We start from the raw sequence: 60,948 nt of genomic DNA on the forward strand, positions 1-60,948 counted from the left end.
CAAATCAAGGATAAAAGAAAAGGCTAGCCGAATTATTGGTGGCCCAACCCATTACAAACATTATAATCCAAACTAATAGCAAATGAGCTAACTTATTACGCCAAACTCAAGCTCTAGCATGGGCAGGGTGTGCTACCTGCTGCTGATTCAGTCCATGGATGAGTGATGGCTGATCTGTATCAGCCTTGTTATGTTGTTAAACATTAATTAATGAATATTGAAATTTTCATATTTGTTCATGCTTTTGACGTGTTCTTTGATTAGAGTGATTGTGAGATTGTTTTTCTCTAATTGCATCAAGAATCTAGGTAAACTTATCAATGTATTTGTGGCGTTTATCTTGTTCTTATTTACTCTATCATTGGTATTCTTGCTTCCTTAAGCTTTGGGTGCCATAGAGGGGGAGTTTAGTTTGATCTTTGAAGCCCTTCCATCTTGTCATAGAGTTCTTGGAATTAATTTCCATAGGGTTCCGTGTCATATTTGGGCATGGATTTTTTACTATTTAGGCAACTGTAATAAATATGGAACATGCAGGTCCCACCCACTTATTAGTGGAGGTGGATATTATTTTGTGGGGATGTGGGAGAATTTTATTTGATAGACATGAGAAGGGGTCTCATTATCTTGAGAGGAATTTTCCAACATTTGTCTTCATCTCTTCTTCTTGTTTCTTGCACTGATAATATTTTCAGACTGCTTGTTGAACCGGTTTTTCTTCAGTGTTCTACTTGAACTGTCCTCTGAGCCTGCTACTTAAAAACCTGTCTAAATGTTTTTTTATAGATACTAAAGTGTACTTATAGATTTCTCGTCGTTACCTCTTGTAATGTCTTTCTTGAATACTTCTTCATATTCCATTCTGTATAATTGAATTAGGTTCGTGAAATATGAATTAGACCAAAAAGCTATCTCCATGGGTATTTGTATATTTTTGGTACTATAGATCTTGTCATAAGGATCTTCAGCAATTAACTTTATTGGTCTGACAAAATAAGAATCATCCCAATCAAAATTCCTTGTAAATATCCTAGATCGCCAATGCCTTATTTGCTCTCAGAGGGATTATTATGACGAGGCCATGTAAATTTCTCCTAATTGCTTTCATGAATTCATTCTGGGTTGGCATATTTTGAAACTGAATTCTACTACTGTTCATCATTTCATGAGGTTTGAAGAGAGGAATTTGACCCTTATGTTCTCTTAAGACAGAAGCTAGGGTTGTTTGAGTAATGAAAATAGGATGACTGAGATTTTGTTCCAACCTATTTAGCTGTTCTCCAATTGTATGCAAATGATTATTTGTGAAATTATTTTATTCAAAAAGATTCTGTATTTCCTTGGATGTACTAGAATCTCCAATTTTGAAAGTTGCAGCAACAATAGGATCTTTGTAGTGAGGAACATGCAATTCTATTTTCCTAAGAGGGGGATAAATAGACTCTATTCAGCCATTTGAAGTGACCCAAAAGGTTGGCTTGGGGATGGAATTGACTTGAATTGATCAGAAAGGGTATTGATTTTTTTTCTCAAATGCATAGGCTTCAAACCATTCAAAAAATAATATGTTCACAAGATTTTGTCTCATGTATTCATTATATTTTTCTTGGATTTGGTGCCTTTGTTAAAGGAAATTTTTGAAAAACCACTTTTTTTGCTTCATTTTAAGGTGAATAAAAATCATTATGCAAATATTTTTTTATCAATCTCAAAATCTTTCATCAAAACATTGAGTTCAGCATCTATGTTATTAGGCACTACCTAAAAAGTAGGAAAAGGAGAAGGAGATGGAGGCCTCTCTACTGGAACATTATAGACTGGCTTGGGAATGGTATTTTGGTAGTTTACTGTTTGGAGGTTAGTTTCAGGTTCTTCAGCTATGTCTGATGGTTGGGCTTGGTGCATCTCTGAAATGGAGTGTCTGTGTATGTCTGGTGATTGAGCTTGGTGAATCTCTTAAATGGATTTTCTGTGTATGTATGATGGTTGGGCTTGGTGGATCTCTAAAACGGAGTGTCTGTGTGGTTGGATATACAGGTGTGTTAAATAAGTAGGGTAGAACACTGGAGGAACTGAGTCTGAATGTCTTGATGGTTATGGACCATAATATATGGCATGAATGATTGAGGGGGGTTTTGAAGGTTGGTCAATGGTATATGATACTGAGGTTTCATCTGAGCTTGTAGACATCCTATCAAAAGATAAAGTAATTTTTCCATCAGGGTATTGGGTAATCTGTCTAAGATCGGTATTCAGCTTTGGAAGTGATTCGATGGCGGGTTTGGTGATGCCCTCTAGAGTCCACTCTTTTGGGAGGTCAATATCTTTCTATTTGATGGATCTTAGGATCATAGTGTTTGCTTGAGAGAAATTTGCTTGTAAGAGTAAGGTTTTCCCTTTTTTGCAGTGAACTAAAGCATTACATGCAAATGTTGTCATCATGGTTTTATAGTGGATTCTGAAAATCAAAGCAATGGGAATAGAACCAGGAAGCATTTTGTAGTTATGAGTTTTAATCTACAAAACCAAGCAATCAAGAATACTTTGGTCCCTCAAAGAGATTGTAAGATTTGGATAAGAATCAAAATAGATTGGACCATTGCATAAACTTGACTCAATAGAACTGAAAAGGGAATCCTCGAAATTAGAAAATTTTGCATCTTTCAAAACAGAAAGGATGGAAGTATTCAAACCTTCTTTGGTTAAAGGTTCGATTCCTACTTGAACAAGACCTATTTAAATGTACTTATACTTCTTCTCTTTGTGCCTATTGAGAGATTCTCTAGAGATGAGTTTAATGGTTTCAAAAGGATTGAGGATTTGAATATCTCTCTCTTCAATTTTGAGAGTGTAATTTGTAGATATTGAACCCTTGCTGCTGGTATATTCGCTCTTTTTTCTCTTTGGGTATTTTCCAGTCATCAATTCTTTTTTAAAAATCTTCAATAATAATCTCTTCACTATTCACTATTTTCTTTCTATTCCTACTAGAGGTAGAGGAGTAGAGATGGAGAGATTTCTATTGAGGATACTCATGATTTCTTAGCAATACTTGACTCAAATGCTAGCTAACCAACGGTTTTACTGCCTCTTTAGGACTTACGACCAAGACCACTCACCCTCGTCGGAACCCTTACACTAGAGCCAAATAGAACTAAAAAGGACAAGAGTAAGCCCAATAAATAATCACTCTATCCCCTTAGGCTCTGATACCAAGGAGTATGAGTAAGCCCAATAAACAATCACCATCGTCGGAACCCTCACACTAGAGCCAAATAGAACTAAAAAGGACAAGAGTAAGCCCAATAAACATTCACTCTATCTCCCTAGGCTTTGATACCAAGGAGGAGGAAGGATCAAAAGTGATAGAGAATAGATCAAACAATTAATATTAAAGAGAATCAAAATAGAGAATCAATTAAAGAAAATAACTAAGGCAAGAAGAGAAAAGTAACAAAAAGAAAATAAATTAACTAAAGAAAATAAATAAATAAATAGAACATAATATAAAATATAGGACCAGATAACTGGAAGGATAAACAGTAAATTAAAGGACCATATAACTAGATAATAATAAGAAAATAAAATAAAGGACCAGATAAATGGATATCAAATCAAAGAACCAGTTAACTGGAAGATAAACAGTAAATAAAACCAATAACAAGAACTAGGCAAGGACCAGTTCATGACCAACTGGTATAATAAAGAAAATAAACAATAACTTAAATAAACATAAATAAAATGGACCAGTAAGAACTGGAGTGAGGAGTAGATAAGAACTAAGTAAAAGAAAATAACAACGAAATAAACATAAATAATAAAGGAAGAATAAGATAAAAAGAACTGAGTAAACATAAATCAAAGGTGGCAAAGAACACTTACATATAATATTTGAAGAACCTAGTACAAAGTCCACGCTTGATTATAACTTCTACTTACTACAACTTCTAATGATTACAAACTTCTACTATTACAAGTACTTAGCACATGATGATAATAATATTATCTAAGAGAAGGTAGGAGAGGAATATGGCTAAAGAAGAAGGATAGGATAAATGGGAAGGAAGGATGAGAGAGAGGGGGACAAGGTTGTAAAGGGAGAAGTGTTTCAGAGGTAGTGTTAGAAGTAGGAGGTGGAAGTGTGGGAAGAGTTATATAGAGAGAGGAGAGTGTAGGAAAGGTGTGTAAAGGATGGTCTTGTGTTTAGAATGGTGTAGAAAGAAGTGTATAGGATGATGTTTTTTGGGAGAGGGGAGTGTGTTGCCTTTTATATGAAATTTTTGGGCAAGTTTCCTATTTAGGCATGGGTTTTTTACTATTTGGGCAAGTTTAATAAGTGGGGAACATGTGGGTCCCACCCACTTATGAGTGGAGGTGGATATTATTTTGTGGGGATGTGGAAGAATTTTGTTTGATAATGGGAGACATGAGAAGGGGTTCCATTATCTTGAGTGAAATTTTTCAACATTTGTCTTCATGTCTTCTCTCTTGCTTCTTGCACTGATAATATTCTTCAGATCGCTTGTAGAACTGCATTATCTTCAGTCTGCTACACTTGCTACTTACACTGTCTTTAAGTTTGCTGCTTGAAAACCTATCTCTCTCTTTTTTTTATGGATATCGCTTTATAGGAGGAAAAATCCCATAACAATCATCTTCGTTTCCATCTGCTAGGTCAACAATTGGTTCTGAACTTTCACTGGGGGATTTCTCAGTTTTTTCAGAGTGGGATTGTACCAAGTTTGCCATAATACTGAACATTTCTTCCTCTAATTTTGCTTGGGCAATAAGGGAGCTAGTATGATTCTTTTGGTTTCGAAATTCAATTTTGGAGTGTTTGGTTTTGTATCTCGAAGATTTTGGATTTTGGGGTTGGGATTTTTCTTTTCCTTTGCCAGTATTTTTGTTCGCTTACTGCTTTCTTGGAATCATGATGACTTATTTTGAAGAAATTTTCTCGTTAGGTAGTCTAGTATAGAATTTGTAGCACCTGTAATAAATTCAATATCAAAATCAAAAACACTTAATATTGCTTGCCATCTAGCAAAGATTTGTTTTGAAGCAATGTTTTTCACATCCTTTTATAAAACATCTTTTGTAGCCTTGCAATCAATTCGTAAAAGAAATTTTTGATTTAATAGGTCACTCTAGAATTTTGAAATGCAAAGGACAATAGAAAGGATTTCTTTTTTGATGGTGGGGTAATTCTTTTGGGGATCATTCTAATGGGCCGAAGTGTATTGCACTATCTGTTCCACTCCATCTTTTCTTTGCTTTAAAACCCTCCATAACCAAGATCAGAAGCATCAGTTTCTACAATTTTGAAAGCATCAGGATCTGCGAGATTAAGACAAGGAATATTTTGAACTTGTTCTTTAATGTGTCTAACAATGTTATTATGGTTGTCAGACCAAGGAACTGGATTTTTCTTAACTCGATCATGCAAAGGTTTGCATAATCGATTTAAGTTTGGGTAAAAATCCAAAACATAGTTTAAGCTGCCTAAGAATCTTTGTAGTTGAGTTTTGTCAAGGATTTTATCAAGAAAATTCTTTGTGAAGGATAATGATCGCTCTATGGAGTAAATGGTCCCTTGAGTGATATTATGTCCTAAAAAATGAATTTTTGTTTTAAAAAGACTAATTTTGGATTTCGACACAACCAATCCATTTTTCTTGGTAATATGCAAAAATGTATATAAATGTTTAAAATGTTTTTCAATGGATGAAGAAAAAATCAAAACATCATCAATATATACAATACAAAAGTGAAAACTTGGTTGGAAAATATCATTCATGATTCTTTGAAACTCAAAAGGAGCATTTTTTAGACCAAAAGGCATGACATTCCATTCGTATTGTCCAAATGGAAAGGTGAAAGCAATTTTGTATCTATCTTTAGGATCAATTTGGATTTGCCAGAATCCTGACTTCATGTCAAATTTAGAAAAAATTTGTGCATTATGAAGCCTTTATAAAAGATCTTTTTTATTAGTAATGGGATACCTTATCCACTTAAGTGCTTTGTTTAAGGGTTTATAATTAATAACTAATCTAAGAACTCATCTTTCAATTTCTAAATTTTTATTCATATAAAATGCAGCACAACTCCAAGGAGATCTAGATTTAGTAATTAAACCCTTTTTCAAAAGATCTTCAATTTCTTTCCTGCTATGTTCTTCAAGATCCTTATTCACTTGAATGGGCCTGGCTTTTGTAGGAATTTGTGATTCTCTGAAATCGTTTTCATAAGGGAGATCAACCATGTGTTGTGTCCTATTCCAAAAGGCTGTTGGTAAATCTAAGCAAATCTCTTTTTCAATAATTTTTTGAAAATCACAAATTTTCTGTTTCATGGAATTACCTTGAAACTGCTCTTGAATTCTTTGGAAAACGACATTTTGTTTCAAATCATTGAGAACTTTTTCTTTTGTCTGTACAAGAAGATTAAATTGATTTATATACGAAGAATGAGCTTCTAAAAGATTGAGGCTCCTAGTTTTTGGTTTTACCATAAAAGGAAAACTTAACCTTTGCCATTTACTTTGGAAGAAATATGATCAGAATCAACTCTATAAGGAGTGATTTTGTTTATAAACGACGTGCCTAAGATAACACTATGAGAAATATCTTGTGTAATGAGAAAATGATTTAAAATATGAACACCATTATTAACAATGAAAGCATCAGTTTTGTACTTGATCCTGAAAGGAATATCATTAGATATTCTCAACTCTTCGTCAGTTTTTTGGAGAAAGGTTGTAGGTACTATTCCTTTTTTAATACAATTGAGGTCAGCCTCTATATCAAAGAGTGCAATAGTATATTTGAAAATCATTTTGAAAACAAATTACTTTTTGTTGAGATTGATTTTGCAAACTTAATGTGACTTTGATCAAGCACTTTTGAGAGGTGACTTATTATAGAATACAAACAAAATCAGTTCGAATTTTTTAAAATTTTTGCAACAAATGCATTTGCTCTTCATCAATATTATCTTCAGAGTCTCGATGATTAGTGATGTAACGTCCCATTTTTCTATGTCTGAAATAGGAAGTTGTGACATCCTACTGAATCGAGTCGTTACTTAGAGTCGAGTCGGGCTGATCCAAAACCCGGTTCGAGCCATTAGAGTCTAGAGTGGGGTAAAATGGGATGTAACTGAAATAAGGAAAAGAAGTGGACTTACTTGAAGGAAACAAAAAGATCAAAGTATAAGGATTAGGACTTACTTGCACTAAAAGATAAAGCTTAGGTATTAAGTTGTAACATAGTGACACTTGAGGGACCATTTGGTAATTTTACACCTAAACTCATTGATATTTTTGGAGTCTACCTGAGACTTCCATTTCACTTTCCCATTTTTCATCTTTATCTTCTTCATCTTCTTCATCATCTTCATCTCCTTCATCTACTTCCTTTACCTTACTTTCCCTTCCTTTCTCCATCAATTTTTATGGGATTCAAGCATTAATTCAACTTCTATTCTATCCAAGTAAGTAAACCTTCTTAAATTTCATAATTGAATCATTTGGTGATATTTTTAGAGTATTCATAAGAAGTCTTATGTATAGGATAGGTGAGCTCATAGGTAGAAGAAAAAGGAAGCTAAAAAGAAGAGCTCAACCTTTTTAGAGTGAAGGTGTGCTATCTCTTTTAGTTTAATTCATTTCCTTGCATGATAATTTGTGTGGTGTGTTGATAATGAGAAGATATGTTGCTTAATGTTGAGTAAGAAGACTGAAAATGGTGAAAAAGCATGAGATGAAATGAATAAATGAAGTAGATATTGAGTTCATGCTGAAACAGGTTTTGCTGGAAAATTTACCAAAACCTTCACCATGATTTTGACCCTAGTTAACGATGGAATCAGGAAGTGTTCTAGAAGAGTTATTTGTTCCTCTATGTGTTAGCTTTCCATGGGTTTTTGAATCACCCAAATCGGAGTTACAAATTGAGATATATGACCAAAGTAGTACAAACTGCGCAGGCTGGAAAACACGACGCGCTCTCGCGAATTTCATTGCGCGCTCGCGAATCTTGCCTGTAAACTCTCTGACTTTCATTTTGTGCTTCTCGCGCTCGCGAATTTCATTGCGCGCTCATGAATCTCACCTATAAACTCACTGAACCTCATGTGTGCTTCTCGCGCTCGCGACTTTTCATGGCGCGCTCGCGACATGTGTTTTGATGCTCATTTGGACTTCTTTTTCTATGCAATTGTATTCCTTTGCTCAACTTGTATGCCTCCAATCATTTTAAAACAAAAAGACAACATGAACACATGTATAAACACGAAATGCAAGCATGCAAATGATGTGAAACTAACATGACACAGGTTGCCCGCTTGGCGAGGCTATCAGCATACAGGTAAGCAGTATGGTTTATGAAATTATGAAGCAGTTAATATGCTTTTGTTTTATATATTGACATACCAATAATATGCTCCATTGAGGTTAGGTAGAAACCACTTAGATAAGGTTATGTCGCAACATAGGATAGTAGATCTGCGCCCCATACAGTTTGGTACTCCGGCTACAGGCCGTTGAGTGGATATGATTATATAATGGCCATAGCAGCCCAGTCATACAGCATTCATCCAGTTTCATACAGTTCTTCTTATCACTTTGGTTTCACTATAACCTTATGAAGCTATACAGTTATATTGACTACAAATTGCATAATCATACAGTATAATGAGCAGCAAGTATGATAATGAAAGTATCATGATATGTGTGCTTACATTCCATATGTGAGTACATGTTTATTTCTACATATGTATGTGCTTATATGTTTCTTTATTCGTTGCGATATTCACTGAGTTTTAACAAAAGTTGCAGAATTCATACAGCATAAAGAACATCAGGTAAGATCATGAAAGTATAATGCTATATATGCTTACAAGTTTATTTATTTAATTCTTAAGGAGCCATACAGTTATGAGATGTTATTAATCATAACTTATATGATGTGACTAAAAAGTGCATAAGTCATACAGCATAATGAACAGCAAGTAAGACAATGAAAATATACTGTTATGTATTCTTACATGTTTATTGATTTCATTCATACAACATAATGAACAGCAGGTTCATGTAAAGGAGTTATGAGATAATTAGAACTAAATTATTTATGGTATGAATTAGAAGTTTATTCTTTGCTATAAATTTACTGAATCTATGATTTTCAATGCTTTTATGAAATGTGTATTTTAAGTTAGTTGCCATCGCACTTTGTTAAGTATGTGAATTATGAGCACCACTGAGTTTTATACTCAGCGCGTCGATTTTTATCACGCGTAGGTTGAAAATCGTGGTTGCTACTTGAAGAGTACTATCAAAGTAGAAGTGACTAATTTGGTAGTAGTAGATTGAGAGTTATATGATTAAGAAATATGGCATGTATAATTATTACATTTGTTAGAGCTTATGTGATTGGAAAAATAAGTGAAGCATGTAATTATTTTGGCATTTGGAGATAAGAATAATACTTATGAAATGATTGAATATGAAATATTTTACTATAGTTGGTATGATTAGTTCATGAAGACTTGATATATATATAATGAATGCAATTAATTGCTGGATATTAAATGCTATTGAGGATTTATACAGTTATGACAATATAAAGTGTTATTGTGTTATGATGATTAGTTGGAGATATTGGAAGTTGGAGTTTAATTGGGAGTGTTTTGTATTCATATTTAGCATACAGGATGATATCAGCATGACAGGACATAAGTTCAACCAGATTGTAGCGTCTCGGCTCGGTTCCTTCGGGTTAACAGGTGGACCGGGAAGGGATGTTACAAGTGATCAAGGAGTCAAGCACTTGAACATCTTTTTTAAAATTTATGTTTTAACTGTTGAAGCTCTCGCTTAACAAGTCTGATTCCTTTCTTTGTTCCCTAAAGAGTAAGATCAGAACTTTTGTTTTTGTCAAGTGCTTCACAAGACAAAGAAGTTGCATTAAAAGATTGTTGAAGCTTATGCATTCCTTTTGGATTTCTAGGTACGAAACATCAACAATAATATCAAGAAAAAACTTTTGCTCTTTTGAGAGAACATTTATTCTCTTGACGTTTGAAAGTGGTGAAACAATAATTTTTTTTTTAGATTAAGAAGATTTTGAGAAGGAGAAGAGAAATTTGAGAAGCTAGTAAAATATTGAGATATCCAAGAAATTTCCTTAGAAAAATAAGGTTTTGAAGTTTGGAGACTTTGGATAGGAAAATTATGCAAGAAATAATTTTTTAAAGAAGGGGAAAGATCAAGAAAAGTTTTTTGATTCAAACCACATGGAATATTTTTTGGTAAAAATATCTCTGTGCCAAACAGGATCACAAAATTTTTTATTAGCAAACAAATAATTATTTTTGATATGCAAAAAGGTGACTAAGGAGAGGGGGATCTCAAAGTTTTGGGATGAATGACCATTTATGAAACAATATTTTTTAAGATTTGAATGGTTATCCCACCAATTTTTCTTATGATAAGTGTTGCTTGTTTGAAAATCATGATCATATATTTCCTCTTTGCTAATTTCATTAATGATGGAAGAAGCAAGTTTTGTTTCATCTGTGTTTGGAGACTCTCCAGTGTTTTGGGGAGACTGTATTAAAATATCATCGATTAATTTAGAAAAGACAACCACCAAAATGAGCTACCACAATAAGTTAAATACTTGGCAAGCTTCAAGCCCAAAGGTGGAAACCCTAAGCCCAAAGATGGATGCCCCAAGCCACATGGTGTGTAAATACCTAGGACATTCTAGAATACTCCCACCCACAAGATATTTTAATGAAATATCTCACCTACTCTAGAATGCTCCATGTAATCTCCACCGTACATTTTTATAAGTAAATCATAGTCGTACATTGAGGAGATGGAAATGCCTATAAATACCACCCTCACCTCATTTGTAACCAACCAAGCAAAAACCAAGTCCAAAAGAAGCAAGTAAGTAATTCTTTTCGTAAGCTTTGTGAAAGTTTGCTTCTTATTAATACAATTTCATTTGGTGTTTTGTGTTAGTATTATTTTGGTTGCCTTTCCCGTTATTATTTTTGGTGTTATAGATTATTAATCAATCTTGGAGTTTATCACTACACTGATAACCAACAAGTAGTATCAGAGCTTGGTTGTGGTAGTAGTTGTTGTAGCCATGATATTTTGTGGTGTTCATTTACAAGTGTAGGGTATCGTTACTCTGCTGGAATTAACTATCAGGGACTGTTGCTGAAGCAAGATTCACAAGCAAGGATTGTGATCATGATTGGTCAGGGAACGTCGTGCATTGGTTAGTTAGGAACACCAGTACCTCATGGCGGATTTTTCTGGAGTTGCTAATAGCATCGAGAAGCTAAATAGCAACAATTGTGGGAATTGGAGTACCCGTATGAGATATTATCTCATAGGTCAAGACTTATGGGATATCGTCGTAGGAGATAATACTACACCACCAGTTGGGGATGCGAAAGCTCTAAAAGAGTGGGAGACAAAATGCGGGAAGGCGACGTATGTGCTGACGGTTGCAGTAGAAGATGAGCAGATGCAACGGATCAAGTCAACTAAAACATCAAAGGAAGCGAGGGACATCCTCATGTCTGCTTTCGCCAAGAAGAACGAAGCAAAACTGTAATGGCTCGAAAACGAGTTGTTCTCAATCTCGCAACAGAACCTCATTGTAAGTCAATACTTTTCTAAAGTAAAATCTTTATGTGAGGAGATTCGAAATTAGATCCAGACAACGAGATCAACGAGACAAGGATGAGGAGGATCATCATCCATAGTCTAAGACCTGAATTTAAGGGTCTTGTGATTGCTACTCATGGTTGGGCTACACAACCAACCTTAGACGAGTTAGAGAATATCTTGTCCAATAAAGAGACTTTGGACTAAAAAATGTCTAAAGTAGCTTTGAAGGATGATGAGAAAGCTCTCTTTGCTAAAAAGAGGGGATTTCGAAACGTTACGAGAGTAAATGGTGGAAAAGAAAGGAGTAATCAACAAGGATGGAGAAAGCAAAAGTGGAGACCATCACAGCAAGGGGGAACAAGGCTAGGACAAAGGAAAGACGACTAGCGAGAAAGTGATCGTTGCTATAAGTGCAACAAAAGAGGACATTTCGCCCGAGAATGTCGAAGCAGACGAGTAGAAGGAAACACAGCATCAACCTAGAATGAGCAACAAAGTGAAGAGGAATGGGATATTCACAATTTTTTATTTAAGAGGAAGAATATTCGCCATAGAAGCCAGTAGAGATGATGATGAAAGGACTCGAGAAGGAGTCGTCATTAATATCTGTAAGTGATAGAGTCAACTATGATGATGATTAGATAGTTGATTCTGGAAGTTCTAATCACATGACAGGAAACAAGGAGAAATTATCATATGTATCCGATTATGACCGAGGTCATGTTTTAGTCACAGCAAATAACACGAGATTGCCAATAGCTCACATTGGAAAGACAACCATTGTTTCTCCCTCCAATAAGGAGAAAATGGAGTTACAGATGGTTTACCATGTGCCAAGGATGAAGAAAAACTTGCTCTCTGTATCACAAGTAGCAAGTGCAGGTAATTATGTGGTGTTCGGTCCTGATAATGTTAAGGTTTATCGTAACCTTAAATTAATCGGAGATCCAGTCATAGAAGGATGGTGAGTAGAATCAATCTACGTCATGTCAGCACAAGAAGCTTATGTTGACAAAACAAGGAAGAGTGAGACAACTGACTTGTGGCACGCTCGTCTGGGACATGTTAGTTATCACAAGCTTAAGGTGATGATGAAGAAGTCCATGCTTAAAGGTCTTCCTCAGTTGGAATGCCGACAAGACACTATATGTGCTAGATGCCAATATGGAAAAGCTCACCAACTTCCTTTTGAAGAGTTAAAACATAGAGCTAAGGTGCCATTGGAGTTAATACATTCAGATGTTCTTGGACGGATCAAGCAACCTACAAATAGTAATATGAGGTATATGATTACTTTCATTGATGACTACTCGAGATATGTTTGGGTTGATTTCATAGTAGAGAAGTCGAAAGTTTTTGAAAAATTCAAAGCTTTCAAAAAGAAAGTTAAAAAAGAAGTCCAAAATAAAATTAGATGCCTTCAAACCGACAATGGTAGAGAGTGCACATCTGACGAATTCACTAAATATTGCCAAGAGCAAGGCATTCAAAGGCAATTCACATGTCCAAGAACATCGTAGCAGAATGGAGTTGCTGAGAGAAAGAATCGACACTTGATGGAGATTTGCAGGAGTTTGCTCCATGTGAAGATTGTGCTAGCTAGATTTTGGGCAGAGTGCATGAAGACAGTTGTTTACATCACCAACAAACTACCTCAAGCAAGACTAGAGTTTACATCCCCATTCCAGAAACTATGGAACACTAAACCAACTATAAGTCATTTTCGCGTTTTTGGATGCATATGATACGTCTTCGTTCCGGATGAACTTCAAAGCAAGTTTGACAAAAAGGCACTTCGCTGCATATTCGTTGGTTATGATGAGCAAAGACAAGGCTGGAGATGTTGTGATCCTATAACTAACAAGTGTTATATTTCACGAAACGTGGTCTTTAATGAGGCATCATCTTGGTGGTCATCTCAAGCAACCTTGCTACTAGACTCAAAAGATATTCAAGAAAAAGTTGAAAAGAAGATAGGAGAGGGAGAGTTCATCCCAAAGAAAGGTCAAGCAGAGCCATCTAGAGTTCAAGAGAAATCGAAGAGCCCATGGAAGATAGGTGCATACGAACAATGGCAGCCAAGTCAAGAAGAATAAGATCCAGATTATCCTCTACTTCTACGATCGAGTCGAGAAAGAAGGCCTAATCCAAAATATGAAAATGCTGCTATAGCAGAGATAAAGGAGCCAACAACTTATGAAGAAGCATCAAAGAAGATGGAGTGGACTACTGCGATGGAAGAAGAAATTGCTGCTTTGGAGCAAAATCAAACATGGAAATTAGTGCCAAAACCAAGAGATGTGAAACCCATCTCCTGCAAATGGGTCTGCAAAATCAAAACTCGCCCGGATGGATCAATTGAGTGATACAAAGCAAGACTGGTTGCTCGTCGATTTTCTCAGCAGTATGGCTTAGACTATGATGAGACATTTAGTCCATTTGCCAAGATCACTACTGTGCGTGTATTACTAGCTTTAGTAGCTACTAAGTCATGGCCTTTGTGGCAGATGGATGTGAAGAACGCATTCTTACATAGTGAAGTTGATTGTGAAATCTACATGGAGCAACCACCAGGGTTCAGAAGTCGTGAGAATCCTAACTATGTGTGCAAGCTAAGGAAAGCTCTCTATGGTCTAAAACAAGCACCGAGGGCTTGGTATGGCAAGATTGCAGAATTCCTTGTCAAGAATGGATATGTTATGGCACTAGCAGACTCTAGTTTATTTATGAAAGATCGGGAAGGAAGACTAGCTATAGTGCTAGTATACATTGATGATTTAATAGTCACTGGCGACACGAAGAGATTCAACTCATCCGAGAGAATTTGGCTACTCATTTCAAGATGAAAGAGCTAGAAAAGCCTAGGCATTTCCTTAGATTGGAGATAGAAGAAGCCAAGGAAGGTTTCTACCTCGGACAATAGAAGTATGCAAGAGATCTGCTAAAGAGGTTTGGAATGATGGAATGCAAGCTGATATCTACTCTAATAGATGCTAATGTCAAGCTGTGTGCTCATGAGGGGAATGATCTCGAAGATGCTACTATGTATAGACAACTAGTGGGAAGCCTAATCTATCTCACTATAACACGACTGGACATTTCCTTTACAGTTGGAGTAATCAGCCGATTTATGCAGAAGCCTAAGAAACCTCACTTGGAAGCAGTTTGAAGAATATTGAGATATGTCAAAAGTACAATCGATTATGGGATCTTATACAAGAGAGGTGAAATTATCAAGTTCGAAGGATATTGCGATGCTGACTATGCAAGAGATCACGACACTCGACGCTCGACAACAGGCTATGCATTTAGTCTTGGTTCAAGAGTAATCTCTTGGTGCAGCAAGAGACAACCTACAGTGTCACTTTCCATAACAGAAGCTGAGTATCAGGCAGCAGCAACATCAGCTCAGGAAAGTGTTTGGTTGTCACAGCTTATGAATGATCTGCATCAACCCTTCAACTATCCGATTCTGTTGAATTGTGATAGTCATTCGGCTATACAAATGGCTGAGAATTCGGTGTTTCATGCGAGAATAAAACACGTGGAGGTTCACTATCACTTTATCAGAGAGAAGGTTCTACAAGGAGAGATTAAAATGAAATATATCAAGACGGAGGATCAACCAGCCGATTTCTTTACAAAGAGTTTAAACGCAAATAAATATGAAGATTTTCACCAACAATTGGGAATGATGAAGAAAGAGAAATTAATCGTTGAGGGAGAGTATTAAAATATCACCGATTAATTTAGAAAAGACAACCACCAAAATGGGTTACCACAATAAGTTAAATACTTGGCAAGTTTCAAGCCCAAAGGTGGAAACCTTAAGCCCAAAGATGGATGCCCCAAGCCCACATGGTGTGTAAATACCTAAGACATTCTAGAATACTCCCACCCACAAGATATTTTAATGAAATATCTCACCTACTCTAGAATGTTCCATGTAATCTCTACCGTACATTTTTATAAGTAAATCATAGCTGTACATTGAGGAGGTGGAAATGCCTATAAGTACCACCACTCACCTCATTTGTAACTAACCAAGCAAAAACCAAGTTCAAAAAAAGCAAGTAAGTAATTCTTTCCTTAAGCTTTGTGAAAGTTTGTTTCTTATTAATACAATTTTATTTAGTATTTTGTGTTAGTATTATTTCGGTTGCCTTTTCCCGTTATTATTTTTGGTGTTATAGATTATTAATCAATCATGGAGTTTATCACTGTACTGATAACCAACAGACTGCTCTTCTTCTTCTGTGGTTTGTTCAAAATTTTCATTTTGAAAATTGCTTTGCTTTGTTTTGAAAGGATATTTAAAATTATTTTGGAAAGTAAATTCTTCAAACCATTTAAAAAATAGAATATTTATACGCTTTTAACACATATATTCATAATATTTCTTGAATTTGATGCCTTTGTTCAAGGAAATTTTTTGAAAAACCAAAGTCTTTTTTCTTTGTTATGAGAGTTATAAAATTCATTGTGCAAAGATGTTTTATCTATTTCATAATCTTCAATAATAATCTCTTCACTATTCACTATTTTCTTTCCATTCCTACTAGACATAGAGGAGTCAGAAGAGACAGAGAGATTTCTATTAAGGATACTCATGATTTTTTAACAATACTTGTCTCGAATGCTACTCCGGTAATAGCAAACTGACCAACGATTTTACTGCCTCTCTAGGACTTATGATCGAGACCACTCACCATCGTCGGAACCCTCACATCAGAGCCAAATAGAACTAAAAAGAACAAGAGTAAGGCCAATTAACAATCATCTATCAGAGTCTGGAGAGATAGAGTGATTGTTTATTGGGCTCTGATACCAAGAAGGAGGAAGGATCGAAAAGGATAGAGAATAGAACAAACAATTATATATATATATATATATATATATATATATATATATATGTATATGTATGTATGTATATTCATATGTACGTATGTATGTATGTATGTATATACGAAATAGCAAATATCTATGGCTTATCACCTTCTCTTTCTAATGCTTACAAGAGCCTTATTTCTTCATGTACACTTAATTATATCCATGGTTGAATTCCAACACTTGCTTGCTAATTAAATCGAGTAATTTCTTTATAATATCAAAGTTAGCAAAAAAGTGGTGGGTAATCTTGATAGAACCGAGGATTTTTCTATCATTAGCAATGTTGTGATTAACTGTTGCATCTAATAACACTGCTATGGGAGACGGGTATGTTCTTATTCAACTTGTTATGCAATATAGACCACTCTAGCTAATCATGATGAACTGTGGAAAAAAAAAAGTTAATGAATAAAATTAATAATAAAGAAGAGAGAACAAAAACAAATACTCAAGCGTAATAACAAATTAGAGAAGAGAGGAAGGAGAAGAGAAAGAACTTGCAAAATAAGAAAGAAGAAGACTATTTGCAGGTTAAGAGACGAGAGAGAGAGAGACAAGTTACTTGTAAAGAAAGAAGAAGAAGACTTACTTGCAGGTCGAGAGAGAGAGAGAACGAAAGAAATTACTTTGAATGTGATCTCTTTTTTCATTAAGAGAAATATGAGAGAGAAGAAACAATGGTTTATTGGTAATGATATGTTAAGAGAAATCATATCAAATCGACGTATCTTAGAGAGATATGTTTTGAAAAATAATATTTATTTTTGCAGTAGTTCAGGTCTAATGACCAGGCTCCCTTCCCTAGAACTAGCACTAGATATTATTTTTTACTTATGAAAACTATTTTTTAATTGGTCTTTATTTTATTTTTAGTTGGTTTTTATAAATTACCAATTTAGCACTTTGAAAATTATTTTTATTATAGTCTCAACACTTTTACTATGGTGAAGAAGTAAGTAAATTTTATGTCCATATATATATGTTTGTATGTATGTATGCAGTGACGGAGTTAGAATTTTTTTATAAAGGGGAGAAAATATATTTGTTATTTTATGATGAATAAAAAATAAACTTGATTAAAAAAGTGTTTAAAATTAGTGTAATTACATAAACAAACATATTACAGGTTGTTAAAATTTTTTAATGAAAATAGTATAAATGACAAATAATTGAGATTTTTTAGTATACATAGTGACTTTCAATAAGAAAAAATAATTTCCTAAAATTTACATATTAGAAATTACAATGAAAATAACTATCAATATTTAAAATTTTAAATATGTTATTGTAATTTTAAAATTCAATCAATTCAATTTCATATTATTTTCTAAAAAATATTAAAATAGAATTATGAATTATAATATTAAATTATTTCTTTGGATAAATTAAACATAATGTGATTATTCAATGAATTTAGAATTCTAAAATTTTTTTGAGTTGTTAAGTTTTAATTAAATAACCAATAATAAAGAATTAAAATATAAATTTATAATACTATTGTATATTTTAATATTAACGTGAAATTTATATATTCATAGAATGAAATTAAATTCAAAACTAAAATTAAAAAATGTAAAATTAAATAACCTTAAATTTAAAATAATGATACATGTTATTCAAAGGCAATCAAAAATAATTTATGAAAATTGTGAGATCCTGTGTGCTTATTTATGTTTATATATTTAAACTAAATCCATATATAAACTAATTAAGATAATTAAACTAAAAAAATAAAAAACTACTAATTAAAATAATTAAACTAAAAAAATAAAAAACCATATCTACCGTGGGTTGATATCAAGATCCACGACAAAAATGGCAAAGTCTTACCACCACACTAACAAATCCATTACGCTAAATTAGGTACGTTATAAAACTTTTACTCAGCAGGGTCAGTCACCCCCCTAGATCCCCCTGGCTCCATCATTGTATGTATATATGTATATATGAAATAGCAATTATCTATAGTTTATCGACCCCTCTTTCTAATGGATATAAGAGCCTTATTTCTTCATGGACTCTTAATTATTACTATGATTGGATTCTAACACTTGTTTGCTAATGAAACTGAGTCATTTCTTAATAATATCAAAAGTTAGCAAAAAGGTGCTGAAGATTTTTTTTCTATTAGTGATGTTGTGATTAATTATTGCACCTAAACACTACCGTGGGAGACCGATACTTTCTTATTCAAGTTGTTGCTGGAGTTCATTACGAATATGTTTCTATGCTCGATTTCAAGTTATATGTAATGATGATTGAGGACAGTATCAACCAAACTATTATCACTAGCAATTGGAGCAATGTTGATGGGTGGGGTTCATCAGATTTTGCAATATTTGGTAACCTTATTTTTTTTTCGGCGATTTTATCTTTATAGTTGTTTTTAATTTTATTTTCTATTTATATATCATATTTATCTGCAAGGTTTAAACTCCTTAATTCACTTTAACAAATATAAATGTCCTAAACATATATATAGGTATGTATGTATGTATGTACGAAATAGCAAATATCTATAGTTTATTACCTATTTCTAATGGCTATAGCAACCTTATTTCTTCACTTACTCTTAATTATATCCATAGTTGTATTTCAACACTTGTTTTCTATTGAAACCGAGTTATTTCTTGATCATATTAAAGTTAGCAAAAATGTGGTGGTTAATCCTAATAACAGTGAGGATTTTTCTACTATTAAATATGTTGTGATTAACTATTGCATCTAATAACAGTGCTATAGGAAACATGTACTTTCTTATTCAAGTTGTTGCTGGAGTTCATCACGATTATGTTTCTATACTCAACTACAAATCATAACGATTTGTAAAAGTATCAACAAAACTATCATTGCTGGCAATTGGAGCAATACTGATGGATGGAGTTTATCTGGTTCTACAAGATTTGCTAATTCTTATTCTTCTTTTTTTTAGTTTTTGGCGAATTTATCTTTTATATATATATATTTATATATATATATATTCTATGTATATGTGTATGAAATAGCTAGTATTTATGGTTTATCAGCCCCTCATTCAAATGGCTATAAGAGTCTTATTTCTTCATGTACTATTATCTATATCCATGGTTGGATTCTAACACTTACTTGCTAATGAAACTGAGTCATTTTTTGATAATATCAAAGTTAGTAAAAAGGTGTCAAAGATTTCTCTACTATTATTGATGTTGTGATTAATTGTTGCACCTAAAAACACTGTTGTGGGAGATGGGTACTTTCTTATTCAAGTTGTTGCCAGAGTTTATTACGAATATGTTTCTATACTCGATTACAAGTCATAAGTAATGATGATTGGGGACAGTATCAATTAGAGCAATTTTGATGGGTGGGGTTTAATACGTTCTGCAATATTTAATAACCTTACTTTTTTGTTTTTTTTTTTTTTTTTTTTTTGCGATTCTGTCCTTATATTTGTTTTCAATTTCATTTTCAATTTACATATCTTTATATTGATCACTTAAAGCTAATTAATTATGATAGAATTAAATAATCAAATACATAGCTAATTTTAATTAATTGCATAGGATTAATTAGATTAATTTAGCACCTAAATTATATAATTGCATGATCACTTAGAATTAGTCAATTAGCATAGAATTAATTAATTGGACTTAATTAAATTCTTAATTAGCTTAGAATTAATTAGATGCATGATTAGGGTTAAGTTAAAGCATAATTAGTCTAGGACTTAATTAACTACATGATTATCTTGGATTAATTAAATTGCATGTCCCCTTAGATTAGGATTAACGAATGACTTTCTTAACTTAGGAAATAAATAGTGGCATTATTAATTAGGTCTTTTTGAATTCAGTTAAATTAAATTCATGTTTAGCTTAGTTTAAATAAATGCTTAAATTAGTCTTTCAATCACACACTTTAGGTTAGAGACTTTGAATTATTTTCTTGAAATTAAACATAATTTATTTACACTTAGCAAAATAAACTAGGAATCACACATGTGCCCTAACACTTTGTTGAGTGTGACTCTAAGCAAATTGCCTTCAATGTGAGACTCTAAGCTTTTGAATGACATGAATATAACTTAAATGAATGGATAGGATTGCTTCTTTCCTTTGCTTCGTTATGTGCACTGCTTTATCACTTTCTTCTTTGAAACTTTTGGCAACAAAAGCCGAATGAACCATTTTCACACTAAATAGGTGACTAAAGCCTTTTTTTCAAAACATTTGACGACTAAAGCCACTTTTTCACATTCATGGCGACTAAAAGCTAAATGAATCCTTTTCAATCAAATTGGCGACTAAAGCTACTTTATCAAATCAAATTGGCGACTAAATCCACCTTTTCTCAAACTTGGCGACTAAAGCCACTTTTTCAAATCAACTAGCGACTAAAGTCTCTTTTTCAAAACCTTTGACGACTAAAGCCACTTTTTCATATTCATGGCGACTAAAGCCAAAATACTTCCACTTTTTAATCACTTGGCGATTAAAGCCACATTTTCTTAAACTTGGTGACTAAAGCCACTTTTTCAATCAAATGACACTTTTCTAATCAAATAGCAACTAAAGCCAACTTTCAATCAAAACACACACACAAAACACACTTTTCCTAATTAAAATCCTCATTTCATAATGGGAAGAACTAATTGGTTCTGATTCCTATTCAATGGGATAAGCAAGCAAACTCGACTTGCGAACCAAAATCCACAAAATCTTTTTTTCCCCTTTCCCTTTCATGCTTCATTCGGATTTATTTATCTCTTTTGACTAGAATACGTACGATTGTCCTAGAATCTACGTAAGGGGCTAGAGGCAATACTCCTATCAATGCTTTGCTTTCTCTTTATTTACTTTTGTAAATGTTCGCTCTATTTTAAACATGGGGAAAGGTGTGGTCATCCTAGAATCCCCTTAAAGGGCCAGAGATGACATTCCCTTTTAATTAGCTTTATTCATTTAGATGTTGCTTTTTGATCTTTCTATTGGGAGATGTATGGTCATTCTAGAATCCTCTAAATGGGCTAGAAATGACACTCCCTTTTTATTCTTTCACTAATTTATTTATCGGTTTGTTTACTGGTTGCTTTAAATCGTTTTCTTATTATTGCCATGTATTTATCCATCTTTAAATTATTTTCCACTCAACGAAGCATTAACATCTAGGTCAACTTGTCGATTGTTTTAAAAACTGAAAATCTGGTCCCTGAATTCTCCTCGGTTTCGATGCTTAGTGCATTTCATCCATTTGGACCAATGTTCGGAGTCAAACTTAGGTTTTTCCTCAAAATAAAAAATATAAGTGGCGACTCCTTTTCAAAGAAAGCAATCAGATTAAATAGGCTTTCACACCGTAAGCCCAACTCAATATAAGCGTTCCGATTCTTTTTTAGCGGATTGGACTAGGCGCTCGAGTCGGGGTCTCACAGCCGTTAATTAAATTTGAACATTCTAAAATAACCTTAGTAATGACCAATTAGAAAATTATATTTTATTAGTTGATTGGATATAATTTATAAATATTCTAAAATAAATATATATAAATAATTAAGAATTTCAAAATTTTAAGTGTTATCCTTTGTAAATTTATTCTTTATGAAAATTATATGTTAACGAGAGATTTAAAATTTTTTATATTTTATTTTTCAAATATTTAATTTTATTTTGAGTATAATTTAAAATATTTTATTTAGAAGGGAGATAAAAAAGTATATTCTTTTTATTAATATTCTTTTTTCTTTATGTTTGTATGATTTGACTGGATATATTTTTTCAAAAATAAATTTTTAAATAGAATATATGTAATATTTTATTTAGGAGAGAGATAATATATATATATATATATATATATATATATATATATATATATATATATATATATATTCTTTATTTCTGTATGGTTGTAGGGAAAATTGAGAGTCTATTTGGAGAGGAAAGAATATTTCTTTTGTTTATTTTTTTTATTAATTAATCAACTTATTTATTTATTTTAAATTTGCAACTTAGAACAATGAAAAAATAAAATATTTAAATAAAATTATTAACTGACTAATATTGGTTAATAATATGATTTGCTTTTGTAATTTTTATTTATTCACTTGGCTTTAATTTTTTTTTTTTTTTTGTTCATCAACATTAAATTTCATTAAATTATGACATCTTCAGTTGAAGAAGTGGTTGATTTTTGAAATTCAAATTGGTAATTTATTTAATATAATTTATTTCTTATTATATGTTGAGTTTTGAAAAGAGTTTTATTCTTATTAATTATCTTTTATTTTCTTCTTTATTATTGAATTAATATGTAACAACTATCACTTTAATTAATATCCTAATTTTCTTTAATTTTCTTGATATTTTTTCTCTTATATCCTAAATTTATTTGACTTGAAAAAAAATAGTATTTATAAAACTGAAAAAAAAAACTATATATTTCTCTTTTGGGTCACTTTTTTGGTTTCAAGAATTTGTGTGTATATTCATATATTCCTTTCTCTAATGTCCTAGGTTAAACTTTATTTTGAGATCACTTTATTATATAAAAATAGAATTAAGTATATAAGAAATAGTATTACAAGTATCTTGTACGACAAAGTTTAATACAAAGTAACAAATTATATTTATTTTAATCTAAATAAAAACTTATGCTTTAATATTATATATAAAAAAAGTAAAAAAGTAAAAAAAATGAGAACAAGCATAGTCAACATGCAACGCACTTCATAAAAAAGGTTAGTATAATTAAAAACAGTAATAACCTTAAATATTTTTGTAGTTTCTAAATTAATTACTTAAGTGAACAAAGCTTTCTAAACCAATTAAAGATAACTATTATGATGAATGTTACTACTTATTTTTTTATATATGAAATTATGGTGAAATATGAGTGTATTTATTTATATGAAATTTATTGTTTATATTTTATTAAGAAAACAACAAAAGCTATTGTAGTGTAAATAATAAATATAGTTGGTTGGTGTTTATTATTTATTTTTGTTAAATTATTATGTTAAGGGTATTTTATGAAATAATGACAAATGACTTTTTATTTGAAAATTTATTCCAAACATAATTTTATAGAAGTCAATTGAATTATATATTTTAAACTATAGTCTACCAAATATGAGAAATTTATTTATAAATAAATTCTATATTTATAATTCATTTGTTCCAAATACAGTGTTAATAGTAAAATTTGAAATCATCTAAGAAAAAATACAAGAGATAAAATATAATAAGTGTTGACTTAGATTTTTGTTTTTTAAATATTATATCAAACATTTTTTTATTGGAAGTTATCGAATATTGTTGAAAATAGAATTTTGTCAAAAAGCTTCCTGCCCAAGCTTTTCCAAGTTGCCTAATTATATAATCTAGTCAACAGCTTGCTATCCAAGCTTGTCGTTAGACATGTATTGTGCGACCCCTATCAGTAAGAGCGCGTCAGTTTCACGTGGTGAGGATCACACCTCACAGTCACAACAAGCGTCTTTATTCTTCACCCCCGTGAGTCATTGATCCCTAGCAGTAGCTGAGATCCCATCTCACATTGTACGCGAATTTAACCTATGAAATTATTTAAAATGATTAAAAAAAATTGTATTTAATATTTTAAGTTAATTTAATTTTTAATTTTTATTGTATTTATAATGAAAATCATTATATAAATATTTATTAGAGTTATAGTTGAGATCGAGTTGATTAATTTTTAAAAAATTAATTAATTGTAAAATATAAAAAAATTATATATAAAGTATATTGTATGGTTTTGAGTTTATAAATATGTATTAATTTGAATATTTAAAAATTAATCTCTAGTATGGGGTTATCATTTATAAAATTTATGCATTTTTCAATATATCTTAATTTTTTCTTTAGTTGATAGAATTTAAATTTACAAATTAAACATAAAAATTTTCCAAAAGAAAAATTAACATAATAAATAATTTTATATTTCATATATAACACAATTATTTATCTTATTATCTAGCCAATAAAATTTATATTTAAATAAAAAAAAATCATTATAATCAATTAAATTAAGTTACCATTTTTCACTATACAATGTTTCATCTCCTTTTTATATATATTCTAGATAAAAATAATGTTAGAAGTTAGAACCAGAGTTTGTCTCGTGTGAACAGAACAATCAAATGAAACGAAAGCCACCAAGTCAGCTATAAATAGAACTCAAATCTCGTTCCTGCATCCTCGACCGCTTTAACATCTTTCTTCCTCAGGTCTCAAAAACAGAGACACACTCTATTTCACAAATTCCACCTCAATATTTTTATTCACTTTCTAATCCAACTTCGTTGTTGTCAGTTATGTTTTCTCAAACAAGCTTACCTCAATCGATGTCCACATTATTCTCCGCCTACGCTTCCGTCGCAGCCTCCGCCATGCTACTTCGTTCCATGGCCAATGAATTTATCCCTTACGAGCTGCGTTCTTATATCTTCTCAGCTATTCATTGTCTCTTCACTCCTCTTTCACCAAATCTTACTCTAATCATTGACGAGTATGCCGGTATAACTCGTAATCAAGTCTTCGAATCCGCGGAAATCTACCTGCGTACCAAAATTAACCCCTCAACTGACCGGCTAAGAGTAAGCAAAACCCCTAGACAGAAGAATTTCTGTCTTTCAATTGACAAAGGCGAAGAAGTTGACGATTTTTATGAAAATATGAAGCTGAAATGGAGGTATGTATGTACTGAGCCACAAAATAAGAACAATTACAATTCTGGTGAAAAACGGTGTTTTGAGTTGTCGTTTAATAAGAAGTTTAAGGAAAGAGTATTGAGTTGTTATTTGCCTTTTGTTATGGGTAAAGCTAAGTTAATTAAAGAGGAAGAGAGAGTTATTAGGCTTTATAATCGTGAATGTCCAATGAGTGATGATGATGGAAATGGCGGGGGAATGTGGGGTTCTATTAATCTTGAACATCCAGCTACTTTTGATACTATAGCTATGGATCCAGAGTTAAAGAAGATGATAATTGATGATTTGGAAATGTTCTTGAGAAGAAAAGAGTTCTATAAGAAAGTTGGTAAAGCTTGGAAACGTGGGTATTTATTATATGGGCCTCCTGGAACTGGAAAATCAAGTTTAATTGGTGCTATGGCTAATTACCTCAAGTTTGATGTCTATGATTTGGAGCTTACTAGTATTTATTCTAATTCTGATCTGAGAAGGGTTTTGTTGTCCACTACAAATCGGTCTATTTTGGTTATTGAAGACATTGATTGCAGTGTAGAAATGAGAGATAGGCAGCAGGAACAGCAGCAACATAATGGCATGGACTTTGAATCTCCGGGTTCAAGCTCAAGGGTTAGTACTAGTTTTTTCTTAGAACATAAAGTTGACTTATAAATGGTGGAATTTTGTTTTGAAATTGCCTAGAATTGAACTCATGAGGTGACATGAGATTCTAATTTCTAAATGAATTCCACAAAATTCGTAAAATTCTTTAATATAAAAGATCATTTTCTTGGAAAATCTAAACACAAATTGAATTTTTTTTTTCTTTTTTTGCTTTTGCAGTTGACACTTTCTGGTATATTGAACTTTATTGATGGATTATGGTCGAGCTGTGGTGATGAAAGAATTATTGTTTTCACTACCAATCATAAGGAGCGTCTTGACCCTGCTCTACTACGACCTGGTAGAATGGATGTGCACATTAACATGTCTTATTGTAGCAGTAAAGGATTCAGTCTTTTAGCCTCTAATTATCTTGGCATTCACAGTAAGCATCATCTTCTCTATGGAGAAATTGAAGGTTTAATTGACAATACCAATGTCACCCCAGCAGAGGTGGCAGAGGAACTAATGAAGAGTGAGGATGTTGATGTTGCTCTTAATGGACTTGTTAATTTCCTTAAAAGGAAGAACATTGAAGTCAGTGAAGCTAAGGATGAAAAACAAGTGGAAAAGTTGAGGAAGAAGAAACCAAGACGCTAAAATTAGATAGCAGCGAAAAAATTATATCTGCTGATGAGGTTCTTTGAGCTACAAGATCTAATAGAAGAAGATATAGTAAGCCATTCATTGTATTACGATTGGCATTACTGTACATATAGCTTCTTATCAATAGCTTCATAAAATTTCTTCTCTTTATGGTTCCCTATTTTGATAGCTTTTTGTGACAGTGTTAATGGCAATTGGCAACTGAATTCCTGGAATTTCCTGTATAAACTATGTAACAATTATATTATTATGTTAATAATATGATGAAATAATGTTTGAGTTTCTCTAATCAACTACCATTCTGTCTTCATTTCATTACATTCTAATCCAAGAGACATACAAGATTTTCAATCACATCTTTCAAAAATGAATTCCGTTTGAGAAAAAAATAGGTACCCAAAATACATATGATATATAAGTCAACTTTCTGTTGATGGGAATTTCTGATTATATTACTGTAAGACCCTTTATATTGAATAGTTTGTGAAACACTAACGAGGACATTTTAGTAAATCCAGGTGTGAAACATATATCTGTAGAGAAGCTCTTTCAAGTTGCTTATACAGGCATTCTTCTGCAAATTCTTGGTCAAAACATCGAGGAGGCTGCAGGCATCAATTTCTAACTGTTGGTATTTTTTTTTTCTTAAATCTTTAAACTTTTGATTCTTACTTCTTTCTAAATTTGATATTATGCTCTTACTTCTGTTGGTATCCATTTTTTAATTTCTCCATTAGAAATCAGCTTTCATATCTTGTTTCTAGTCTCTGTTTATTAGGCTTTTCTTCTTGTTGATTGTGGGTTGCATTATGCGTTTTACCATAACAAAAACTGCTTTCTGTTTTAAAATGGAGTCAAACTATGCACGCTATCAGCAAGCGAGTGCTAAGATGCGAACCTTATCAATAAGAAACAAATCATAAAAAGATGCATGAAAAAAAGCCGTAAATTCTTTGGTTTTCGAAAAAACCAAAAAACGAGCAGAAGAAAAACATTCTGATTGGTATGCCTTTCAAGACATTCAATACAGCAAATGATGCATGATACGGTAACAAGAGCAACCAAAAAGTCTCTGTTGACTAATTTCATCAAAATCAAGCAGTTGGCATGATTTCATTCTACCAGAAAGGCCCAAAATAACCGGAATTGCACCAAAATGCAAGCATGTATAACCCACCCATTGCTGGAAGTTTCATATAAGGAAGAATTCCACCAGTCAAAATTCATCCCCTGGACAAGTCTATTCGAGTTTATTATTGAAATATAAGTCAGAGGCTATCAGAATATGAAGGAACTAATACTTCACAGTTGAATAAAGAATGTCAAGAGTTGAAGTACTTAGCCCACTTTCAAAAATCACCACTAAATGATGATGACATAGTCAATGCCTTCACTGTAACTTGTAAAAATAGCATCTAGCTATGAAGAGTAGCCATTTATTTACCCCGGATTTTCACTTTAAGAGTCCAGTTAATCTTTCCCTCTGGCAATGGAATAGATTTTGGCAAGCGCAATTGCACATCATGTTCTCCAAACGTAGTCAAGGGTGATGGAAGGTGAAGATTATCAGGCTCAATTAGCACATTAAGCTGCCTTGCCACCTGAAAATTATACATGTATATCCTATAGAAAAATTACAAAGCAAGTGAATAAGAAAGATTTTTATTAAGAGAAATATTAGCTCCCATGCACAACAAACAATTAAACATCTCTGCCTCCATGCGACTCAACAACAAAATTTCATTGGCAACATATATCTTAAAACCCAAACCCTCCACAAGTTCATTTGTGAATAAGAGGCTTACATTTACGGTTACAAAGATGACACCAAACAATAATTTCATAACTTAAACATATATGGTGAAATCATCCAGAGACCAGTCCAAAGCCTAGGACAGCAGCCACTACTACAATGATGTGTATTTTTCTGGTCAAAGATGTTTATTTAAAATCCATGTTTCCAGTGTATTAAGCATCTGCAAGCCATTCCTAACTTACTAGTTTCTATCCCTGCTTGAAGCTATGGAATGCAAAAGGTATGGCCTGCACAAATCTCCAATGTGTGAAAGCAAGTTGGATAAACAAGATTCTACATATGTATACTCTAACCAAGCAATGGCAAGAGCTTTCTCACATAAAGCTCTTTGAAACTTCTATTTTCCATTTCCCATGCATAATAAATTTAAAGTCTTTTCGGCTAAGTAACTATCAAGAATGAGAACTTTGATACCTCCTTCACAATATCATCCACTGTAACTGGTGTACGGATTTCTATAGCTTCATCTTTTGTTGCACGAGCACGGAATTTCTCAGCATTGATCCCTGCCCTGATCGTCTGTAAGGCACCATATAATCAAGAAGTGTTGCGAAGACCCAATAGACTAACTAGAAAGAGAGCATTTACAACAATGGAATTCAACCAATGAGAAAGAATCAAGATCATAATAGATAAGGCTACAAACCAGTTGGGAATTAGTCAGGCGTCTTGCTGCTGTCTCGTATTCTTTCATCTTATCCTCCACGGTCTCTATAATGACTTTAATTTCTTCTTCTTCCTCGGGTTGATAAATCTGATGCAATAACCAGGTCAAGAGCACATATAAAAAGAGTTGCCATCAAGTATTGAAAGAATTGGTATATTTTTTTCAAATGAAACTAAACTGCATTGAAAGATAAATGGTGGATCTAAAAGTTCTGTATCAGCAAAAGTGAAACATTTGTATTTCTTTCTGTTTAAACAAAATCAAGAGTTGAGAAACCTTGCGCTGCTCTCTTATGAGGTAAACAAATTTGTCAATATTAGGGACAGCAAGCAATTTGGGCATGAGATGGTTCCGAAAATACCCAGGAGCGACTTTCACTGTCTCACCAGCTTTTCCAAGCTTCTCTATGTTCTGCAAGTGTTTGAAATGAATATCAGCAGTTGATTCCACTATTACATAAATTTTTGAACTGCGTTAAGATTATAGCTGTGTGATTTTTAACAGAGAGGATGCATGCAAAAGTATGTTACTACTTATCTGATAAAAAGCATATGTTTCAAGTTGTCAGCAAAAGTTTTCTTACTACAAATACCATAAATAGTATATCTAGGCAAGATCCTTCCATCAAATGGAGCATTATACTTTCACTATCAATATTACACCTAATAAATAATTAAATTATAGACTGCAAAAGCAGTAAAAAGGAAAAATTTATGGAATCTCTCCTCTTGTTTCCTTATTCTCTAAAAAGAAATGCAGGGTAGATATAATGATGAGAAAGCCACGAAATATTTAAATTTCAAAGCTCAAGAAATTTAGAATTACGGTATACATTTTATCCAGGATTTAGATTGTGTGCGTGCGCGCATGCGTGTTTGTGTGATCTATATATATCCATTCATTTCAGATTTATATTTACATCCATTTCAATGAATAAGTTCCTAGTCAACGACTTTTAAGTCTAAGGGGCGATTTTTTAATTTCAGTTTTTTCCTGCAATTGTGTCCCTATTTATTTATGAATACTGTTGAGAATTAGTAGTTCGTAAAACTAAAATCTCACATAAAGAGAAACAGGTTCTGTAAAATGAACCTTCAAAGTGCTGTATATTTCATTGATTATGTTAGAGTTAACTCAAGATATGAAGCACAAAAACAAATTGCAGCCATATCTTAACCCTGCTTAGCTTATGCCTATAACTAAGCTATTAACTGACCCCACTAGCTCACTTGCTGTAACAGCAAGCTTTACAGCAGAAAACAAAATACAATTTCCCTGCAAAGTGCAAGCTAATTAGAAAGTATCTCGACAAAAATCTCACCACTCCAACAGATACTTATATTTATATTAAATCATTATGTTTTTAAAGAAATTCAGAACTGCCACACTGATATTCAAAGCCTGATTCTTGATTTCCGAAAACCTTAGCCGTAGGCTTCTAATTCTAAGACTTAAGTTTTCCAAGCTGTCATGCATCATACAACTAATGAGGGAAACGTAACTTAACTTATAGATCAGTTAAATACATTTCATTCACTGTTCCTTCTTCACAAACAAACCGACAAAGCCTAGACAAAGTACTTGAAAACTTGAGGATGCCACCACTACAAGAACTACTGCCATTTTGGTATACTCACAAAATAAATTAAAAAGAATGATTCACAAAGTCTATTGAGCTAAACTTACAGTTGTAAGAATAACATCCAACTTTCTATGTCGAACCCCTTGGCAAAAATAGAGAAGCGGAGGTATAGCACTATCAGACCTCTTAAGGTTGGCACCTTTAATAATTTGCCGCAAGGCATTTCTGCCATGTTGAACATAAGCCATTATTGCAATCGAGCCTGTTTCAATTCAAAGCAATTTCCATGACCATATACATATATATATACACATACGTACATACACAAACCCCAGATACTATGTACCAATATAATTTCATACCTTCTCAAAAATTGAATTGAAGGGAGTTTAGCTTCACTTTCTGCTTTTTCTGAGGGTAAAAAGAGAGAGTGAGAGGGAGACATTTTAAAAGTGAAATTAGGCAAAATGGGGCACCTATATATAATCAGAAACTTACAGAATCAGAGAAAATCATAGCAATTTTGAACAGATTTTTACAGCCCGCAATGTATGGATACAATTAACAATCACAATTTAATCAAAATCATGAGGAAAAGAATAATTCCTATCACAATCTCATGAAAGCTAAAATCCAATACACTATACTCAAAGTTATTACACCTGGGATCTCTTTGGACTAAATGTACCTTTTTCTTCTTCAAATTGTGATGAGTTTAACTATAAATGCAAGGATGAATTGATTCCATAGAATATAAAGATAAACTAAAAAGAGGACAATGCTACCAGTGAGATGGCAGTACAGGAAGCGGCTTTCTTCCCAGCAGCAGCCGCGCAGGTCTGATTTGTTTTAATGGCTGCAGGATGAGAAGGTAACAGAAGAGAGTCTTCGGGTTACAATTCGTTGGAAGTTTTAATGGCTTGAACTTGTATTTGGCATGGGCAAAGGCAAGTAAGAAGAAAGCGGCGACAGATAGACGAGAATGAGCTACGAATTATTAAGGAGAAACTGCTATTTAGTCCTGAGTAGGGAGGGCGGCGGGGTTGGTACCCGCTGGAATTAAACTACCCGACATGATTGTTAATTTAACTATCCTCCAAATCCATTAAGAAATAAAACGACAATATTCGAATTCGTTCCAAATCGGTTTAAAATTACCTACTTATTATCCGAACCCATTTAATCACAAATTCATTCCATCCATAAAATTCAAATCCGCTTAGAACCCGAATCTGAATCCGACAGTGGAACAAAAAATATATAACAACATAAATGAAGTTGAATCAATAAATTGAAACCATGATTAGGACAAGAATACAATCAAATGTTTGAGATAAAAGAAAGCAGATCTTGAGACAAAAGACCTCAGCTAGGTGCGTTCTGAAACTGTGAAAATGGTAGAAAATACAAGTTTTAAAAATGGTGTCTCTTTTTCCACAATAAAAGTAGAGAAAGGGACCATTGGACTTAAAAATTTCACGCATAATACCGCCCTCGTGTAAAACGGTGCGTTTTCCCGATAAGGGATTGATGGACCGGGATATTTAAATTATGGGCGAGCAATATTCGGGTTTGACATGAAAATCGAACCGAATCGATTCATTTCAGCTACGTCGTTTTTGCTTAAGGCTGCACAAAGAAAACATGCGCCGCTGGTTCTCTACTTCTATGGTTCTTCTACTCATTCACAGTCTTATTGTTCTACCTTACCGTCGCTCCGTGCGTGGCCGTCGCCACGGCAGCAGTCCTGCTCTGCAACCGTAGTACCAGTGCCAGGTTCCTTCATTTCCATTCTTGATTCTTTTTTGTTTCGTTTTCTATTTATTTTCTCGTTCTCCTTTGTCCCTTTTTTTTATGTAAATACATATACATAAACAAAGAGGAGGAGTTATTGAATATAAGCCAATTCATCGCTATATGATTGAAATCTGACATGTTCGCTTTGTTAATTCAAAGTTTGATTTGTTAAGAAAGATTAATATTCTGTAGAGAAGCTGAGATGGTTTCTTTGACCATCTTGTTCTTGCTTTTAAGTTTTTGCCTGTTTATTCTCTGTATTGAACTAGTCTTAATTAAATCTAAGGAACATGTTATCTTGATGATTGCTTTTTTTCTTTGTTATTGTCTCTAAAGTCGGCTGTAGCTAGCTTAATTTGCTAGTGTAAACTGTTGCTTTTTATTATTTTTTTATTTGTTATTTTTATATTAGGAAAAAATGTGTGGTAAAATAATTTATTTGCCTTTTCTTTTAGTCATACTTTTCATGTATAATAATTTCACTATTTATTTGTTATTTCGTCTAAACTGAGTTACTTTAGACTATGAGAATGAGATTATTTCCTTTTCATTTACTCGTTGTTGGTTTTCCTTTTCTATTTAATGATGTTATATATTTTAAATATATTTCCATTTAATAATGTTATATATTTTGAATATATTGTATCTAAATATAATGTCAAAGTTTGAGAGTATAGATTGCAAAGATAGTAGCAAATATGATACCAATATGTGAACACTTTCTTATTCTATGATGATTTATTATAGTTTATTATGTTTTAATTGATTTTTAGTTTGTTATTGTTATTATTGTTATTGAATTTTTATAGATTTTGATTGTCAAATTATTTAATTGAGATATTGGTTTGATTGTGTGTATTATTTATTTAGGTTGAATATTAATGCATGTTGGAAATGGAAAAGTAATTCCTGGTATGAATGTTTATGGTGGGCCAGGTTTGACTCCAAGTAAATTGTATCCTCTAATTTAATTCTGGTGGTGAAGGTACTGGAGATGGTTACTCTAGTTCATTATGTTTAGAAGGTTCTTTAGATCCTAAATTTGTTAAGGGCAAAATAGTGGTATGTGACAGAGGAATAAATTCAAGAGCAGCTAAAGGTGATGTTGTTAAGAAAGCAGGAGGTGTAACAGTGATTTTAGCTAATGGGGTTTTTGATGGTGAAGGTTTAGTTGCAGATTGTCATGTACTGCCTGCTACTGCTGTTGGAGCTTCTGGTGGTGATGAAATTAGAAGGTATATTTCTGTTTCTTCTAAATCAAACACACCACCTGCTGCTACTATTGTTTTTAAAGGTACTAGACTTGGCATTAGGCCTGCACCTGTTGTTGCTTCATTTTATGCAAGAGGTCCTAATCCTGAATCCCCTGAAATTTTAAAACCTGATGTTATTGCTCCTGGTTTGAATATTCTTGCTGCTTGGCCTGATAAAGTTGGACCCTCTAGCGTTCCAACTGATAACCGAAGAACTGAATTCAACATTCTTTCTGGAACTTCAATGGCCTGTCCTCATGTTTCTGGTTTAGCAAGGCTGCACACCCAGATTGGAGTCCAGCTGCTATAAGGTCAGCCTTAATGACCACTGCTTATACAGTCGATAATCGCGGGGAAACAATGCTTGACGAGTCTAATGGAAATACTTCAACTGTGATGGATTTTAGTTCTGGTCATGTTCATCCACAAAAGGCCATGGATCCTGGCTTAGTTTACGATGCATCAACACTTGATTATGTTGATTTTCTCTGCAACTCAAATTATACTATTAACAACATTCAAGTTGTAAAAGAAGGAAAGCAGATTGCAATGGAGCAAAAAGAGCAGGTCATTCAGGAAACTTGAATTACCCATCAATATCTGCTGTATTTCAACAGTATGGGAAGCATAAAATGTCTACACATTTCATTAGAACAGTAACTAATGTTGGGGATCCAAATTCTGTATATAAAGTTACAATCAAGCCACCAGGTGGGGTTAATGTCACAGTAGAGCCAGAAAAGCTTGTATTTAGAAGAGTTGGGCAAAACTTGAGCTTTCTTGTTAGAGTAGCAAGTAGGGCAGTGAAATTATCACCTGGAGGGTCAAGCATAAGAAGTGGCTTAATAGTTTGGTCAGATGGGAAGCATACAGTGACCAGCCCTCTAGCTGTTACAATGCAGCAACCTCTTTAGGAATTTCGCTTTATATTTGGGTATTCTGTAGGTTTATATATAAATATTTACATATGTCATATCTTTATGTACAAAGAGAAATGTATGAGGAGGGTTTAAGGTTTTCTATATCAGAAAGTAAGAGTTTGGCAATTGGGTTTTTAATGTATAATTAATTTGGGTAAATGGATCCAGATTCAGTGAAATCAACCTTGTCTAATTTAGCATTTGGCAATGTAATTGCAGCAGCTGCTCGCAATTATCAGAAGGTTTGATTTCTGAAATTGGGTCATTACAATATGAGATTTTCTGGTTAAAGAACTTGTTAAACATGAGCAAGTGGATTTCATGTTTTGGGTTGAATCCTTTTTGGCTAAACCTACAAAAATCCTGAGCTATGCCACTTGTTGCAATGACACTCTAAATTGATCTTATTTCCAGCAACTTAGAAACTTATAAATATTTCGCCCTGAATTCAAAATCAGATAAGATTTATAATAAAATAATATAGAAACAGGTTCCACCCAGTCAGCTTGTGATAACTTAACCCAAGCCCCTAAAAATACAAAAACGCACAGTTTTGATCTTCACCAAAACCCCTGATTTCTCTCTCCCCTCTCCATCGTTCCTCTTCTTTCTTGTCTTTGTGTGGGCAATGATTTGCATTTCCTTTCTTGTATCATCTAGTTACTATTTGTTTATTCTGAAGTTTTTATTTTTCCTTTTCAATTTTTATGTTCTCATGTATTGTTTCTTTTTCTATTCTTCTTCATTTTGCTTTGGCAGTGTTGTAATGGGTTCAGCTGTGTGGTTCAGCTGCTTGAGTTAATAATATTTAAAGAGTTCTCTTCTCGTCTTCTGGGGTAGGCTTTTCTTTTTAACTTCTAAATTAATTTTCTTTATTTTTAACTTCTAACTTTCACTCCTCTGTTTAATTGATAAATTTGCTTGGTATTGTTCCAATTTAATCCAAAGGTGCTTTTATTAAGTTTCTTTAGGCTCTGTCTTATGCTTCTTCATTAGGGTTGGAATTTTCCCACTTGGTCTTTCAATCATTTTTCAAGTTTTGCTTTCTATGGTCTCTCGTGGCTTGTGAACTTTTTATCTTTATCTAGTAGTATTCTTGATTCTTCCAATTACTTATCTTGGTCAATTCCACCTGATTTGGGTGACATTTCTAAATTGCAATCTTTGAACTTCTTTGATAATAATTTTGCTTCTTCAATTCTTGTGGAACTGGGTAATCTTTCTAAATTGGTTGAGCTTAATCTTACCTAAAACTAACTCTCTCTCTCTCTCTCTCTCTCTCTCTCTCTCTCTCTCTCTCTATATATATATATATATATATATATATATATATTGTTTTGGAATTGAAAGAAAATTAGAAGGAATTCTTTGAGACTTTTTTAATAGAAGAAATATAAAACAAAAATTTAAAAGAAAATTAAAAAAGAGAGATGAATTGAATGGATTTCTATGTTTAATATCATTTATTAAGTAAAATGGTCTACTTTAATTTTCTGATAAAATAATCCAGCCAAATACACTTGATTGCAACTTTCTTAGCAGTTCAGACACTCAATTGCAAATTTTTTCCCTTTAAACACCAAAATAGAAAAAAACTAAAGAGTTTGGACACCACAAATTTTTTCCCTTTATTCTATTTGTTGAAACTCTGTGGCTGGTCTACAAAATGTCAGAGTTTCCAGTGGTAATGTCTAGAACATTATTGTTTAGTTTTGTACCTGCAGGCGTGCAGAAAGGAATATTTTCTTATCATGCTTTCTATTTTTCAATTGTTTTATCAACTAAGCAACTAGAATTTAATTCGCTTTTGGTGTGAATCAGTCATGCACTGGTTTGTGGACGGAGTTGGAAATACTATTGAGCTGCTAATTATAAAAAATGGAGGTATACTAGAGTTTTCTGAAGTTCTGTTGTCCTTTTGTTTGTTCATTGTATCTTGGATGTTTTGAATTTGTTATTTTTATGATTCTTTCATTTTCTACTGTAGTTTAAGGTGGATTGTGATCTTATGCTTGTGGTTTTGATACAGATATTAATTCTTTGCTGGCATGTTCAGTTGCAAAAATGAGAGTATGGCCACTGATTTCCTCTAGATGTGGGCTGTTAGCCTGGGAAGGAAACAGTCAGGGTCAGAAAAGACACGATAATGATGGACACAGAGTTCTATTGGCAGTTCTTGTGAACAAAACCATCATACTTTGTAGGTGACAAACTCTGGGCTTGCATGTTCCATTTAAGCACGCCAAGTATAAAGAAGAAAAGTGGAATTAGTGTAGCAACGCCTGGCTTTTGCTTCCTTTTTTCTGATACTTTTGCATTTCAATTATTATATATGGCGAGACAAGCCCTCCCCTTATTTCCACATCTTCACCACTCTATCTTCTACATCAATTCAGCCACAATCTCTCCACAAAACTGGCAGGCCTGTGAATATGTCCTTCAAAGAGGTATTTTCACCAAAATTTGCGTCACCAACAGGTCCCTTTCTCTGTCTGCAGATCATCACTCTTTAACTGATGCGAATGTCATTATTAATTCCATACCTGAACCTAATGTCATCTCCTTTTCTACCCTTATATATTCCTTTGCAAAGCTTAATCATTTTGGTCAGGCAATCCATGCCTTCTCACAAATGCTCTCACATGGTATTATGCATGATGGACATGTCTTGCCTACTATTATCAAGGCATGTGCTGGGTTATCTTTGCTGAAGACTGGGAAGCAGGTTCATTGTATTGCATCTACATTTGGATTTGATTCAGATCCGCGTGTATTATCCTCTTTGATACATATGTATATTAAATGCAACAGGATAAAGGATGCTCACAAGGTGTTCAATAGGCTGCCTCAACCAGACATTGTTGCTTACAGTGCTTTGCTTGCAGGTTATGCAAGAAAGGGTTGCGTAAAAGACACTAAGGAGTTGTTTTCTCGAAGGGAAGATGCAGGTGTTGAACTTAATTTGATCTCTTGGAATGGAATGATTGTGGGGTATACTCATAGCAAAAACTATTCTGAGGCAGTTATTATGTTTCAAAAGATGCATTTGGAAGGATTTAGACCCGATGGGACTAGTTTTTCTAGTGGGCTCTCCGCAGTAGGTGGCTTGAAAATCTTGGATATGGGCTTTCAGATTCATGGACTTGTCATTAAGCAAGGTTTAGAACAGGACAAGTGTGTGGTCACTGCACTTATTGATATGTATGGAAAGTGTGCACGTACATTGGAGATGTCAAAAGTATTTGATGAGATGTATCAGGTGGATATGGGTGCTTTTAATGCTTTAGTTACAGGGCTCTCACGAAATGGTCTTGTGGATAATGCATTGAAGTTATTTAGAAAATTCAAGTTTGAAGGGTTTGAATTGAATGTTGTTTCATGGACATCAATTATTGCCAGCTGTTCCCAGAATGGGAAGGATATTGAAGCTTTGGAGATTTTCAGGGAAATGCAGGATGTTGGTGTAAGGCCAAATTCTGTGACGATACCATGCTTACTGCCAGCTTGTGGAAATATTGCAGCATTAATGCATGGGAAGGCAGCCCATTGTTTTTCTCTTAAAAGTGGAATTTCAAGTGATGTTTATGTGGGCAGTGCACTGATTGACATGTATGCAAAGTGTGGACGCATACATGTTTCCAGGCTTTGTTTTGATATGATGCCTACCAGAAACTTAGTTTCTTGGAATGCGTTAATGGCTGGATATGCTATGCATGGAAAGACTAAGGAAGCAATTGACATATTTAAATTGATGCAAAAGAGTGGGCAAACTCCTGATTTTGTTAGCTTCATTTGTGTATTATCTGCATGCAGCCAAGGTGGTCTAACAGATGAGGGTTGGTATTATTTCAAAAGCATGTCCAACGATTATGGTATTAAAGCTAGATTGGAGCACTATGCTTGCATGGTGAATCTTCTCGGTCGGGCTGGAAGGCTGCAAGAGGCATATACCTTGATCAAGCAAATGCCTTTTGATCCTGATGCTTGTGTTTGGGGTGCTTTGCTTAGTTCATGCAGAGTTTACAAAAATGTTGTTTTAGGTGAGATTGCTGCAAAGGAACTCTTTGCATTAGAACCAAAAAATCCTGGAAACTACATTCTTCTATCAAATATTTATGCTTCTAAGGGAATGTGGATTGAAGTAAATGTGGTGAGGGATATGATGAACAGCAGGGGTTTGAGGAAAAACCCTGGCTGCAGTTGGATTGAGGTCAAAAGCAAAGTACATATGCTCATGGCCGGTGATAATTCACATCCTCAAATGACCCAAATTATAGAAAAGTTGGCTGAATTGAGGATGGAAATGAAAAAATCAGGTTGCTTTCTTGATACTGACTTTGTATTGCAAGATGTGGAGGAACAAGACAAGGAGCAGATCTTATGTGGCCACAGTGAGAAGTTGGCAGTTGTGCTAGGGCTTCTGAACACTAGTCCTGGGTCTCCTCTACAGGTGATTAAGAACCTCAGAATCTGTGGTGACTGTCACACTGCTATAAAATTCATATCCAGCTTTGAACACAGAGAGATTTTTGTTAGGGATACTAATCGCTTTCATCATTTTAAAGATGGATTTTGTTCCTGTGGAGATTATTGGTGAATCATGTAAATGATTTCCTGGGTTTGCCATTATTATTCATAAGATCAGTGAAGATCCTTTATCTAGGGCGCAACTGGAGATCCAGTGGTTATTGGGCGACAATGCTTTGTAAGGAACATGAAGGTGAGGGACCTAAACATTGTTATTGAGGAAGTATAGGGTTTTCAGTTGATTTTGATCAACATTTTTGTGCTCTTACATCATGTGTGTGTGTGTGTGTGTGTGTGGTGAATTCACTATGGTAACTGTGCATATGTGTGGCGTGAGTTCGTGTAGTTGTGTAAAGAAAAGCAAGGTTCTTGTTAGGAGTTCTTATTTTTTTAATCACTGCTCAGGGAACTGTAAATTTGCTTAATAATTTCAAAAAAATATATCTTTGATGCGTGTAAATGATTATTTCATTCTCTCTTTATGCCCCTGTCCTCTTGGTCCAAAGGAGAAGAAAATTCCGTGCATTTACATGACTAAATATGTCCATTTGCCTATTCCTAAGAGTTCAGAACTTGAAGATAATCTGTTCAATCTGTTCTCTTTGCAACTTGAGGTTAAGTAATTTTCAAAGTCACAAAGCCTTTCGCAGAATGAGGCCTAGCTCCTAATTTAACATTTGTTTCAGAGTTATTCTTTGTTGTTAACATTTGTTTCAGAGTTATTCTTTGTTATTTGTGAAGTTGGAGCTTCACAAATGTGCCAATGATAGTAATTGATCTAGGTGTAATTATCTTACTAAAAACTGACATCGATTTGTGTTTGAAATCTATGATGTACATCCTTTTTTCTTCAATTGATCTAATGATTTCTTTTTGGAAACTGCAGCTGCTGTGACAATTAGTTCATTGCTTGTGCATTGCATAGCAAAAATATGATTGCTCTGCATTCACCATTGTTGAAGTCACTCTTCAAGCATCAGGTTAGAATTAACAATATCAATGCTATATGCCTCTCAAATTACGAAAATAGCTTGGTAAATGAAGGAAGTAAACTACTGGAAGACAAGAACATCAGGATATTGCATTTTACCCTCAATGTTCTGTTATTTCCACTGATAGAAGGAAAATTTTACTTGATGCATTAGTTTTTTCCCATTTGATTAATGGATATCATTGAGGTTGATTCTCTAACCTTTATGCTCTAAACTGTATAAGATATACACTTTCTCCAAAGCATTTTTTGTGTGTGCGCATGTGTGCATGCACGTGTATTGAAATTCTTTTGTGTGTCTTGTGATCTTGCTGTAATGTTTTAGCGGGCCTGTTCCAGAAGAATATCGGATTTCCTGGGGTGAGTCGCCTCTTGGTTTGATCTTTGCTTATCTTATGGCAGAGTTGGGGTGTGCCCGTTGACATTCACTAATTCCGGAGTGTTTTAATGGTTTTGTTTCCCTTGTTCATAATTTGAACTGTTGTCCGCATAAATGAAAAATGTGAGTCTATCATTTTTTCGTTTAAAATTTAGACAGTTAATTGCCATGGAAGCTTTATCTCCATTTGCGTATATTTCCAGTGTTCATGTAGCAGAATGCTTTTTAAGAATTAGTCACTCTGCTACTGGTGTATCTGCTGACTGAGCAATACTGCTAAGATCCATTACTATCTATCTTGCATTTCTGCTCCTGATCCTGAAAAGCTGCTCAGAAATTATGAAATTCTGATTGATCAGAGTATCAGATCAATTCTATTAAGGACAGGCAACACTATTGATGCTTCAAATAACTTGAAGTTGATTTTTTTTTTTTTTTTTTTTTTTTTTTCCTTCGCTCACTTTCTTACTAAATTTGCCTTTCCGTGCTTAGGAAAGCTCATTATTTTTTGAGGCTGAATTCTATATCTGAATTAGGCTCACTTGTGAAGGTCTGTCCAACGATCCTACTTCTTTCCCAGTGGATTTCTGTTGCTTGATGCTGGCCCTTTCCCAGGTGCTGTTGATCCGTTCATCAACACAAAGATAAAGATGGGCAAAAGTGGGATTATTTGCTTTTATTGTTGTAAAATTTTACAAGTTTTATGAGAGAAAAATACAAGTTGGCATCTGAGATTTCCCAACTGCCAATTAAATTGAAAGACAAAAATAGTTAATCTAAATTATATTCTATGAACAATTTATATTCTCAAATTTATTTGGTCTTTCATAACCAATTTATTTAGGTATAGTGTCACTCGTATCAACATTCTATATTTTATGATGTGTTTTAATTTGTTTAGATAATTTTATGAAGCATATTTTTATCAATCTCATGGAAGAGTTTTGCTGTTGTGGTTGGCAAATCAAACACAGTAAGTAAAACACTGCATCCAGAGGATTTGCATTAAAAGGTTAAATCGTAACATCAAATTAAAGTGCATCAAAACATCGATTTTATATGATTTGTATTTATAAATAGTTTGATTTGATTTAATATTTAAAACAAATAGAATATTCCCTCTGTTTCAAAATATAAATCGTTTTTGGTTTGTTATTTTATTACAAAATATAAGTCGTTTTGTGTTTTTTAAGAAGTAATAAATGATGTTTTTCTAAATGTTGTCATGATTTATATTAAATATAATAAATACTTCACAATCAACTTTTGGTTTTGAGATAAAAAATAATTTGGTCAAATTACTATTGAGTTTGTTATAACATAGGAGAATTATCTACTTCCTTAATTCTTGTATAAAAACCTTAAACTAATTATATTTTGAGATAGAGGGAGTTGTAGTTTGGTTTTATTCTATTTAATTAAACTATTTAAAACTGAATTAAATAGATACACCAAGACATAACCTAGTGTAGAGGTGACTATGGTTTTGGTTCCAAAAAATGTGGAATCGGAATCAAACAGAAAATTAACAGTTTTAGTTTCGATTTAGAATCGGCTAGTTACAGTTCCGGTTCCAATTTTTTAATGGTTCTAGTTCTTATGGTTCTCTGGCAAGTTATTTTGTATAATTTGAAAATCTAATTGCATAATTTGAAATTTTGAAAATTAGAGGATATGTTTGGTATAAAATTTAAATTTTAAAAATTTATGAAATAATTTTCATTTTGGATTTCTTTAAAATTGAATTGGTTGGGAGTGAAGTCAAATATGTTGTTCATATGCATGGATGAGATTGGATTTTGCTTTTCTCCAACTTTTTCCTTGCCTTTTGTGGAACTCGAATTTCCTCCGCTTATCATTATAGAGTAATAATATGCAAATTGAAAAAATTGAGTATGAAAAAATTAAAGAGAATAACTACAGATTGAAGACATTATTTGGATGTTATTAAAGAGAATAATTGGAGATTTGAGAGATTATTTGAGAATAATTTGGATAATAAATATAAATTGAGGAACTTAGAAAGATTGAAGAGTAGCATGTGATGATGAACGAAAATAATGGGATATTTATAGTAAATTCAAAAAATTCAACTTCTATAAATATCCTTAACACTAGTCGTTTATAGCTATTGAGAGGGTTAATTTTGGGTTTCAATAAAGTCTTTTTAAAAAAACATTTGTTGGAAGTAGAAGAAACCTTCGATTCTCATTAGTTCAATAAAACTTTCAAAATCTTCGTCAAACTGTTTGCTTCTCTCGGTTTCTCTAAATTGTTATTTCATGATTCAAAAAATGTTAGAACTATAATCAGACTGCAACGTTTTAGTTTCTCTTCCAGTTTCAAATCTTATCGGTTCAAAAAACTAGAAAATGGTCATATCTAGCATAGTGGTAAGCGTATGTACAATTTAACAATAAATCTAAATTCAAATTCCCTTTCCTCAATATTAAAAAATAAACTAAATTAAACCATATTAATCCTATAAATTTAACTGTTTTTTAATAAAAAAATACTTTATGGGAAGATTAAAATTGACATTTCGAAGTATTTTTAACTGTATTGCAAGTTTAATTTATTTTAGGTTTTGTTTTTAAAAGTAAAATGGTCCCGGCGGGGCTCGAACCCGCGACCTTCGGCTCATAAGACCAACGCTCTAACCAGCTGAGCTACGGGACCATACATATGGTATGTAATTTAAAACTATATCTTTAATATATATGCATTATATGTCATGTAAGATATGAAATCGATAGTCATTGCTAGTAAGAGACAAGTTGAGAAATCACAGAATTAAAACCAAATTATAATTCAACATAATCACCTTGGTTTAATTTTTAACAATTTGAACGGATTTAAACTTGTTTGTTAGACTCGTTGAAAATTGAACTCAATTAAAACATTCAGCAAAAATCATTATAAAATCTTCAATTTTTACTTTAGCTCATTAAATATTTCAATTTAAAAAGTTGTATCTATTCAACACTTTAACTTGCAAAACCACTAATAAAACATTCCAACTTATAAAATTAGATGAATTAAACGCTTATTGGACAGCTAAAAGTATGAAAATTAAAAGTTGTACTAATTAAACATCAAATTAAAGTTTGCATATGAAAGCTGAAAATCATAAAACTGTTGTAGTGAAAAAGTATGTAATATTACTAAAATTCGTAATTTTAGGTGCACAAAAAATTTCTTACAAAATTTTAAGTGGTGCTCAAGATTTTTCAAAAAAAAAAAAAAAAAAAAAATCAAAGTGCAAATTTATGTATTTAATTAGCTTTTTAAGATGCAACTCAGCAAGTCTAATATTGCCAACATACAAGACTAGGCAATTTAGGAAAAAAAAAATTTTGAAATAATTCCTCAAAAATACATAACAAATATGATAATTTGTTAATTTAAAAAATAAATATGATAATTTTTATAAGTAATGTTAAACGGCATAAGTTGTGTCTAGCACAACTGTGTACAGTAAAAGTGAATTGTCCATAATGTTTTTAATATATTTAATTATTCTTTTAGTGGAGAGAAGTGAGAAAGATTCTTTCTTTGATCAAATTAAATTATTAAGACAAAGTGGACCGTTGCTATTGTCGTTGCCATTGCTATCAGATTGACGCTGGCAACCGTGCATAGTGGTCGAAAAATCAAATCAACCCAGAAACTTGCAAACTACGTATCAAAAGGATGAAAATTTCATGAGAACCTCAATTATGATATCAATTTTTATGAATTTCATCGATTTCATCAAAACGCGCAAACTCAAAATCAAATTTCAATTCTCATAGTCCTTCACCAAAGCCTTAAGTGAACATAATCAAGTTTACTTTATAAAGAACTATGAATTCAAGATTATTTCAGCTAGAATTGCAAAACTCGACCAAAACTCAACCGAAAAACTCAAAGACAATGAAAATTGAATTTCTTAGTATGCAAAAATGGGAACTTAAGTCAATTGAATGATGATTAGAAATAGACTTATTGTAACTAGAGGAGTATTTTGTAACCTTATTCTCTTTATACGATGGCCGAAATTCGATTGGAGAATGAGACAGTAAGCCTCTGTTGCTTGACATAAACAAAGGGGAAGAGGAAGAATAAAATGAGATTATCCTCTCCTCTTACACTTTTTACATTCTGGCTTGGTCCAATTATAGTTTGATTCAGTTTGAATCACAAAATCTTAGTTTTCTTTAATTTTCTAGCGGTTCAATTTTTAGTATTATAATTAGATTAGACTAAGAAATAAATGCATTAATTGATTTTACATACTTTCCCTTTATACTAGAAGGCTTTCTCTATTAAAATGATGACAATCTAAAAATAAGGCATCATTCTAGGAATTGAGATTCAATACCTTAATTAGTACATGCAATTAATCAATGTCAAGATATTTTAAATCACTGAAATATAATTATAGGCTTTTTAATTACAAACTAGTATTATTCATAATAATAATAATAATCACCATTTTACCAACAAACGAATTAGTTGTAGGAAGTTTAAATTAACTCAAAAGCAAAACTACATTACTTATGCTAATTACCATTCAAATTCTAATTATATCATAATTATAGGAACAAAAATATAATTTTCTTCTAATTTTAATTATAAATATTGTTGCTATTATTTCCAAATTAGCAATTCTCCTATACTATCATCAGCCAAGAAAAAAATAAATACAAGTTTGAGTGGATTTAAAATTTAATAATTGAGATTGAGATATATTTACAACTAGTTGTAAACCCGCGCTTCACGTGCGGCTATATATATAATTTGTAAATTTAAAAAATTTAGATAAAATTTATTTTAAAATAAAAATGAGAAATAAAATAATTAATACAATTTATTAACTAAAAAAAATATAAAAATTGAGCAATTAATACAATTTATCATTATCATTGTTAATTTCAAAAGTTAGTTTAGATTTCAAATATTAATTTATGAAAAAAGGAAAAATAAATACTCAAAAATTATTAAAAATTTAGAGAATTTATAAAAAAAAAGAGAAAAAGCAATACTTAAACATGAGAATGCTACGTCAACTTTGTAAAGTTTTTTTTCTTTGGTTTCAGGATTATATATATATATATATATATATATATATATATATATATATTCTTATAAAAATAGGTTTTATTCGTTAGATCGTCATTTTATTTTTAGAAAATCATTAATTGTTGTCAATATTATATAAATAAATAAATAATTTTATTTTTAAGATGAATAGATTATTTTTTATTTTGATATTATATAAATAAATATTTATTTATAAGTGATTGTGGGGAAGGGTCTGATTTAGGGGAAAAGGTTAAATTGATCCCACAAAAATGATATTTTATTTATTAAATTGGGTGCAATTTGAAATTAGGGTGCTATTATAACTAAAGTTGAAATTAAAACTACCTTCTTTTTTTTTTTTTTTTTGATTTAGCCTGTCAACTCTATTAGTACTATCTTAATTACTTAGGAACATGCAATACAAGTTAGGGACCTTCTCATTTAGGTTATTGGCTTTGTAAATAACCGGATAATTGCTAGACAAGGAATGAATTTCTTCTCTCTCGTTTCCTTTCATTTAATAAAAATAAATAAATAAGAAAAGAAAATGCAAATGACATTTTCGGTCACATTTCCCCTCACAGTTTAATTTCTATTAGACATATAGTCTCTATCATAAATAGATATTTTTATCCTTGTATTTATAAAAAAATATATTTGAATCGCTACCTAATGCAGATTTATAATGTATCTTTTAAACATAATAACTTATCTTTTTTTTGAAAGGAACACTGCATCTTAACTTATATTATTAGAATTAAAAGATAGAATGTCTTACAAATACTAAGGAGGGATATCTCCATTCAAAATCAGGCATAGAAATAGCCGTTCGAGCAATTATATGAGCCAACTGATTCGTTGATCTCTTAACAAACTCAATAGCCATGAATGGTAAACTCATTAAAATAGACTTACAATCACCAACCACCAAAACAAAATAAGACATATCTAACCTATCAAATTTCAAGGATTGCACTAAAATCTGATAGTCAGATTCAATAATATCACAAGGCAAGTGCATTCTTTTGTCCAACTAAGAGCCTCCCTAAAGCATAGTGCCTCACCTAGCAACGGGTCTGGAAGAGCTGGTATGGTACATGATCTACCAGCAATACACCTCCCTTGAAAATCACGAAGTAACATGCCCATACCAAAAGCATTGTGGCCATGAGTTTACGACACATCAATATTACATTTAATATATCCCAAATTAGGAGACCGCCATTTAACTGATGCTGTGGTAGGACATCTTTGTGAAAACGAGAAAGCTTGAGTTGTTGTCCATTCCTTCAAGCTTTGTCGAGCATGCATCAGAATCAAAAGCGGAGAACTACAGCAGGACTGCCACACAAATTGATTTCTGTTCCACCAAATATTGTGCAATACCGTCGGCACTTCAACTATAATTTGCTTCTCTCTTAGCTTCAAGTCAGAAAACCAATCACTCACACTGTCAACCAGATGCCAGCCAACAAGAGAACTCAACCACACTTGTTTGGCATGCGTATGGAGAATTAACGCATGAATAGTAATCTCTGGTTCGACTCCACATATCGGGCATAGAGGCGATATATGGACCTATTTTTTATTCAAATTAACAGCACACGGTATTAAATCAATAACCATCCTCCAACCAAAATGTTGGATCCTTTTAGGAGCAAGAGATTTCCATATAAGAGACATGAAATCACCTAAGTCACTAGTAGGGACTGTCCAAGTTGAGTAGCCAACTTATAGCCACTTGCCACTGTTTATATGGCCTTAGAGTCATGAAGCCATATCCATGCATCCTGACTTGTTGTCAAAGGAAGTGGAACCTATAAAATTAATTCTGCATCCTTTGCATTAAAGAAATCACGTACCACCATTTCATCCCAATGAGCACAGTCTGACACAATTAAAGAGAAGACACAACAATCAGACATTATGAATTAGTGGCGTTGTAATCCAAAAATTAGACTTGCCTGGCAGCCATGGCTGGTGCCATTTCTGGTATCCTGCCCGATACTTATACGTCTGTAGCAACCTTGATAGAGTAGCACTCTTGCTTCACGAACATTGCGCCATCAATAAGAGGGATTATTTCTAAGGGGTGCATCCCAGAAATCAACATCCGAAAAATACCTCTCCTTAAGAACCATAGCAGGCAAAGATTGAGGATTCTGCAAAAGGCGCCAGCCTTGCTTAGCGAGAAGTGCTAAGTTAAAGTCATGAATGCGATAATAGCCCAACTCCCCTTGATCTTTAGGAGCACAGAGTCGATCCCATCTCCTCCAGTTATTCCCCCTTATTGATCATTAGAAGACCAGTAAAAAGCATTTAGCAAAGTTTCAATCTTACGACAAGTTTCCATTGGCAGTAGAAAAAGAGACATAAGATAATTATGAGTAGTTTGTGCAACCATCCTAATAAGAACATCCTTTCTAGCTTTTGACAATAGCTTTGATTTCCCGCCAGCAAGCCATTTAGAAACCTTGTCGACTATAAATTGAAAAACTCCATTCCTGTCTCTACCAATGATAGAAGGCATTCCCAAATAAGATCCATGACTATGAACCTCCTGGATACCCAAATTCTGACAAAATAATTGTCGTCCCGGTACCGCTACGTACATTAGGACTGAATGAAACAATGAAATTGGCTAAATTGATACTCTGACCGGAAGTTGCCTGATATAATGATAAACATTGCTTCAAATGCATCACCTCCCATACATTTGCATGGATTAAAAATAAACTGTCATCATCAAACAACAGATGAGAGATTGATAAGCCCGATTGTGCTACCTTTATACCGTGAAGCTACCCTTGCCTTACATATTTTGTAATAATAGTTGAAAGTCCTTCAGCACAAATGATAAACAGATATGGTGACAGAGGGTCACCTTGTCACAAACCTCAAGATGGACACATTCCTCACTTCCTTAAGAAATAAAATAAGAAACAGAGGAAACAATCTTCATAATATTAGCAATCCACTCATTAACAAAACCCAATCAGGCCATCACATTGTTAAGGAAAGCCCATTCAATTCTATCATATGCTTTAGACATATCTGTTTTAATTGCCATGAATCCTTCTCGTCCCTGAGTCTTGCGTTTCAAAACATGAAAACATTCTTGCGCCAGGATGTTGCTGTCTATAATTAATCTACCAGGCAAGAAAGAACTTTGTGTTTTGAAAATCACTAATGGTAAAACCACCTGCAATCGATTCACCATCACCTTTCACACTACCACGTCCACCACATTAGATAATGATATTGGCAGCAGATCGGAGACACACTCTGTAGACTTCTTTTCGGGTAATTAAATGATGTTTGTTCTATTTCCTCTGGGTAGAGGACCATTCGATTTAAGGACATTCAAACAAGCAACACATAAATCATCTTTGATAGTATCCCAATGGGTTTGAAAGAAGACTGGGTTAAAACCATCGGGTCCTGGTGACTTGTCTGCGTGCATTGAAAATACAGTAGTTTTGACCTCATCCCATGAAAAAGGAGCAAGTATCATTGCATTTTGAGAATCTTCTACGTTAGCCGTGATACACTCCAAAATCAGCATGGCATCTCCTACATTAGAGGAAAACAATGAGGTATAAAACTGAATTATCAAATCAGGCAATCCATTTGCCCAGTTCACCCATTCTTTAATGTCATTTTTAAGTTGTATAACCAGGTTCTTTCTCTTTCGATTTGTTGCCATGACATGAAAATATTTGAAGTTTGAATCACCATAGGCCAACCAGCGCTGTTTGGCTCTTTGACTCCAGTATAGTTCCTTTTGGGCAAGTAAATTAGCATAACCATCCTCCACCAATTTCAGCTCTGCATTATTTGAATCGACGCACTGACAGTGCAAAAAGAATAAACGCCTTCTATATTCGTTAAGGTGTTGCATAAAATCTTGATGAAAATTCTTCGCCCATGACCAAACTTTCAGCCACAATAATCTAGTCTTAAATTAAGATCCAGATCATAGCTCTCCGCCCAATAGCTACTGACAATCTATTTTCAATCAGGTTCGGTACTCTAGCAATTCTCGTACCTAAAGCGTCGAGCAATATACTAAACTCCTTGATGCATTAAAGCCATAAATAACGGCTTATAGTCCGATTGGATAGCCTCTAAAACCTGTACCACTGCCTGCGAAAATAGTTGAGCCCAAGCTAGAGACCCGACAGCCCTATCCAATCGTTCTTGAACCAGATCATCCCTATTATTTGACCAAGTAAACTTTGATCCTTGAAATCCCAAATCATATCATCCACCACACCCCTCAAGAGTCTGTCGAAAGCCATCTAAAACCCACCAAGAATGAGAGATTCAACTTCTTTTTCAGAGGCATATAATATATCATTAAAGTCTCCTATTGCCACCCATGGAAGAATGGAATTGGGTAGTAACGAAGATAATAATTGCCAACTCCTTGTACGCCATTGCCAACTAGGATACCCGTAAAATCTAGTTAACCGCCAATTAGGATGCTCACCACTGCAGACTTGGACACCAATATGATGAGTCGAGCAGCTTATTAATTGAACACAGTCCATATCCTTCCAAAAAAGAGCTACACCTCCACTATGACCAATTGGGTCCACAACAAAAGAACTAGTGAAGCCCAATTGATCCCGAACCTTAAAAGCCTTGTTCTTTGATATTATTGTCTCCAGCAAAAAACCAAAGTTGGGTCGCTTTTGAGATATTAGGTCATAAGACCCGAACTGTTCGTGGGTTCCCAAGCACACGACAATCCAGCTAATAATACTCATAATCCTGGTCGGGCTTGGAGACCAGAACCCACCCTATATTTGTTTTTTGTATTGGTTGCCAAGGCACAATATCCTCTTCAAATCCACGTCCTACAGATTCCATATCCTCATTAGCATTCAAATCTTTACACCTCCTCTTTGAATCAAGAACAAGTAGACTAGACTCCTAAATATCAATGTTAGGATTTATTGCCAAAGCGATCCCAACATAATTAACAGCACCATCAATGTTTATAATGCCTCCCTTATCAAGTTCTACTTCTTTGCCTTTTGAATTTTATATTGGATCAGGATGAGATCCCCCAATTCCTGCAACAACCATATCTTGTGTAACCGAACCTGATTACCCAAATCCGACCCACCACTCGAACCACCACTGGCCTCTTTCGCCACCCAATTAGTATAATCGGTTTCAATTTGGAGCCACCTTGTACCAGCTTGATTAAACTTTCTATTAGGGCCTTTAATGACGGACCATAAGGGAAGAGTTCACGTGGATTACGCGGAAAATCAAATAATTTAAAACAAAAACAATCTGAATGCCCCAAATGTCCATAAAAATAACCGAAAATTGTAAGATGTTCATATTGAAAGTCTGCTCAAAACTAGTCAACACCAACTTTTGAAAGTTGCATTCGTCTCTTTAATGGTTTTCTGATGTCCATACTAATATGCACCAGCATATATTCCTTCCAAAAACCCGAGTAGTTCTTTGGATCTGACTCTAAGAAAACTCCGATGTAATTGCTAACCTCTATAGCCACCAACTCAAACATAAAACTAGGTTTCAGGTTATGAACTTGGACCCAAATATTCACGCTCTTCAATTCTATAGTTTTAGGATCATCACCTGACTGTAATTCCTTCACGAGAATGAGGTTTTGTGAGAAACTCCATGGACCACCCTTCATCATGTTGTGTTGTGCCCACTCAAGTGGGACCCACACAAATGAAAAAAAAAAAGGAAAAGTCAAAAAGTTAGCAGCGGTTGCCATTACATAAATGGAGAGCCGTGAATAACTCACACACGGCTCTCACATTACCTCTCCTATAAATAGGAGAGGATTTGCTTCATTTGAGACACACCAACTGAGAGAACAATCTCAGCGTTAGAGAGTTTTTCAGTTTTAAGAAAGAGTTCTTAAAACTAAGGGTTTAGAAAAATAGTGAACATTATTGTGGTGTTTTTGGGAAACACTTGTGAGTGCCACTATTTTATATTACTCTCTTTGTAAGCCTACTATTTTTAATAGTGGAAGAAATATTCGGAGTTGGTCCCGTGGACGTAGCCCTAAACAGTTGAGGGTGAACCACGTAAATTTCTGTGTGTCCCATTTTAATTTTTCCGCTGCTTAATTATTCACGTATTTTTATTGCCGGTATCCTAACACATCACCCTTTCAACGTCAAGTTCATGGAAGAACTGAAATAAAAAGGCATTGTTTCCTAAGTCCTTGATCAATATACCCTTCACAGGCCGCCATACACTTGCCATAGTCTGTTGAAAGGCTAGAAAATTAATTGATTTTTCAGTCAACAATTTGCCCACCACACAATATCGCCACTTTGTAGGTGAAAGCGAATCATCAGCTCCTTGACCATGAAGCTAGACAACCTTTCGACCTTGTGCCTCCTGCAGATCCAGCTGGGCATTTATTTAAAGCAATCAGAGCTGCAACATCGTTAACCTGGGTCATGATATCAAAAAAAAAAAAAAAAAAAACAAAGGAAAGAAAAGACTGAAGAAGAACAAAACAACAAGAAGAGAGACAAAGAGAATAATTTAGGTGAAAGAAGAATGATTGACTTTGAGAAAGGAAAACAAAAACTTGTTATCTAAACAAGAGAATAGAGACTCTTGTCATGGTTGACAAGAGATAACTCTCCACATAAACATAATAACTTATCAAACAGAGAAAAAAAAAAGCGAGAAACATATATTTCCACTTTAATTTTTTGAAGAAATATTTTACTCCATATATTATTTAATTACATAATAAACAAGCATGAAAAACCGAAACTCTTTAAAAATTTCTATATTTTAATTGAAAATTTGAATTTTTTTTATTTGATAATTTTTGTTAAATCAAAAAATAAATTCAAATATTTTCAAGAATAGTTAAAATCAAACCAAAATGAATAGAATCAAACTGATTTTATTCAAGAAAAACTACAATAGTGACTCATAACTTTTCTATATGGATATCGAAGTTTTCTGTATCGCAAGACATAAATTCCTTAATAATCAACCATTAGATTAACTATGAGTTGTTAACTTATTACCAACTTAATAGGTTAGTAATATTATTAATATCATTTTTTTAAGAGGCTATTTGATTCAGCTGATTAATGTAGTTGATAGTTGTCTCGTATCTAACAGCTAGCTTGCAGATGTTTGGTAGGCTTTTTAATTAGGAGCTGATAAATCAGCGGTTGATTTGTATTTATATTATTTTGAACTTCATTAACCTCATACAAATAATTTTCAATAAAATTATGTTTTTCAAAATAATATTTCTTATAATTATTTTATGTATAGTTATTAAAAATAAAAATTTTCTTTATTGTTATTTTAAAATTTTAATTAGATATTTTTATTTATACAATACATTAAAATAAAAAATAATATATTCACCTTTTATACACACACGTGTGTGTATATATATATATATAAACAACTAATAGCAACCGCTATCAAAATTTTATCAAATACAAATACTGATCAGCTAACCATTATCAGCCATCAATCACGAGTTATTAGCTATTAGCCGGTATGAATCACTTAACCAAACAAGCACTAAGTTTTTTGCTGTTGTTTTACCGTGGGAATAATAATTGGCACACCTAAGGGGGCCCGCTGTTGCAACTTTCATTTCTTTTATTTTCTTAACCTCACGGGTAGTAAAAAAAATAAACAAAAGTTAGTAGGCTATGATGGCCACTCGCCAAAGAAAGATGATTTCACAGTTGTCTGCATTTGTTGAATTTTAGAGTACCTATCATATAAGAGAATTTGTTAGCTTGTTGGAGAACTATTGTATGCTTGCATTAATTGAGAAACCAGTATGTACAACATAATCAGATAGATGAAATCAAGTTCAGGCTAGGAAAAGTTCAAGAGACTTCAAGATTATCATTGAAGCAGCCTCGATCTAAGGCCATGACATTTGAGCTAATAGATGGAACATATCAAATATGGCGAATTAAGCTATGCATTGTAATTAGCAGAGTTGGTCAAAATTAAAAATTAAAAATATATAAAAAAAATATGAAGAAAAATATTGCCCGAATGAAATCACTTGCTTGCAGCAAAGGTTTCAATGCCAAAGGGAAAGGATTTGAAATTTGGCAGGTGGTGGAAGCTTTGGTAAATGTGAGATCGAAAGAAAGATGTGAGTTTTATTTATTCTTGTTGGTTGACAAAGTAACATATGGTTTTACTTAGGAATTAGAATGGCTGTATGCATCTCGTTTTATATATATATAAAAAATAATAATAAATTGTAGATAGTGGTTTTAATTTTTTTCTTTTATTTAGTTATAATCGGAAACAAAGGAATAAATTCTATTTATTTAGATTAGATAAAGATTTTTGCTGTTAGAATTTTGGGATTAGCGACAACTGTAGATAAACTTGATAAAATCTCAAAATATCTAGTAGCTAAATTAAAATTGAGGTCTTTTAAATTTTAAATTATTTGAGTTTTAAATGGATTCAAACACCAAGGCATAGCCTAGTGGTAAGTGCATGTACGACTTGACAATAAATCCAAGTTCGAATTCCCTTCCCCTAATATTCACAAAAAAAAAAAAATTCAAACATATGAAGAATACTCTATTCAGTGAATCTTATGCGTGAGGGCAATTGTTTATACCATATTTTAATTATTTTTATGTTATGAGCTTGATTTGTGATTTTATGATTTATTTGGACTTAATTAATTAATTAATGCCTTTAAAATATTAGAGGTTCATAATTAATTAATTAATAGCTAAGTAAATGTATTGAGAGATATCAGGAGGTGGTTAGCAGAAGAGATCAAATAATTGCTCGTGCGATTCACGATGGAGAGAAGTTGGCTAAGCAGTTACTTGGACAATTGAGAGAATGGAGCCCCCAACAATCAACTTCAAAAATCAAAACTCAAGATCAAACTCAGCTATAATTTCTCAAATAAATAACAACTTCAATTTCCTTTTTGTTCATTGTAATTTCTTTTTCCAAATACTCTCAATTTGTCTTTGCAATTTCAGTCCTTGTTCATATAGTATTTTTGATTCAATCAATCTCTTTATTTTACAAGACTTTTACGATCTTTATTTTTCAAACATTGTCAATTAATTCTTAGCAGTTGCTGAAGCATTCATCGTGGAGCTAAACCCTTTAGTCCTTTGATTAAGAAGTTTAAGTCGTGCAATTGATAATGTAGGTGGTAAACTTTATTACTTTAACACCTAGCACGCTCAAGCTATTAGTCAGCCGTAATTATTTTATAGTGTGAACAATTGTATTCTTTCTTTCTTTTTTTTTTTTTTTTTTTAATCTTTCTTCATATTCATTTCCTTGTTCTCTTCCTTCATACTTAGGTTCACTGTCATTTTTCTTTACATCAATTTACCAATTAATAGGAAAAAGACTTCCATGAAAAACTTTTTCGTAGGATGGAATGCACCTTCTTGATATTTTGATTTTAGATTGTATCAGACAAAATGTGAAAGAAAAAAAAAAGGAAGAAGAATAAAGTTTTCTTTATTAAATATCACCGATTAATTTCGAAAAGTCACCACTAAAATGGGTTGTCATAATAAGCCAAGACTTGGGAAGCTTTTAGCTCAAAGATAGTGAACCAAGCCCCTAAAGTATGTAAATACCTAGGGCATTCTAAAATACTCTCACTCAAAGATATTTTGTGAAATGTCTGCCTAACTCTAAAATATTCCTTGTAATCTAGACCGTTCATTTTTGTAAGCAAATTTTAGAGGAGGATAAGTTTTGACAGCCAAAGCCGAATAAATTTTAAATGAATTCTATTGCCCTAAATGAAATAAGGAGACAAAGAAAGTAAATAAAAAGGGTAATTTTATCAAAATAGTAAATATTGCTCTGGCTTTAACGATCTCTGCGGAAATAACACCATCCTTTTTTATTAATTTTTTCTTCTCATTATTTATTTTAGGAGTTGACTTTTGGTCAAAAAAATGGCTACGACAGCACAACTTTATTGCTTTGCTTTTACAAGTCAATATCCAAAGAATTCTCAAATCTCTAATCCCGATAATCTTCCTATTATCTCTTTTTCATTTTCAAATCTCTTTTAACCTTCTTCTTTTTATTCACCCCAAACTTTTTAAGCCTGAGATGACAAAGATATAATAACAACAACAGTGCTTATGGAAACGGCAACAACAATAATGGAGGTTGGAGTAATGATTTTAATTTCGAGGTTTGATTATGTAATTAAAATGATACAATTCTAAATAGGAATTTTGATCTTGTTTGAACATTTCCATCTTCTTAAAATTGGGTTAGAGGTATATTGTAGAGAACAAATGTTGCATATATTTTTTCTGCTTAGTATTTTTTCTTGGGAAACAAACATATTCTCAAAAGAACAAGCATAGACGCTAATTGTTGGCAAATAATCGGATTTGACGCTTTTACCCATAAACAACAAACAAACTTTGTTTCTCTTTTTATGGCTTTTTGGTCATTTTCAAGAATGCTAAAAGACATAAATAATTTACTTTTTCCACAGTCAAGGTAGATAATATTTCAGTCCCCACTGTCAATCCAGTGTTAAGGATACTTTTTCTGAATTTTCAGAACAAACGAGGACATAACACATGTACATAAAAAATAAATAAATTGAAAGTAGAGTTAAATGACCCCTTAACGAAGGAAAATCATAAGGAAATGTAGAGACTTTTAATAGCCATAAAAAAATATTTTCAAATATTGTATTTCAAGGCTATGTTTATCGTCAGCTTTTTAATGCAATTATTCTTTTCTTTTTGTCATTAAACAGTAAAAGAAGTAAAAATTATTAGGCTCATAATTTTATTTTTATTTAAAATATTTTTGGATATTAGTAAAAATTTTACTTTTGAAGATACAATTGAAAAAAATTAAAACATTCATGAATCCACACAATTTTCTAGGAAGTATCTATGTGGATTATTGTGTTTTTTTTCTGAATTTTAAATAAATAATTAAAAATATGTAGCATTCCAATTGTATGTTAGTAAAATTAAAAAAGAAATGTGCAAATTTAGTAAAAAAATAAGATAAAATTACTATTTCATCTCTGAGTTTTGACCAATTTAATAACTTCATCCATATATTTTGGTCAAATTATCTAGACATCTCTAAGTTTTGCTCCCGTCTCATAATATAGTCCTTCCGTCTCACTACAATATAATATATTGATTTCCCATTTTTTCCATATAATAATGATAAATAAAAAGCAAATCCAATATTTAAAAGTTTAAATTTTACAATATTAGATAAAACGAAAGAAGAAAAGAAACATGATATAGGCAGATCCAAAAGAACTCACTTAAAGAAATGGAGAGAAGAGGCTGAGAAGATCAACCGCAACACAAGGAGAGTACGTAAAAGAGTCATGGACTAAAAAATTCATTATTGGAGGGATTTTTGGATTTAAGAGGTTGTTCGGATATCAGGAGAATGTTGAAGGAGAGTTTATTCTCCTAACTCAAAGCAACAATAATCCACCAGAGCTTATCAATTATAACCCCAGGAATCAAGAAATCAGAACTTCCAGTACTGTTGCGAGTTCTAATTGGATTGGGTCAGCTCATGTTTATGTAGAGAGCTTAGTTCCAGTTAGAATATCTTGATGGGAGAAATTGCCATTATCCATGGAAGTTCCAATGGGGAGGAGATGAATTGGTTTTAGGAGTATTCTTTTAGGATGTGTTTGGCATTGCTTTTAACCTTAATGTAACAAAGTGCATTTCCAGTATTTTTCAGTTAGTAATTAGTCGTTTGCGAAATCAATTATTATGCATATGAAAATAGCAACGAATAGGAGTTTTTCATACATTATTGTTATGTATTTGTCATATATATTTCGGAATGGGAGTATTTGAGACTAGGATTTCCGTGTTTTGGTCTTGGATTAGTGTTAACATCTCAGAACCTTTTGACTGAAATTTCAGGAATTTAATTATATTTGTGACATAGCTGAAGTTAAGCTTTTGATTTAGGCAATTACTTGATGAATGTGTTTGAGCTGCAAATACATTTTGCTCTTCTTCTCTAACACTTCTTTGAATCAGATTATTTGCTGCATTCTATTTGAATACGTCTTGTGGCTTAACTTAAGCTAAATAGCATGGAGTCATGGAGATAATTGTTTGATTTAGGGAATTACTTCTTGACTCTGTTTGAAAAATGACTTTTTGCTGCAAATATATTTTGCTCTCTGTAATGATTAGCTTGCTGGGATTGTTGACTTTTGACTGAAATTTCTAGAGTTTCAATATGTTTTGACATGGACTTATAGATTAACTAATTAAGCTAAATAGTAAGAAGATAACTTGTTTTATTCAGGGAATTACTTGGTAATAATATAGTTGATTAGTCTATAATTCCAGCTAACAACTACTAAAACTAGGGTCTACAAATGGGCAATTTGGTTTACCGCACTGAAGTAAGTTTGGTTGGTTCGATTAAATAGTTCGGTTTTAATCAGAAAATAAATAATTTGCAATAACTAATTTAAAGATTGAAAATTGAAGTTATAGAATATTGAAAACTGAAGGAGAAACGAATAACTAAACCAAAAACCGAAATAAATTTGGTTTGGTTTGCTTTCAATTTTTTCCAAAGTATGCTCACCCCTAACTAAAATATCTCATATTGCTGAACAAGTCCTAATTAGTACAATTATGGGTCTGGATGGTGTAGCTAGACTTGAATTTCATGCTTTGAAATCAGTTTAGCTTGTTGATTAGAAAATGCTGAATTTTGATTTTAATTATGTTTGCCACTGTGCGTTTAATTAAAAAACCGAACCAATCACCAATCATGGAACCAATTTCTAATCTAACCAATCAGACCAGCCGGTACGATTAGATTCTGCACAGCTTTCTTATTTTCGACTGACAGTTGTACATCTTTCTTAACCAACCTTTCTTATTTCTGGTTTTTAGATCAGAACACACCTTTCTTATTTCTGGTTTTTAGATCAGAACACACCTTTCTTGTTTCTGCTATTTTGACAGATAAAAAGAGCAAAACGCAGAAATTTCTTGTTTCTGCCATTTTGACAGATAAAAGAGCAAAACCCAAATTTCCTTTCCCAAAATCTCTTAGATGAAACAGAGCATAGTCAAAAATACTCCAATGGAAGAGTACTTTAAGCGCATACCTTCAAATGCTTCTCTGGTAGCAGTATATTCCTCCATCTCAACTTCATGGATACTGTTCAAAACTGCATATTATCAGGTCATACCAAGGCAGCTTCAAGATTTTGTACTCTCAAAATTCAGGTACTATTTTCTTCGAAACCCATCATCTACTGCAACTTTTATAATCGAACAGTTATGGTTTTCATTTGGCCGGAATGAGCTTTACGATGCAGCGAGAACCTATTTATCTACAAAAATGGGACCCGAAAATCATGTAATGAAAGTGGGTAAATTAGAACAGCAAAAGAATATCTCTGCTGCTATTCCTGAAGGAGGAATAATTGTTGATACATTTCAAGGCATAACTGTTACTTGGTCGTGTGATATTCCAAAAGAACCAGTTAAAAATAATAATAATGGAGAAAATAATTCTAAATATACAAATATTCCTGGCATAAATTCTTATCGAATTACTTTTGATAACAAATACAAAGAGAAGATAAGAAATGAATATTTACTTCATGTTCTGGATACATACAAGAAAATAATGAAAGGTGAAAAGGTTTTGAAGCTTTACACTGGAATTAATAATTATGATGAAAAAGGATGGAGAGGCATGGATTTTCTTCACCCTGCCTCATTTGATACTCTTGCTATGGATCCTGAGTTGAAGAAATCAATTATGGATGATCTTGATAGGTTTTTAGAAAGAAAGGAGTTCTATCAGAGGGTTGGTAAGGCTTGGAAAAGAGGATATTTACTTTATGGTCCTCCCGGAACTGGAAAATCAACACTAATTGCAGCTATGGCTAATTATTTGAAATTTGACATTTATGATCTGGAGCTTCCTAGTATTCCTTCTGATGCTGAGTTGAGAAATGTGTTGTTAAAGACAACTAATCGATCTATACTTGTAGTTGAAGACATTGATTGCAATTCACAAGTGTATGATCGACAAAAAATAGCTAATCGTCAAGAACAATTAATGAATCCGAAGAAGCACACTAAGGTGTGTACCTAGTTTCTTTCCTTTTAACTCATAGTTTTTTTTTATCTACAATCTTTAGTAATTTTCAAACTTAATTAATAAAACAATGATGGGGTAATTAATTTCAGGAATTCAGCCTGTCAACTCTGCTAAATTGCGTTGATGGGTTGTGGTCGAGCTGCGGAGAGGCAAGAATTATAGTGTTTACTACTAATCACAAAGAAGTATTAGACCCTGCATTGCTTCGTCCGGGGCGGATGGATATGCACATTCACATGTCTTATTGCACCAGTAAAGGCTTCAGAGTCTTGGCTTTTAACTATCTTGGCATTCATGAACACAAACTCTATCAGGAAATTGATGCGCTGATGGAGAGGACTAATGTCACTCCTGCTTCTTTGGCTGAGGAACTGATGAAGAGTGATGATCCTGATGTTGCTCTTGGAGAAGTGCTCAATTTCTTGAAGCAGAAGAAGGGAGAATAAGAAAAGCAAATTGGAGAGGAAAATTAAAATTAAATTACTAAATTACTAATGTTTTAAGGTTATTGTTGAACATATGTTTTAGGTTCTATGCTTATGATGCTTCGTACTGGACTATATGTTGCCTCATTTTTAATTACAATCACAACATTAACTTATTTTCAATTGCAACATCTTATGGATTATATGCTGCCTCATTGTTGATTAATTTTTCACCTTTCTAAATTTATTTCCTTTATGAAATTATTTATAAACCTAGAATTAATTTAGTGTAAATAAATTCATATAAAATTTTATGAAATTCATTTACATATCTATAATATTTCGTTTATAATTTTAAAAGGAATCAAATCGTACAAAACTTAATAGCATTTGTAAATAAATCTAAAATTAACAAATATTACGATACGATTATGTATCAAGTATAAATTGTTAGACTTATCTCACCTTTATTTTCTCTTACAAATATAAATTTTTTTTTTTTTTGAAAATTTAATTCATTGATAAATAATATTAAGAATTACCAATAAGCATATAGACCAGACACACAACTTTATTAACTAATAGAGTTCATATCCTTTTTTTTTTTTTTTTGAAAACTTAATAATTCATTAATAATGAATATAAGTTGAGTACATCATAATATTCTGATAGAAATAAGAAATATAAATATAGAAAATTAAAATCTTCTGTTTGGAAATGTTCTTAATCTTAGCAGAAGAGGTTAATCTTCCAGATAAAAACTAGTCCATTTTGAAAAAGGACGACAAAAGAAACCTTTCACAATATTGTTT

At 32.8% G+C, this 60,948-nt stretch overlaps 4 protein-coding genes, 1 non-coding gene and 1 pseudogene across 17 annotated transcripts; 4 read left to right on the plus strand and 2 right to left on the minus strand.

The window, feature by feature from the left end:
* Positions 1–24,703: 24,703 nt before the first annotated feature.
* LOC105645519 (AAA-ATPase At2g18193) lies at positions 24,704–26,826 on the plus strand. Its single transcript, XM_020683836.3, is given in 3 exon segments — positions 24,704–25,898; positions 26,112–26,489; positions 26,492–26,826. Coding segments are annotated over 3 exon segments (1,470 nt in total). The 5' UTR covers positions 24,704–24,893; the 3' UTR covers positions 26,579–26,826.
* An 878-nt stretch (positions 26,827–27,704) lies between these two features.
* LOC105645520 (uncharacterized) lies at positions 27,705–32,031 on the minus strand. Of its 3 annotated transcripts, none has more exons than XM_089720718.1 (7): positions 31,967–32,031; positions 30,965–31,013; positions 30,707–30,864; positions 29,297–29,431; positions 29,000–29,107; positions 28,768–28,872; positions 27,705–28,138 (listed from the first exon to the last, which is right to left on the minus strand). In XM_089720718.1, exons 3-7 carry the CDS (start codon positions 30,848–30,850, stop codon positions 27,974–27,976), a joined length of 657 nt encoding a protein of 218 aa, XP_089576844.1. In that variant the 5' UTR covers positions 30,851–30,864; positions 30,965–31,013; positions 31,967–32,031; the 3' UTR covers positions 27,705–27,973. The 3 variants fall into 3 exon arrangements, with proteins under 3 accessions (XP_089576844.1, XP_089576843.1, XP_089576845.1); XM_089720717.1 differs by lacking the exon at positions 31,967–32,031 and adding an exon at positions 31,388–31,930; XM_089720719.1 differs by lacking the exons at positions 27,705–28,138; positions 31,967–32,031 and adding exons at positions 28,184–28,580; positions 31,388–31,937.
* Positions 32,032–32,225: 194 nt separating this feature from the next.
* LOC105645522 (pentatricopeptide repeat-containing protein At1g20230) lies at positions 32,226–41,281 on the plus strand. Of its 11 annotated transcripts, none has more exons than XR_016320627.1 (5): positions 32,232–32,378; positions 35,332–35,408; positions 36,394–36,456; positions 36,602–39,292; positions 39,986–40,471. XR_016320627.1 is itself a non-coding variant. In XM_089720715.1 (3 exons), the coding sequence occupies exon 3, from the start codon at positions 36,797–36,799 to the stop codon at positions 39,167–39,169; it is 2,373 nt and encodes a 790-aa protein (XP_089576841.1). In that variant the 5' UTR covers positions 33,494–33,634; positions 35,332–35,408; positions 36,602–36,796; the 3' UTR covers positions 39,170–39,581. The 11 variants fall into 11 exon arrangements, 1 of the variants encoding a protein (XP_089576841.1); XR_016320621.1 differs by lacking the exons at positions 32,232–32,378; positions 36,394–36,456 and adding exons at positions 33,494–33,634; positions 40,962–41,281 and having other exon boundaries at positions 39,986–40,079; XR_016320624.1 differs by lacking the exons at positions 32,232–32,378; positions 36,394–36,456 and adding exons at positions 33,494–33,634; positions 41,006–41,281 and having other exon boundaries at positions 39,986–40,079.
* Positions 33,281–34,698, plus strand: LOC105645521 (subtilisin-like protease SBT1.5 pseudogene; annotated as a pseudogene).
* A 1,793-nt stretch (positions 41,282–43,074) lies between the features above and the next one.
* TRNAI-UAU (transfer RNA isoleucine (anticodon UAU)) lies at positions 43,075–43,148 on the minus strand. The gene has a single exon. It is a non-coding gene; the product is annotated as a tRNA-Ile (tRNA).
* Positions 43,149–58,498: 15,350 nt separating this feature from the next.
* On the plus strand, positions 58,499–60,339 carry LOC105645523 (AAA-ATPase At2g18193). The gene is made up of 2 exons (XM_089720716.1): positions 58,499–59,693; positions 59,801–60,339. The coding sequence occupies exons 1-2, from the start codon at positions 58,650–58,652 to the stop codon at positions 60,155–60,157; spliced, it is 1,401 nt and encodes a 466-aa protein (XP_089576842.1). The 5' UTR covers positions 58,499–58,649; the 3' UTR covers positions 60,158–60,339.
* Positions 60,340–60,948: the final 609 nt, after the last annotated feature.

Source organism: Jatropha curcas, chromosome 4 (genome assembly GCF_041381405.1).
Source record: "Jatropha curcas cultivar XTBG-Jc1 chromosome 4, XTBG_Jcur_1.0, whole genome shotgun sequence".
Taxonomy (NCBI): domain Eukaryota; kingdom Viridiplantae; phylum Streptophyta; class Magnoliopsida; order Malpighiales; family Euphorbiaceae; genus Jatropha; species Jatropha curcas.

What these genes read in the sequence shown, in the direction of transcription:
- LOC105645520 (XM_089720718.1), bottom strand. Translation starts at nt 30,850, where the DNA reads ATGGCTTATGTTCAACATGGCAGAAATGCCTTGCGGCAAATTATTAAA. An exon ending in TCATAAGAGAGCAGCGCAAG is followed by an intron (nt 29,108 to 29,296) that starts GTTTCTCAACTC and finishes TTATTGCATCAG; the next exon opens with ATTTATCAACCCGAGGAAGA. An exon ending in TGGATGATATTGTGAAGGAG is followed by an intron (nt 28,139 to 28,767) that starts GTATCAAAGTTC and finishes TATAATTTTCAG; the next exon opens with GTGGCAAGGCAGCTTAATGT.
- LOC105645522 (XM_089720715.1), top strand. Translation starts at nt 36,797, where the DNA reads ATGTTCCATTTAAGCACGCCAAGTATAAAGAAGAAAAGTGGAATTAGT.
- LOC105645523 (XM_089720716.1), top strand. Translation starts at nt 58,650, where the DNA reads ATGAAACAGAGCATAGTCAAAAATACTCCAATGGAAGAGTACTTTAAG. An exon ending in ATCCGAAGAAGCACACTAAG is followed by an intron (nt 59,694 to 59,800) that starts GTGTGTACCTAG and finishes AATTAATTTCAG; the next exon opens with GAATTCAGCCTGTCAACTCT.